The sequence below is a fragment of the Sorex araneus genome, chromosome 5, assembly GCF_027595985.1.
Source record: "Sorex araneus isolate mSorAra2 chromosome 5, mSorAra2.pri, whole genome shotgun sequence".
NCBI lineage: Eukaryota > Metazoa > Chordata > Mammalia > Eulipotyphla > Soricidae > Sorex > Sorex araneus.
Window position 1 is genome coordinate 77231883 of NC_073306.1, and position 72089 is coordinate 77303971.

Genomic DNA, 72089 nt, shown 5'->3' on the forward strand with positions numbered 1-72089 from the left:
TGGATGTTATGGTTTGCAGTGCAGATACTGAGAGATTATCATGTCTGGTCCTTTACCTACACTCAGCGTGTTCTTATTCAGAGTAATCATTTCTAACTATGATTGCCATAGTGGTCCCTTCTTTATCCCAACTGCCTTCTCCCACAGTATTTGAGGCAAGGTGCCAATCAAGGACCAATTCTCCTGGCCCTTGTTTCTACTATCTTTGGGAATTAGTCTTATACTATGAGGCGGGCGGGGGGGGGGGAATTGTGGTGGAGATGGGGAGGTTACATCCCACAAATTAATGCAGTCATTCTATGTCTGTCCCTCTCCTTCTGAATTATTTCATTCATCATGATACTCTCTATGTCCATCCATTTATAAGTAAATTTCACGACTTCATTTCTCCTAAGAGCGGCATAGAATACCATTGTGTAGATGTCCCATAGTTTCTTTAACCAGTCATCTGTTCTTGTCTTTTGCCTAATTTTGTTTCACATGGTCAAAAAAAATCAAAATAGAAAATAAGCCAAAAATCAGCAACCTCTTTAATCTGATATCCTACTACAGGGACCAGTAACTAAATATGCACCTATAATTAAGCCTCTTTGACACCAGGTAATTGAAAAGAAGAAAATATAAGAAAAGCATACTGAGTCCGAGAAGAAAAATTCAGTGTTTAGAATGCCTGCCTTGGGGGACAGAGGCACAGTACAGTGTGTAGGCACACAGCTGGGTTTGATCCCCAGCATCCCATATAGTTCTCCAAGCCCACTAGAAGTGATCTCTGAGCATGGAACCAATAGTAACTCCTGAGCACTGCTAGGGGCTTCCCCCCGCCCCCAAAGAATGCCTGCCTTATGGACATGAGTTCCACTCCAGGTACTGTCACATGCACTGAGCACAATCCAAGCACAATCCTAGCAGTTCTGCTGTCTCTGCTCCCTGGAGCCACAAGCAATTTCCAGCTGCACCATAGCCAGCTGTGTGTGAGAGCACAAGGGTGTAGGCTTCAGCCAGCAGCACAACTAAAAGATGTGCAAGCAACTCGGTCAGGAGGTGTGGCTTCTGTTGCAAAGATACAAGCACCACAGTGAGCCCTGGTGAGCATTGCAACCGGAACATGAAGCCTCAGCTGCAGAGTTTGCCCCTGGAGGACACATGAGCAGACACTACACCCTGAGGTGCAATCTCCATGAGCACCCCTGTTAAATGTGAGTACCTGGTTGGGAGACAGTACAGCAGTTAGGGCTCATATGTATATAGCACCCCCCACTAGGGTTCATTTAATCCCTGGCACCACATTGCCTCCTAGGTCTCCTAACACCAAAGATCCTAAATAGCACCCATCTTCAGGTCCTTGTATTGAACTACCAGATCATTTGATCAAGTGTCACCAGGAGGGAGTCCAGGGCCCCTGAGCACCACTTGGAGAATCAAATAAAAGTGAGAGTACCAAGTCAGTTATATATGTAATGTCCAAACATTCATCACAATAATAATAATGATGATGATGATGATGATGATGATGATGATGATGATGATGATGATGATGATGATGATGGCAAGGAGAAGTGGAGATAGAATTTTTTAATTAAAGAAAAACTCTGTGCCCTCCCTTATTAGTTTGGGGTGGTACCTTATTGGTGGTACGTGGAACTGAGGGTGGGATTTGTTTGGGAGACACAGCCATCAAAGCTTACTTCTGAATCTATGGTCAGGAATACTGCTGGCAGCCCTCCAATATCCATAGGCAGTGCCAGAAATTGAACCAGGGTTGGCCTAAGACCAGTTTCTCACCTCCTTTACTGTCTCTCTGGCCTTCTGCCCCTCTTTCTTTCCTAAAAGCAAGAAGTGAATTTGTAAAGTGGTCTCCACTTCTCCCCACTTCACAACTAGGAAGGACCAACATCTCTGAAGACAAACCCCTCTGAGCCCAGAAATGGTACCTTAAGATTCCATAAAATAAACTTTATTTAATAGCCCTTCCATTGGTTTACATTCATTAACCTTCCCATTATGTCATCCTAGAAACTCAAACTCTTCTTCTTTGATCTTTGCTACTTATTCTAAAACAAATTATATTATTCTTTCAAAATGCTACATAAGCCCAAATTCTTAATACTTCTTTGAGTTTCTCAGCACTCAGTACTCCCATGTGTATTCTTTTTTTTTTTTCTTTTTGGGTCACACCCAGCGATGCTCAGGAGTTACTCCTGGCTCTGCACTCAGGAATTACTCCTGGCGGTGCTTGGGGGACCATATGGGATGCCGGGGATCGAACCTGGGTCGGCCGCGTGCAAGACAAACGCCCTACCCGCTGTGCTATCGCTCCGGCCCCCCATGTGTATTCTTGATGCACATGCTAACACGCTCAGTGATGTCTTTGTTGGTCTAAGTTATAAAGTCCCAGACAATGAACCTAAAGTGGAGAGAGGAATGAATGTGAACTGTCCATCTGCTCTAAAAAGAAATATTGACCATCTCTGAGATCATTAGCCTGGTATCTTTTATCACTGTAAGACCTCCTAGCATTGCAATAAGATAAACAAAGATAGGAAAGGCTTATATTTCGTTTCATTTTCTTATTTGGAGAAATTCTGAAATTTCAGGAATCTTTTCTCTTTCCTTAAGAGAAACAAAAAGCCCAGTAGGTACAAGTGCATCTAATTATGCTTTGAAGGTAACATTTTGGAGTTCATTGCCAAAGACAGAGTAGGCAACACAGAGAAATCTATGGAACTTCGATTAGTCATCACAGTTTTTCATCTTATTTTTTTGATTAACTTTTTTCATGCATAGCTGAAAAACACTAAACAGAATGAAAGGCAAGTTTCGTAATTAGACTAGATTGCCCAAGGCAGGAGAAAAGAAAGACAAAGCAAATCCTGAAACTCAGCTCCTAAGTAACATCCTCAGCATGATAGAGTTTCTTCATACATTTTTTTAATCAGGCTTTAAGGTTTTTGCACATGTACTTTGAAATCAGTGTTTTTGTTGAGAAAATATAGAAGTTTCCGTTTTCTCTTAAATGCACCTTTTCTTATATATTTCAAAACATATAGTATACAGATATATATGAAGTAAAATGGAAAGGAAAAGTATTGTGAGGAGAAAAATAAGTGCTAAAATATATATGAATGTAGTTCCTACAAAAACGCTGTTCTTTATTACATCTATTAAACTACCGTAGATCCAATCATACCCTCCTGAATAGCAAGACAAACAAAGCCAAAAAAGGTCTATGCTTCTTTTATGAACGCTTACATGCATCATATAGGAAATCATCTGATTTAAAACAAAATACACCTTCATTTGGCAATTTTTTATGTTAACTTTGTGGTGAAAAATCAAAAAATGAGGGAGCTGAAGAAATAATACAGGAGTTAAGGTGTTTGCTTTCATGCAGACTTGCCCAGTTGGAGGCTCAACACCACTTGGCCTTTGGAGCATCACAAGTTGCTACCCCAAAGGCCTCTAAGCACCAGAAGAATTGCTTAGTGAATCACCAGGAAGAGCCCACGGCCTCCTAAGTACCACTTGGTGCCCCAACATGAATAAACCAAACCTTATGTGGACTATGTATTAGGTAAACAAAAGTGGCCAAATTGATGAGGATCAATGTCAAATTGATGAGGATCAATGTTGTAACACAGTTCTCTGTATCTCTCACCAATAAAGTATATAAAAAACCAAGCATAGCACATTGATAACAAGTGCACACTATTATAGCTAATATAACTATATTGATATTCCATAATGACTCAACAGATTAGAAGCATTGACCAAAACTAACAAAACTCAATTTTGTAAAGATGCTGGTGTAGTTTCACATTAGGATCAAAAACTCAGGGACGAAATTTTTTAATGCTGGAAAATTGAGTCAGTTGATATTTGAAAAAACTTCAAGCACAGAATTAGAGAATGCTTATAGCTTAAATCAATATAACTCCTTTCTCCATTTTTTTTAAAAATTTAAAACCAGACAAGGTAGTAAAGACCTCTCAGGGTGGTTGGGCAGCTTAAGTGATAACATGAGTCATGAAACCAAGTCTCCCAGTAGTGTCTGTGGACCCCGGTTTTGTGAGCTACACCAAATGTCAGTTTCAGATCTTGGAGTATAATAACTCTACTCTGTAGTGTCAGACCAAGAGATTAATGCTATGATCACAGAGATAGGGTTTAGAATAAATGCTTCGATCACTATAAAGTTTAGGAGCCTCCTTTTTAAAGGAATGAAGGAAAGTCAGAAGCATTTATTGAGCATCTTCTTACATGTCTAGTCCTAGTCACTGGGAATACTCAGGGAAAGCCAATGTTTCTAACCTCAGGGAACTCTCCATTTGGAAGCCAATGATATACTAGATCATCTTGAGGGTGATTAGAAGGTTTGTAATTCAGCAAGTCAAAGAGAAACAGTTACCTCTCTCTCTGTCTCTCTGCCTCTCTCTGTCTCTCTCTGTCTCTCCCTATCTCTATCTCTGTCTCTGTCTCTCTCTATGTCTCTCTCTCTGTCTCTGTCTCTCTCCTCTCCACCTGACTGTGTTCAGGTCACACTTTTGGCTCTATGCCCAGGGATCTCTTGGACTTGGGGGAGGATATGAGGTCATATGTAGACAAGTGCCCTGTACTATCTCCCCAAGCCTTCCTCTATCATATGGGGGGAAGGGGTGGTGAGGGAAGGAATCAAGTACACCCTGAAGGGCTGAGGGCTTAATCCTGGCTCTGTTCAGGGCTCACTCCTGGTAGGCTCAGGATGTGAGCCTGAGTGCTAGGGATAGAATCCATATTGGCCATGTGAAAGGCAAGAGCCCTACCTGCTGGACTATAGCTTTGCCCCACCCTACCTTCTCTACTCTTTTAGAATATATGCTTGTTTTAGACATTTTGTGCCCTCCACAAAATCCTTCTTGGAGAGACCCAAGAATCAGAGTGAGGTGGAGGGGAAATTGTATGCTCATGCCATGATCCTCTCACAATTTACCTGTATCATAACAAATAAAATATAATTTCAAAATGCTAGATCTTTTAGTTTCTAAATCTTTTAGTTTTAGAATCTATTAACTTATTAACTAAGATTCAGCATCTTAGGATGTCTGGAAACTTACAGGATCCTTTATCTGATGATACCCTGATTTTTTACGTATTTGTTAACATTTTAGGGACAGTGATTATACTATAAAATGTATTTTTTATTTATGGTTCTTAATGGCTCAATCCACTGCTGCCTCACTTCTGCAGCTAAATAGAATCACGGTAAAAAGAATAATCCTGAGTTTTTTACCCAGAGTTGGATGTAAAAGCAAAATCTAAGGTTTGACACAAAAATGGAAGTAAAGCTGTGAAAATTCCATCTCCAAAATTAACAAATAGAGAAAAGCTGAAATGTGTGTACCCCAGGGCTCCATTTTGTCTTCAAGGATCTAACTTTTCACTCAGAAGTTTCCATCCCAGACCACTTCAGCAGTGCATTTCAATTCTATTATTTAAGGAATGGTTTGAAATATTCCCCAATTCTACCTAACACCTCCCAAAGCACAAATCCACAATGTGTAAGTGCACTGCACAGGTGAGAGTAGCGAGGCCAAGAGAAGAGATGACATTTGTTTGGCAACTTCCTCCAGGCTATGGAAGTTGAGACTGGAGAAACTAAAAAGAAAAGTGCTTCTTGACACGTGCAGTAAACTAAGCAGAATAACAAAGAACACAGTGCAGGCCAGGAACAAAGGACAAAGCGAGACAGGCATGCACACCTGAGTGCCCAAACTCCTCAGCATGGTCACCTTACCACTGTGCTCTTCAAGTCTGCGACCTAGACTTGTTGTGTCCCTTGTTGAGTGAATGCCAGCCCTAGACCAGCTCACTCCTTCAATCCCCCTCTCCAGCCTGGCCTAAATTCCTCAATTAAACAAGGTGAAAATTAATGAAGCTAATCTTAAACTGTCAAAGGCCTCACCACACCTTACCTGTTCCTAGGACTTCTGAATCCTGCTATCTCCATGGACTACAAGTTGTTATCTTAAAACCAGACTCAAAACTGTTTGGGCTATATAGTCCGCAATCTGCTTTTTCATTTAACTTCTAAACATTGGGATAAATAGGAACCTCATCAGTAAACATTGTAACGGTTGTCTTTGTAACTGTCATTTATATAAACATAGATACACCCCTCTCTAAATCATACTCCAATGTATCAGTGATTCAAATATAAACATATTTAGCAGGATTCTGTCATTTCCTCATATGTATATTCATTTGTGAATGACTCACTTTGTATATCTTTATAAACCTGAGAGACTGTCTTCTGAGTTATTCACAGACACTGGCAATGAGGCCAGCAGAGGTTAAGACTGACTCTGTGTATGCTGTGTATGCAGAGGCAGCATACACAGGGGGGGAGGGGGGAGAGAGGGAGAGGAAGGGGTGGGAGAGTGGTTGAAACTTATGGCTCTGGGATCCATTTAACCGGTCTTTGGGCATAAGAGATGTCACAGAGGTTCACTGAACTGAAATAATACCGTTCTCTTAGCTTGTTTCATACCACCTAATCCTCTATCTCTTTATTAAACATTATCTTTCCCATCTGCTCTAGTGAATGCTCCGCACCTTGTGGACCAACTCTGGGCCAGTCGGTTTTTATGGGCAATATGATCTCAGTTTTATGCATCTACTTAGGATGATCTCAAGGGCAAAGAGGATGAACAATCCATTAACTATAATAAGCAACGATACATCTCAAGGTAGCTCCACCATAGATTTGATTTCGAAAGAAAAGGCTGAATTAAAATACATCTGTCCAAAAATGTCTAACCTCCAATACAGAGAAACAGCACTTTCAGTTCTCCATGCTCTGCTGAGCAATGCTACTAGAAATCACATCTCAGTACCACTCAATCAGACTCTCCAGTCCTTAAATCTTATTTTAAGATCTGACACTATAGCAGGAAAAAATATCCTCTTGAAAGCCCTCTTCCTGATGCTCTGTGGGCGAAAGACGCAGAATGCACACGAGTACTCACTGTTTTAAAGGAAAATACAGTTACTGTTTGATTTAGAACTCTTACACTTTAGAATTGCACTCTAAATATAACATACATTGCTTAAATTTATAAAGCATCAATCATGAATCACAAATGCACAATTTGAGAAAGCCAATTCATATTGTGAGCTAATGTTAACTACAGACATTAAGAAATAATTGCTGTTATTTATTTCAATATTTAATTCAATGTAGAGTAATCTACTAGGACCTTATTTGCCTAGCACCTAATTTAAATGTGAGTGCTATTCTAACAGTCTTTGCTTACTTGATTCCCATAAGAATTCTTTATAAATACTCACCTCTCTTTGCACCACTATTTTATTGATGAGCCCCGTTGGTTGCGTTGGCTGACAAAGGGACTTGCTTTTTCTGTTGGTCAGAAATTTATGATTCTGTGATAATAGCAATTATGGTGGCATCTAATCATAATGAGTATATTTATGATGCAACATCTCTAGCCACATGTCTTTACAGCTTACTGATCTCATTGACGAGACCTGTCAGGCTGCCTCCTTGCCATGTGTACCTCAAGGTAATTAAAAACTAGCTTTTTTAGCAGTTTGAACTTTGTTTTGCAATGAATTGGAAATAACGCATGCAGCAAAAAAAAGAGAGAGAGAGAGAGAATGTTCCAGTCACCTGCTTGGTTTTATGCAGCAAGAGGTGTGAAAAACAGGTACAGGAGTTAATCGCATACCCAGAGTGCCGGCTTTCAAGCTCTTGCAGGTTTCTTTATTCATTACTTTGCTTAAGGAAAGAATGCTAAAGTGCAGAGCTATGTGTCATCTTCAGTTGCAGTTCAGGCTTTACTTAACAAGCCAAAGTCAAGATGAAGAACCAGACAGATGTGCAAATATGGGTTCAGACTGTCCAGAAGAACAAACAGGTCACCAGCAGTGGTGCCTTCTGAGAAGCAAAAGAGTGGGGATAAAGGAGTTATTCTTCATTGAGTTCTTTTGATTTCCACTTAAACAGACTACCTAATAATGTTCATATTATTTTAGCAAAATTAAAATTTATATGTAGTGTCTCCCTCCTCCAAGCACCGTGACAACTCACACAGTGGGACCTGAAAAGTTTGTCATGGTGGAGGTGTAGGGGCCCAGATTGCCTTCCTGAGGCTCAGCCTCCTCCTTTCCTTATGATCCCATGTGGCTACCATTTTTTCCTCTATCTCTCCCATTCTCCCCCCAGTTTCATCTTGCCAAAGCAAGTCTCCAAGAAATAATCAAGCTTATTGAATATAAATAAGTGGTAGGTTTTACTTTTCCATATAGGCATAAAAGAGCAATGTCAGATGAATAGGACTGTCCAAAACTGTAATGAGAATATTGGAAAGAAATTTCTGGGGAGTAGTCAACTGGTTAATGGAGACATCTGAATATTTTCTGGTAGAGAAAAAGAAAAGTTCTAGGGAGGGAAGAGAAATAAGGCTGAGTCCTTGAGCAGAAAGGTTTGCAAGTGTGGGAAGTTAGGTCAAACCAAGCATATCCACGGGCAGAAGGCACCTAGCTATACATCCTCCTAACTAGTGGTTTCGAGCCTTGAGCACTGTGACACAGGTAAAACACTGCCACTTATATCTTAGAATTGGCACCTCAATTTCACCTACCAAGATCCTGAGCTGAAGCTGTAACCATAGTATAGCGTGTAGGGGAACTTGCCTTACATGTGGGTAAGCCAGGTTCAAGTCCCAGCCCTGCATACGGTCTCCTGAAACCTGCTAGGAGTGATTCTTGAGCACAAAGCCAGGAGTAAGTTCTGACCATTTCCAGGTATGGCTCTAAAACAAAAACAAAGAAAAAGACGCTGTGCTGATTTTAAAAACATAACAATAATGCTCTGCAAGGTTCTTGGAAGAGTCTCCACAAGATGGTTCTAACCTTGGTGAGCTACCTGACTCGAATTCTTTCTGACTTCTCGATGTCCCAAGTTTCTCCTCCTGTTACACATACACACATTAGAACACAGCAAGACAAAGGATTGCTTACTTGAGAATTAAAATTTTTCACCTTTATTTGGATAGTAGGGCCAAACTCATTAATCTTCTCCTATTTGCTGTTTTCTGCAGTATAATTACATGGCACCAGCCAGTGAAATTGTTGGCTAGAGGTATGTGTTATGACTCTGCAGCTGCCCTTCCTGCCCATGTCACTCTGTGAAGAACTTGGCACAGGAACACTAATTCCCTTTACAGAATAGTCCATGTATCCTGTAATATGTATCCTTAAAACATCTACTCTACAGCATCAGTTTCTGAGTCCATATGGAAAGCTACTGGATTAAGATAAACATAGTTGATTTTTTCAAAATGAAAACATCTTTACTGATTCAGCTGGTTTTAAAATAATAGCTATTTTACAAAACTTGAACACTAGAGAATGGTACAATGTTACAAATAAAAGGCATCCTCATAATATAAGTGAGATTTCCTCTGTTACCGGTTTTGTATGTACACAGCTTTAAAAATATTTGTAATGCACAAACATTAAGAAAAGCATACTAGGATGAACCAAGAGCCGCGGCACGAGAAGCAGAGCCTCCCGCCTACTGACTGTGATCCTGAGGTCTCCTAACCCATTTTGGCACCAGAGCAGATTCTTGGAGCCATGCATTTTGACTGCGAACTGAACTACAACCTCGTGCAGCCCGGGGAGGGATTTTTTTCCCTCTCCACCCCATTTTTCTGAGCGAAAATGGCGGCAGCGGCAGCAACCACGCGGTGAGAGCCACCCTCTAAGACCCCTACACCAGGAGGTAGGACTTTCTTTAGTGACGTAGCCTGTAGGTGATCCTGGGAGGGGAGGTGTTCCCGGCGCGCCTTCCGCCCAGAGATGAACCAAGAGCCGCGGCACGAGAAGCAGAGCCTCCCGCCTACTGACTGTGATCCTGAGGTCTCCTAACCCATTTTGGCACCAGAGCAGATTCTTGGAGCCATGCATTTTGACTGCGAACTGAACTACAACCTCGTGCAGCCCGGGGAGGGATTTTTTTCCCTCTCCACCCCATTTTTCTGAGCGAAAATGGCGGCAGCGGCAGCAACCACGCGGTGAGAGCCACCCTCTAAGACCCCTACACCAGGAGGTAGGACTTTCTTTAGTGACGTAGCCTGTAGGTGATCCTGGGAGGGGAGGTGTTCCCGGCGCGCCTTCCGCCCAGAGATGAACCAAGAGCCGCGGCACGAGAAGCAGAGCCTCCCGCCTACTGACTGTGATCCTGAGGTCTCCTAACCCATTTTGGCACCAGAGCAGATTCTTGGAGCCATGCATTTTGACTGCGAACTGAACTACAACCTCGTGCAGCCCGGGGAGGGATTTTTTTCCCTCTCCACCCCATTTTTCTGAGCGAAAATGGCGGCAGCAGCAGCAACCACGCGGTGAGAGCCACCCTCTAAGACCCCTACACCAGGAGGTAGGACTTTCTTTAGTGACGTAGCCTGTAGGTGATCCTGGGAGGGGAGGTGTTCCCGGCGCGCCTTCCGCCCAGAGATGAACCAAGAGCCGCGGCACGAGAAGCAGAGCCTCCCGCCTACTGACTGTGATCCTGAGGTCTCCTAACCCATTTTGGCACCAGAGCAGATTCTTGGAGCCATGCATTTTGACTGCGAACTGAACTACAACCTCGTGCAGCCCGGGGAGGGATTTTTTTTCCCTCTCCACCCCATTTTTCTGAGCGAAAATGGCGGCAGCGGCAGCAACCACGCGGTGAGAGCCACCCTCTAAGACCCCTACACCAGGAGGTAGGACTTTCTTTAGTGACGTAGCCTGTAGGTGATCCTGGGAGGGGAGGTGTTCCCGGCGCGCCTTCCGCCCAGAGATGAACCAAGAGCCGCGGCACGAGAAGCAGAGCCTCCCGCCTACTGACTGTGATCCTGAGGTCTCCTAACCCATTTTGGCACCAGAGCAGATTCTTGGAGCCATGCATTTTGACTGCGAACTGAACTACAACCTCGTGCAGCCCGGGGAGGGATTTTTTTCCCTCTCCACCCCATTTTTCTGAGCGAAAATGGCGGCAGCGGCAGCAACCACGCGGTGAGAGCCACCCTCTAAGACCCCTACACCAGGAGGTAGGACTTTCTTTAGTGACGTAGCCTGTAGGTGATCCTGGGAGGGGAGGTGTTCCCGGCGCGCCTTCCGCCCAGAGATGAACCAAGAGCCGCGGCACGAGAAGCAGAGCCTCCCGCCTACTGACTGTGATCCTGAGGTCTCCTAACCCATTTTGGCACCAGAGCAGATTCTTGGAGCCATGCATTTTGACTGCGAACTGAACTACAACCTCGTGCAGCCCGGGGAGGGATTTTTTTCCCTCTCCACCCCATTTTTCTGAGCGAAAATGGCGGCAGCGGCAGCAACCACGCGGTGAGAGCCACCCTCTAAGACCCCTACACCAGGAGGTAGGACTTTCTTTAGTGACGTAGCCTGTAGGTGATCCTGGGAGGGGAGGTGTTCCCGGCGCGCCTTCCGCCCAGAGATGAACCAAGAGCCGCGGCACGAGAAGCAGAGCCTCCCGCCTACTGACTGTGATCCTGAGGTCTCCTAACCCATTTTGGCACCAGAGCAGATTCTTGGAGCCATGCATTTTGACTGCGAACTGAACTACAACCTCGTGCAGCCCGGGGAGGGATTTTTTTCCCTCTCCACCCCATTTTTCTGAGCGAAAATGGCGGCAGCGGCAGCAACCACGCGGTGAGAGCCACCCTCTAAGACCCCTACACCAGGAGGTAGGACTTTCTTTAGTGACGTAGCCTGTAGGTGATCCTGGGAGGGGAGGTGTTCCCGGCGCGCCTTCCGCCCAGAGATGAACCAAGAGCCGCGGCACGAGAAGCAGAGCCTCCCGCCTACTGACTGTGATCCTGAGGTCTCCTAACCCATTTTGGCACCAGAGCAGATTCTTGGAGCCATGCATTTTGACTGCGAACTGAACTACAACCTCGTGCAGCCCGGGGAGGGATTTTTTTCCCTCTCCACCCCATTTTTCTGAGCGAAAATGGCGGCAGCGGCAGCAACCACGCGGTGAGAGCCACCCTCTAAGACCCCTACACCAGGAGGTAGGACTTTCTTTAGTGACGTAGCCTGTAGGTGATCCTGGGAGGGGAGGTGTTCCCGGCGCGCCTTCCGCCCAGAGATGAACCAAGAGCCGCGGCACGAGAAGCAGAGCCTCCCGCCTACTGACTGTGATCCTGAGGTCTCCTAACCCATTTTGGCACCAGAGCAGATTCTTGGAGCCATGCATTTTGACTGCGAACTGAACTACAACCTCGTGCAGCCCGGGGAGGGATTTTTTTCCCTCTCCACCCCATTTTTCTGAGCGAAAATGGCGGCAGCGGCAGCAACCACGCGGTGAGAGCCACCCTCTAAGACCCCTACACCAGGAGGTAGGACTTTCTTTAGTGACGTAGCCTGTAGGTGATCCTGGGAGGGGAGGTGTTCCCGGCGCGCCTTCCGCCCAGAGATGAACCAAGAGCCGCGGCACGAGAAGCAGAGCCTCCCGCCTACTGACTGTGATCCTGAGGTCTCCTAACCCATTTTGGCACCAGAGCAGATTCTTGGAGCCATGCATTTTGACTGCGAACTGAACTACAACCTCGTGCAGCCCGGGGAGGGATTTTTTTCCCTCTCCACCCCATTTTTCTGAGCGAAAATGGCGGCAGCGGCAGCAACCACGCGGTGAGAGCCACCCTCTAAGACCCCTACACCAGGAGGTAGGACTTTCTTTAGTGACGTAGCCTGTAGGTGATCCTGGGAGGGGAGGTGTTCCCGGCGCGCCTTCCGCCCAGAGATGAACCAAGAGCCGCGGCACGAGAAGCAGAGCCTCCCGCCTACTGACTGTGATCCTGAGGTCTCCTAACCCATTTTGGCACCAGAGCAGATTCTTGGAGCCATGCATTTTGACTGCGAACTGAACTACAACCTCGTGCAGCCCGGGGAGGGATTTTTTTCCCTCTCCACCCCATTTTTCTGAGCGAAAATGGCGGCAGCGGCAGCAACCACGCGGTGAGAGCCACCCTCTAAGACCCCTACACCAGGAGGTAGGACTTTCTTTAGTGACGTAGCCTGTAGGTGATCCTGGGAGGGGAGGTGTTCCCGGCGCGCCTTCCGCCCAGAGATGAACCAAGAGCCGCGGCACGAGAAGCAGAGCCTCCCGCCTACTGACTGTGATCCTGAGGTCTCCTAACCCATTTTGGCACCAGAGCAGATTCTTGGAGCCATGCATTTTGACTGCGAACTGAACTACAACCTCGTGCAGCCCGGGGAGGGATTTTTTTCCCTCTCCACCCCATTTTTCTGAGCGAAAATGGCGGCAGCGGCAGCAACCACGCGGTGAGAGCCACCCTCTAAGACCCCTACACCAGGAGGTAGGACTTTCTTTAGTGACGTAGCCTGTAGGTGATCCTGGGAGGGGAGGTGTTCCCGGCGCGCCTTCCGCCCAGAGATGAACCAAGAGCCGCGGCACGAGAAGCAGAGCCTCCCGCCTACTGACTGTGATCCTGAGGTCTCCTAACCCATTTTGGCACCAGAGCAGATTCTTGGAGCCATGCATTTTGACTGCGAACTGAACTACAACCTCGTGCAGCCCGGGGAGGGATTTTTTTCCCTCTCCACCCCATTTTTCTGAGCGAAAATGGCGGCAGCGGCAGCAACCACGCGGTGAGAGCCACCCTCTAAGACCCCTACACCAGGAGGTAGGACTTTCTTTAGTGACGTAGCCTGTAGGTGATCCTGGGAGGGGAGGTGTTCCCGGCGCGCCTTCCGCCCAGAGATGAACCAAGAGCCGCGGCACGAGAAGCAGAGCCTCCCGCCTACTGACTGTGATCCTGAGGTCTCCTAACCCATTTTGGCACCAGAGCAGATTCTTGGAGCCATGCATTTTGACTGCGAACTGAACTACAACCTCGTGCAGCCCGGGGAGGGATTTTTTTCCCTCTCCACCCCATTTTTCTGAGCGAAAATGGCGGCAGCGGCAGCAACCACGCGGTGAGAGCCACCCTCTAAGACCCCTACACCAGGAGGTAGGACTTTCTTTAGTGACGTAGCCTGTAGGTGATCCTGGGAGGGGAGGTGTTCCCGGCGCGCCTTCCGCCCAGAGATGAACCAAGAGCCGCGGCACGAGAAGCAGAGCCTCCCGCCTACTGACTGTGATCCTGAGGTCTCCTAACCCATTTTGGCACCAGAGCAGATTCTTGGAGCCATGCATTTTGACTGCGAACTGAACTACAACCTCGTGCAGCCCGGGGAGGGATTTTTTTCCCTCTCCACCCCATTTTTCTGAGCGAAAATGGCGGCAGCGGCAGCAACCACGCGGTGAGAGCCACCCTCTAAGACCCCTACACCAGGAGGTAGGACTTTCTTTAGTGACGTAGCCTGTAGGTGATCCTGGGAGGGGAGGTGTTCCCGGCGCGCCTTCCGCCCAGAGATGAACCAAGAGCCGCGGCACGAGAAGCAGAGCCTCCCGCCTACTGACTGTGATCCTGAGGTCTCCTAACCCATTTTGGCAACAGAGCAGATTCTTGGAGCCATCCATTTTGACTGTGAACTGAGCTAAAATATTAGAAACCCAAAACCGCGCGGCCGCGATAGCGGCCGCGCGGACTCGAAATCTTCACCTTTACCAAGGAAGAGAAATTATTAGATGATGCTTATTCAGCAGGCCTGATTGTTGGGGAAAATTTCCAATCAACAGTAGTGAGTTCTGTATGGAAATATGAAATGTACTCAATATATAGAGAGAATAATGGGAATATCATCAGCTACTTAGATGGGGGGTGGGGTGGGAGGGGGGTGTATTGGGGTTTTTGGTGGTGGAACGGGTGCACTGGTGAAGGGATGGTGGTTTAATCAGTATTTGACTGTGACTTAAACCTGAAAGCTTTGTATTTTTTTTGTTTTCACGGTGGTTCAATAAAATATTTCTTTTAAAAAAAAAATAAAAAAAATAAAAATAAAAAAAAAAAAAAAAAAAAAAAAAAAAAAAAGAAAAGCATACTAGAAATTTGATATCACAACCCCAGGATTGCAAGGATAAAAGCTAAGTAAAAAAATATTTTTAATGCAAATCATCAACATGAATTTTACCATTTGTAATTTTTTAGTGTTTTAAATACAAATGTAATATTTTTTACTCATGGATGGACCACTAAAATTGTACAGTTTAATTATACAGTTCATATTTTATAAGTAGGCCCGGCATATGCATTTCATTGTTAAGAAAGCAGTGGAAAGTAACCCAATTGTTTTTATTTCATCTTAATTCATTTCTACGATGTATGTATCCTATAGCATTTTCTACCTCCATCTGACTGAAGAGGTAGGACACTCTTAAAGGAAAAAACAATTATGTTTTGCTCCTCTTTTGCTTTCCTCTGTCATCATTTTCAGCGCTGTCAGTTGACAAATACACACCAGTAACACACGTATAAAAAGATATGAGTTTTCTTGGTCATTCTTGTGCATAGAAGACCGTTCTTCCTCCATTCAAAGTAAGTTTCGGTTTGAACGGTAAGATTGGCCTCTTGGTACTCAGTCACAGCTAGAATTCTCTTCTCTTGTTCTCACTTGGAGTGTCCCTAAACTCTCACATATCCATTTAATATGGGTTAACTGAAATTCTGTGCTCCGGGGCGTGGAGAAATATATTGCCTGTATCTTCTCTGTTCACGAGCATTCTCCATTGTCTCATCAAATTTCACTTACAAAGCACATACTCCAAAATAAAATTCATAAGAATTCCAAGACAGCAACAGCTGAGTATTAAACCAAGTTCAGGAACCTTCTGAGAGGAAGCTTTGTGCAAATGCACAAAGGCCTGTGAAACTGGCCTTGGGTCTCAATAAATAGATTGACTATTTAAATAACCAAATGTGACTGAAAAGTTCCACAAGAAAGAGTGAGCCGTGGTTAAGGGAACTCAGAGCTTGGAAAGAAAAGGAGGTTCAGTGGAGAGCAGTGGCAACAGTTACGGAGAAAAAATAGCAATCATTTCAAATCTGCCCTACAGTTTATGACTGCTCGGTCAAACCTATTACACATGAGAAATTCATTCATTGTTAATGGTTACATAGTATACCATTGTATGACGGCTCCATAACTTATTTTTAAGAGCCCCATATTAACATTTAGGTTCTTTCCAATTTTTTAATAAGACTTCTATGAATATTCTTGAAAACTTGCCTCATTATTTCCAGAAGATAAATTTCTTCAACAGAAGTAGAACTGCTGAGTCAAATAACAGGCAAGTTTTAAATAATTTTTTATGCATTTCACCAGAGTGCCTGTCAAAAGGTTGTACCAGTTAATATCAGTATATGTAAACACCTGTATTCCCAGACTCAAAAGTTTACCATTTTTTTCATCTTTAACATCTAAAAGGTAAAAATATCATTGTGTATTTGTTGAATGGTGATTAAGAGCAAACTTTAAAAAAATTATATTAATCACTCACTGTAAATTACAAAGTTACAAAGTTATTCATGACTGTTTCAGGCATACAATGTTACAACACCAATCCCTTCACCAGTGTCCACTTTGCTCCACCAATGTCCCCAGTTTCCTTCCCACTCTCCATCCTGCCTCTATGACAGGCACTTTTTCATTTTCTTTTTATCCTCCCTTCCGCCTTTTTAAGGACTGTGGTTTATAGTACTATTACTGATAGGGTATCATGCACATAACTTTCCCTTCTTTCAGCACTTAGTACTGGTCCAGAGTGACCAATTTGATCTATCATTGTCATAGTTCCTAAGCTGTCATCCCTACCACCACCACACACGTCCAGTGGGAAGCCTCCTACTAAAGACAATTCTCCTGTTGAAAGAGCATACTTTTATATTTATTGTCAAATATCATTTGGGCTGGGGATTTCAGGGACCACACCCAACAGTGTTTAGAGAATACTCCTGGCTCTGTTCAGGGGTTGCTTCAGAGATACATGCAGTGCCAGGAATCTCACTAGGGTCAGTAGCATTGAAGACAAGCATTTAACATTTCATACATTCAAATTCTGCTCTAGGCCCTTCTCTTACACTCTATGGAAGATGAACAAAAATGAATGAATTAAAACAAAATGCTAGTATTTCCCGCCCAAATGACAGCAGCAGTTTTTAAGTGCTTATTACATATCAATCATTTCATACATATTATCTCTTTTAAATTTTCAAAATGTCATGAAATCTTAATAATCAGAAAGACTGACTATTGAGCTGGAGAAAGATCTCAATGGGCTGGAGCACATGTTTTTCATGCAGTGACACTGGATTAAATCTCGGGCAATACATAGTCCCCTGAACACTATTGGGAGTCTCTTGTGTATCACTTTCTGGTGTGGTCCAAAGTGAAAAATTTATGGATACCAAAAAACAAAAACAAAAACAAAATTAACTCAGGACTATAATTATCCCCATTTTACAGGAAATAAAATCAAGTTAGAAAGTTTGAAGAACAGTTAGGTAGCAAAACAAGGACTGTTAGAACATAGACTTCTCTGAAACCAAAACCCATGTTCTGAATATCTTTCTTCCTATGTTCCTAAACTCAATCTGATGTCTCTAATTTTCATATTAATATGGCTACTCTTCTCCATCTAATTAAATTAGAGCATAAAGTAATCCTTAACCATAAGAATGACATTGTCTACTACCTAGCAACTCCCGGTATGTTCACTAAAAGGAAGAATGTTACTTAAACTCTGGCCAGGAGCTGAAAGGCAACTAGGAAAGCTGAGTGTGCATCAGTCATCTTGAAGCCTCGTAAAAGAAGGGAAATTGTATTTGCAAGTCCAATTTCTGAATGTTTGAGGAAGCCTCGCAGGAACACTGCAGTGAGGAGTTAAAATGAGGACCCTGAAAGGAAACGTGGATAATATAGTGTGTGGGACGCTCCACTGCAGGCTATGTAAATACTTTATACACTAATTCAATTACATTTTTAGATTATGCAGGAAGACTGATTTAAGCAACAACCATACTGCTGCCCCATCACCCTTGCATACATGCAGGAGAAGAGTTAAGAGAGCCAAGTCGACCTTAACTCTGTATTTCTTGACTTTTATGGGCTTAACTTGGAACTTTAATGTTTTATTAATGTCGAGTTTTTGGAGTTGGTATTCAAAATGTTTCAAGCAGAGATATGATGGGTCTCAGAGATCTGGAATCTGTTCACACTGGCAAGTAGTAAAAAAAAAATAAGTCTACTATTTTAGACAGATTATCATGCTAAGAACTCAGTGAAATTATTTTGGCATAAATGATTAACCCTGAAAAAATGAAAATATTTAAATTTCAACTACTGTAATTGTTAAATTTATGGATAATGAATATAGTTTAAAGTTCTGAAAACCCCTACTCCAAAACATAGCTAAATACATTCATAAACTGATCATCTTCAGTGAATGAGCAAGAGAAACCATAAATAAAGAGATTTTCTCAAAACACAAAAGAAATGAGCTAACCAGGTAAAGGCCTCAAAAAATAGAGCCAAGGAATTCCAGGCGTCTCTTTCATATTATAGCTAGAACTGATTTAGGTAAAAAAAAAAAAATCCCTTCCAAATCCGGAAGGCCCTGATTATATGTGTAGTTTTCTAGAAGCAAATTAAAAAATTACTCAGGTTTGCAATTTCCATTAAAATAAAAACCTTCTCTATTAAACTATTTTTCTTCCTTTACAAAAGAGTTTGTTCTTTAGAAAAAGGTGAGATTTATGTAATATATTTTTGAGGGAGAATAAAAAAATTGTATCAACAATTAACTTCTTCTATTTGCATTAAATAAATGTATGTGATGATCTTATATTTTTCTTGAATATATCAATTAGAAATATAGTTCCCTTCTGAAGGACTAAGGATCAATGTGCTACAAAAAAATTTAATCCTATTACTACCATTAATGAATGTTAGCACTTTTTTTCAGTGTTAGTTCTGTCTTTGCCACCATTTATATGACTTGTTTTACCTCTTTCCTAGTTCATTTGCAATGCTCACAGGTTTTATTGGGGAGATTTTTATTTTTCCAGAAGCTGAAGATTTTGAGTAACATGTTTCCATATTCATAAATTTCTTGACTATGAAAAATAAAGTGGAGAGAGATTTAAGCTGGGAAAAACACTGCTTATAAAACAGTCACTCAGGAATAATCATCTCAACTAAAGCAACTGTTAGTGCAAAGACAAAAGGGGCCAAATTCTGTCGTTGGATGTGCACACACAGCTCCTATTAGCTTTTGAAAACAGCTACGTGAGAATAGCCAAGGACAGTGTTTAGCCCAATTTGGTCTAATTTATCCAGACCACTGCAGCCATAAAAGATAAAGACAGATTATAAGACATTTTGCATGTCAGGACAGCAACATGCTTTGTGTTTTTTAAGTCCCCAGAGTTTCCTTCATCAGGCCAAATGTCAGTGATCACATCTGAGAGTTTGAAAAGTATATAGATCAAATTTACTTGCACTGCTACTTGCTGTAGTTGGCAGCCGTAGCACAGAGGATGCCATTCTTTCTGTGTTGGAGGCTGAACTCGAGCAAATTTAATTTGCCAAAAAGAAACAGCATTAGTCATATGCAAATGAAATTAAATGCTAAGACAAAAATAAAAGGACATTGATTTCAAACAGATTTTTAAGACCAATCAAGAGATATTGAATTAATATGTTTCAGACAGTCTCAATGCCCTAGTTTACAAGATATATTACAAAGAGAGAATTTTTTTCATAGCTTGCTAAATTAAATTTCCTGCAGAAATGCTTATACCTATATACATCGTTGTCTACAATAGAAATTCACTCCAGAATGGGGTCATAAGTCACTGGACTGACTTGTGTAAGCGTGCTTAGAAGGTTGGTCAAAGATGTATCAATTCCCCTGTCAAATTGCTGGGCTCCGTGTGCTATAAATATCTTGAATATCAAATGGTCTATTTTTATCATACAATATTACATTCCCAATAATTGGACCACCAGTCCTTTTATTTATTTATTTGTGGTCCTTTTTATTTCTCTGTCTCGCTTTTTTCCTCTCCTTTGGATACTGGGAATCAAACCCAGGACCTTACACTACAAGTGGAATTGACCACAGAAGTTAACCCCCAGCCCTCTTTGTTTTCTTCCATTAAATATGATATTCCCTAAAAGAAAATAGTCTGGAAAACTCTTTTGTAAACCCACATCAAATAACACACTGCCAAGTGCAGACTCTTTTTCATTCTTCTGTTTTGTTTTGGGGCAACACCCAGCAGTGTTTAGGGATTACTCCTGGTGGTGGGGGGGCGGACTCAGAGATTACTCCTGTCAGAAAACAGGGTACCATATAGGTTTCTGGAATCAAACCCAGATTAGCTGCATGCAATTGAAGTACCCTACCTGCCGTACCATTTCTGTGGTCTACAAGTGTACCCCAACCTGGAATGTGTGTGAATTCCAAGCTGAGAATGTGCCCACTTTGTCATTGTAAGTTAATTTTATAAGGTTCTTCCCAAACTCCCCCAACTTGAGTAAATAAGACTGTGCCTGGTATTTGTCAAGGGGAAGAGTTTGGAACATTTGGTGATTCTTTTTAATGTTAGCATGGCCTTTTGTTCCTGCAGGAGTGTCACTTGGAGGGGTCCAACCTTTTGGGCAAGTGCTGGCAGCCTTCCTTTCTCCATCTCAAAGGATTTCGAGCCTTCATGCTCTTATGCTACTTTGGACTAGAGACTAAATGTCTTCTCTGGTCCACATCTGATTATGTTATTTCCAGAATAAGAAACTCAGTCTGGGGATGTGGGGCTACATGCAGGCTTCAGAACCACAGACAGGGAAGTAAGAAATATCCCATGCTCAGTCCAAGGACAGATGTACTGAAGTGTTTGATTGCAAAGTGTTTGATTGCTCCAATCCCACTCTAGTGAATTGATCCATCTCAGAACTCTGAAGTAGTGCCCTCAAGATCATCCAGTAGAAGTAAAACTAGATCTCAGGCAAATCCCTGAGTAAGGACTAAGAATATCTGGAATTTGTTTTGTTTTTCTTTTTAAATATTTTTAAAATTCTGTTATTTGGAATTAATGTCCTGCAAAATTTCTGGTCAATTTCTCACTACACACTGAAGTTAATAGAGACTATATATTTTTTTACAGCTTTGGATAGAAGATTCACAAATAAATGTCATTCATGAAGCACACACATACAGACACACATACACAAACAATTAGAGCAAGTTTCACTTTTATTTATTCAATACATATCATGTGCCAGATAATGCATTAGGTATTTGACACATGACTTTATGTATGTATGTAACATTTCTGGGAAATGTTTTTTTTTTCTCAGCTATGGAAGGTTTTTTTTAACAATTACAAGTTCTGTGAAGAGAAGATTTACCCAAATTTACATATCAAGTGATTCAAGGCAGATATGGCAAATTTCTTCTTCTTATATAGTTCGCCAGGTCTGAAAGTATTTGATTTAAGTGTAATAAGAATTCCATATTAAATTCTTATCAGGAAGCATAATGTTCTTACTTGAGTGTCTAATTTTTTTTTTACAGCATCAAAAAGACCCCTTCTCCAAATGTGAATTTGTCTTTTGTCTTATCTCAGTATCTTCAAGGCTACCATGCTTTCTTCTTTTTTTAAGGATAGAAGCTATGTGGATGTTTTGTTTATCTGTCTCAGTTTATTTCTTAAAAATGAAGAAATGAAGAAATACTCACAATATGTTCTATCCACAAAGAAAACTGAATTGAATTGGTAATAAATGGCCTTTCAAGCATTGTTTTCATTTGCTAGTGCAGCACCTAATGACTGACAATTTCCTCATCTTTATTCTCAAACAAGCTGGACGGCATTGGTGTTCTTTGCATTGAATAAAAGAAAGACAAAGTCAGGAATTTGCTTTATTTGATTGTCAAGCTGATTTTTCAAGATTGGCAATTTGTATTCACACCTTGGTGTTCTTTGCGAACTCATCAGGGACCTCAGTTTCACCAAACAGGGTGTATAATACAAAAGTAAAGAACCCATGACTGTTTCCATTATGTCACTAGATATGTCTCCAACATGCCATATAACAAATGAACTTTCCTGGCTGAACTTTGAAGATCAGTTGAATTTTTAGCATCATCCTTGAAACTTTCTCCTCAGTTTTATTGATATATAATTTCTCCTTGTTTTAAACCTTAAGGAAAAAAATGGGATCCAAAGGGATAATACATTGGGTAGGGCACTTGCTTTGCATGTGGCCAACCTAGGTTCAATCCCCAGCATCCCATATGGCCCCCGGCACTTCCAGGAGTAATTCCTAAGTGTAGAGCCAGGATAACCCTGAGCATCATTGGTTGTGCCCCACACACACACAAAAAGAAAAAAATTCAAAACTTTAAGAATAATTTTCTACCCTGGCTACCTCTGTAGGATGACATTTTCCAGAGTGGAAGTGGTGAAAGTCATCTCTCTTTTGGAGTCTCTCCTGAGTCCTTCAGAATTCAATACTACTTTTCAGAAAGAAAGAAAAAAATGGGGCTGGAGTGATAGCACAGCAGGTAGGGCATTTGCCTTGCACGTGGCAAATCCAGGTTTGATTCCCAGTGTCCCATATGGTCCCCCAAGCACCCCCAGGAGTAATTCCTGAGTGCATGAATCCAGAGTAACCTCTGTGCATCTCTGGATGTGACCCAAAAAGCAAAAATTTAAAAAAATGTATCATAAGGCCCTCACATGGGTCCATGTGAGAAAGAGATGGTACAGTTCACCTTAATGTTTCTTAATCTTTTTTATTGTTTGTTTTGGGGCCACAAACAGCAATGTTTATGGGTCACATCTGGCTCATTGTGTGCTCAGAGGTCACATCTAGCAATTCTCTAGTCCCCATTTCTTCTTTTATCTCCTCTTGTTTCTTCTTCTTCTCCTCCTCCTCCTCCTCTTCCTCCTCCTCCTTCATATTCTTCTTCTTCTTCTCCCTCTTCTTCTCCCTCTTCTTCTTCTTCTTCTTCTTCTTCTTCTTCTTCTTCTTCTTCTTCTTCTTCTTCTTCTTCTTCTTCTTCTTCTTCTTCTTCTTCTTCTTCTTCTTCTTCTTCTCTCCTCTCCTCCTCCTCCTCCTTCTTATTCCTTCTCCTCCTCCTGCTTCTCTTCCTCCTCCTCATCATCATCATGATCACCATGATCATCATTATTTCACCTTTTTATTTATCAAAATACAGAACAACAAAGAGAAACTCCAAGAAAACTGGAATCTGGCATGCCATATACATTATACTATTCTTGAAGCACACAATAGAGCCTAAGCTCCTGATACATATTAAAAGTTATGTATGAATGAATAATGAATAAATGAAAAGTTGTATATGAATAAGGTTATCTGAGAATTTTTATTTTCAAAAATGTCATGTTTCTCTGTTACGATAACAAAATTTGTGGTTAATATAACAGCAGAGACTGGAGAAAGAACTCAAGAGACTGAGTGCATGCTTTGTCTGGAAGAAGTTGAGGTTCTATCCCCAGAACTCTATGGTCCTTAGAGCACTTACAGGTATGACCCCAAAACTAACAAACTAGACATGCATATACATATATATGCACATCTTTATGTGGATATCTATATACATAAATACAGATGCCCATATACAAATATATATAAAAATAACAGTTGGTTCACATGCCTCTCCTCATATTCCCTGTAGCACAAAACATTTCTCTCTATGTTTCAGGGTCACAAAATCAGATTTTCCGCACTTTGAAAATATGACCACCCCAGTATCGTAGCTACTAAAGACCTCATCCTTCCCCCATTCAACATGGTGGTTTCAGATATAATGGGAAGGTTAAAAAAGAAAATCTGAAATTTTAGTAGAAAATTTATTCTGATATTTACATATCAAAGCATACATATGGGACACTTGTTCAGAAAAAATATATTGTGACAAAAACTAGTTATTGATATAAATTACTGAAATTGCTGTTTAGAATGTAGTTTTATCTATTTAACATAAGGATATGGTGATGAAGTATGTCATTAGGTGGGGGAGAGGGAGCTTTGGCTATGAATTTGGGGAAGCCAAAAAAACCAAGATATGGGGCAGGAAAGAGAACTCAGTAGACTGGGCAGAGTTCTGATTTTATACAAAAACCCTAGGATCAAGCCTGAACCCCACATGATGGCTTGAGCACTCTCAGAAGCAACCTCTGAGCACTTCATATGTTGTCCAAAAATGAACAAATAAAAAAGAGGTCTGAATGGTGTCAGCAGGAATTCAAAGATTTTTTTTCCTATAACAATATCCTATCAGTGGGGTCTTTTTTAATTTAATATTTTTCAGTACCAGGAACTAAGGATCCTAAGGATCTCACACACAAAAAAATGTAGACACACTGCCTTCTCCCCAGTCCTAAATAGGAATAACCTAGACCTGGGCCTGGGTTAACTATTCAGTTCCTCTGTCCTTTCCCTCTGTCTCTGTCTCTGTCTCTGTTTCTGTCTCTCTCTCTCTCTCTCTCTCTCTCTCTCTCTGTTTCTCTGTCTGTCTGTATGTCTGTCTGTCTCTCTCTCTCTCTCACACACACACACACACCACACACACACACACACACACACACACACACCCCTTCCACAAAAGAATGCCTAAGGCAGAGCAGCTTGAGAAACAGACTATAGAAAAAGCCTTGCAAATGAAAGAGAGGCACACCCCATCCTGGAATGGCCAACACCCCTCTGCTATGGGTGTGAAACTTTACTTTTTTTCTTTATTTTATGGTGTTCTCTGGGCTGGAGTGAAAACTCAGTGGGTAGGGCATTTGCCTTGCATGCGGCCGACCCGGATTCAATTCCTCCACCCCTCTCGGAGAGCCTGGAAAGCTACTGATAGCACACCGCCCGCACGGCAGAGCCTGGCAAGCTACCCGTGGCATATTCAATATGGCAAAAACAGTAACAACAAATCTCACAATGGTGGCGTTACTGGTGCCCACTCAAGCAAATCTATGAGCAATGGGATGACAAGTGATACAGTGATGGTGTACTCTATTCAGAGGTTACCTGAATCCCACCTGGGGTACATACTTCCTTTTTAATGCTGAGCACTCATTCAGGAGTTGCCTACACCCATTCTTCTGTGTGTTCTTCTTCCTTCACTGTAGGGAGCTCCTTCATCTCTCTGGATATTCTCCCTTGGACATGTTTCTTTTCCCTCATTTCTTATTAATAAAGTGTCTTTGCTTCACTGTGGTCTCCAGAAATTCTTTTCTACAAGAGAAGGCAATGAATCTGGGAGATCTAGGTGGAGGTCAAGACTAACTTCAATTTCCCTCAAAGAGCATAACCTCACCTTATCCGAAGAACCATGGCTACTGAAAACTCAGATGGTGGGGTCCAGGTCCCATGCTGTGTAGATCAAGTGGGTTTCAGGGAAAGTTTGATGTGCTGCCTTCTTGGTGCTGATAAGCCCAGTGTCCACACCATCTGGGATTTCACACAGACTTTCTTGAGGCCTGATCTTCCCAAACACTTCAGTGGCAAGGTCATGGTAAGGTAAACAGCAGTAGGACCACCTTCTCCATCTAACTATTTCCTTCTATTATTGGACTTTCTCACCCCAATCACATCAGAAGAAAGAATTTCTAAAGTGTCAATGCAAACATACTCTACCCTAATGACTTGTGACCATAAGAAATAATACACCTGTAAATAAATATGTTCTAATGCACAATATAAGGAATCCTTCAGATGCCCTTAAGGTTATTAAGCAGATATACTTAAAACATGGAAATTATCCTTGATTATCTGAGTAAATCCAATATAGTTAGGAGCTCTAAAAAATAATATGAGTATAGGGTTACAAGGAAAAATCAAGAAAAATTCACAGCATGAAAAGGACTTGACTAGGTATGGAAATAACCTAAGTGTCCAGCAAGTAAAAGGGAAAATTGAAAATATACACTCATACACATACACATCCTACATTTGTATTCATTCTTGAAGAAATATTTCTTGATAGAAACCCTATCTGCAGCATGCAGTAAAATGAATGAAACTGCAGAGCATTGTATTAAGTGAAATAAGACAGAAAAGACAAAAGCGAAATATGAGTTTTACTTTTATGTGGAAAACAAAAGAAAAAATTGTAGGCTGGGAAAACAGCTCAGTGGGTTGGAACATGTGCAGTGCTTGCAGGAGGCCTGGGTATCCTGGCATTGCCTGGTCTCCTGAGCTCTGCTTAGAACAAACGCCAAGCATAAGCAGGGAGCAACTCCTGAGTGCCAGCAGATGTGAGCCCTTCCTTCCATCAAAAACATTGCAAACTCTAGTTCCAAGGAAGAGAAAGTGAAAGGGGTGTTGCTAGCAAGTAAAAGAAATAGGAAGGGATCGATAAAAGAGTGAAAACTTTCAGCTCTGAAACAGAGTCAGGTCAAAGGACTGAACATAAAGCACAATGAATATGTTGGGCAGTACTGTGTCTGCATCGTGTAACTGCTGTTTGCTGAAAGAATAGAACATAAGGCGCTGAAGAGAGAGCATAGCAGGTAAGGCATTTGCCTTGCACACAGCCAACCTGGATGTGATCCCCAGCATCATATATGGTCTCCTGAGCACTGCCAGGGGTTAATGCCTGAGCACAGAGAATGGTGATGAATGTGTTAACTAACCTAATGGGGAGGGGAGTGTCCTCCTACAACATAACTGCATATTAGTTTATTACATTGTGTACTTTTAAGTTCTTTCAAGTAGGCATCTTTTCCCAAGTAGTTGGGAGAAGAATCATCATGGCTGCCAGTGCTGGTTTGAACTCTGTGGAGGCATGGGTAAAATAATGTGGCTAAAATTAGCAACAAGTTGCAACCCTTGGCTGAAAGGTAAAAAAGTGGCAGAAACCTGAGTCCTGTAAGTGCAAGGAACTGAATTTGGACCCTTTACAGAGGTTTGAGAGCAAAGTCCTTCCAGAATTTCTATATAAAACCAGCTGGGCTGACAGCTTGATTTCAAATTTGTGAACCCCAGTGAGTCTACCTGGACTTCTGATTTACAGAAACTGAGATAATAAATTTGCTTTGTTTTAAACCTCTAAGCTGTGGCAATTTTTACAGCAGCAGTAGATAGCTAATAAAAGGACAGTGGAGTATTTGCTTTCACATTATTAAACATAAATATTTATAAAGGGTTTAGATGTAAGAAAAATTTGGCTGGCGACTTTCTTAACCTTCAATAGATGAAGCAGTCTTTATGGTTGTATAACATACATGTGGGTGGTAAGAGTAGGAATGATAATCTGGGAGATGTTTATACTTAAAATTAACACTGAACATTAGCCAGGGAAGTTGGCTTGCTCAATCAACCGGCATCCAATGTTTACCTACTACCCACAAGGAATCATTCTGAACAGTGGAGAGATTAATCAGGCAGGGTCCTAATAATAGATTCTGTAATGTAATGGAAAAATAAAAGAAATGTGAGAAATACCATCATTTCATAGGCAAGCATGCCATGGTGAGACAGCAAGGAATTGAAGACAACTGCAGGGGATTGTTAAATCAATTTTAAAATCCTATTATTTCTCCTTATCATCACTAAAATCCTTACATTATTTTACTGAATCACATGAGGTAGACCATCACAAAGGTATTCATGATTAGGTTTCAGTCATCCAATATTCTATCACCCATCCCTCCACCAGTGTACATTTCCCACCACCAATGTCCCCAGTTTCCCTCCCACCTTCACCCTAATATTTGTCCGAGTACATCACTGTTACAGTGTATCAGGGACCAAAGAGATAGTGCAGGAGTTAAAGTGCATGCCTTGTTTGCAGTCCACTTCAATTCAATCATCCTATGCCCTGTCCCCACTCCGACCCCTACAACAGTGCTACATCCTCAGGCCTTTACACCCAATCCCAGGTACAGTTAGCAGATAATTATAGGAGGGGCCCAGAGCCTCCTGGCCACTGCTTTGGAGGGTCACTCCCACTCCTCCCACACACACACCCCTGCCAAAAACAAAACCCAAATCAAACTTCCTGCATCAAAGCCAGGTTCATCCAGGGTAGATTAATCTCACAACCTTTTAACCAGTTTTCCTACCAACTCTCCTACCCAATTCATTTATTCAGCAACCAGAATGCTATTTCTAAAATGTGACTGATTGTACCACTCTTCTGTATAATATTCTGTTCATAGTTGTTGGGTTTTTTTTTTTTGCTTTTTTGGTCACCCCCAGCATTGCTCAGGGGTTACTCCTGGCTTTGCACCCAAGAATTACTCCTGGTGTGCTTGGGGGACAATGGGATGCCAGGGATCGAACCCAGGTCGGCCACATGCAAGGCAAACGCCCTACCCACTGTGCTATCACTCTGACCCCAATGGAGTTATTTTTTGAACTCTAAATAAACCTGACAGTTCATGGCTGGGCCCCTACTCTGTCAGCTCTATTTATTTCAATGCACACAATAAACCATCTGCTCCGACTGCAATGAACTTCATGAAGTTGTCTGCACGTTCTTATTCTCTCTCCGTTGGACCTTGGTAGATACTGCTCCTGACTTCTGGAACTCAGTTTTAGCCCCATCCTAACTGATATAAGTTCTAATTGGCCCTGAGGGCTCAGTCTAGAAACAAGTCCTCTAGTCCCTCAATATAGGTCTGATAGACTATCACACAATTAATTTTTTTCCAATTTAATCCTACCCAACTACTTGATTTTCCTTTCCCCTACATCTTAATATCCTATCTATTTGTATCTCAAAAATTAGAACAATATGTATCCAGTAAAGATAGATAGACAATATTTGGTGATCTGGATAATACCAAATGAAGAGAAAACCAAAATAAGTTAAGAGTTAAGCATGTTAAAAGACTAGAGAATGTTAAAAATTGAAAACGGGTCATTGGATCTAAAAATTAAAAAATATTTGGTAGCCTTAACAAGAGCAGAGAGAATGAGCGAGAGAGAAAGAGGCAGGGGGCGGGGTTGGTGGGATCTGTTTTCAAAGTACTTTAGAAGTCAGGAAAATGCCTGGAAGCCCCTTCTGGTGAAACTTCGACCCATCAGAATAGCTTAAGACCCAGGATAAAAGAGGAAGTACACAAAAACTACAATCAGGGAACATAAAACCAAATATTGAGCACCTAGAAACATATCTCAAAAGCAGAGTTAAGAGAACCTAAAAGTCTGTGTGCAAGATTTTTATGTTTCTAGGCACCACGTTTGATCCCCAACACCACAAGGCTTTCCAGTAAGTATCAATGGGGGTGTCCTGGCTGCCCCACTACCAGAACCCTAGACCAGAGAGGTGAATTAGCAAGTCTGTGCAGCTGGGCTAAGTATCACAAAGAGTGGTTCTAGTCCCTCTGAGCACTGCGTGGCAGGCCCCCTTTCAAAGTAATCAAGAAAGGTATAGTTGGCTCTCCACTGAGAGGCACACTGCATGTGTGTGGCCTCTCCGTTGCTGGATAACCATGATTCCGGAGGCCAGCTAAACTACTTTTGGTACCAGCAGCTTCTTGCAGAAATGTCTCTAGACTGTGAACTAAGCCACTGCCCCATGATGCCCCAGGAAGGGAAAGGTTTTTCTCTCTCCGCTTTTCCTTTTTGTGGGGAAAGGTGTGGCGACTGCCATCTTATAAGGACCACTAAAGAGAAGTACGAGCGTGCAATGATGCAATTTCTGGCAGAAATTCCCCTGGACTTAGTTACGAAAATACTAAAATACAGAAATCCAAAACCTCATATCTCTTCATTCTCAGCAATGGAAAACAAATTATCAAATGTTTCCTTTTCAGCAGGTCTGATTTTGGGGGGGAAACTCCAAACAATAATAGTGAGTTTTTTGTGGAAATATTGGATGTAATCAAAGTAAAAAGAGAGTAAAGTGAAAATTATTGGCTACACAGGTGGGGGGTTGGGGGTGGGAGGGGAGGTATACTGGGGTTCTTGGTGGTGGAATATGTGCACTGGTGAAGGGATGGGTGTTCGATCATTGTATAACTGAGACTTAAGCCTGAATGCTTTGTAACTTTTCACATGGTGATTCAATATTAAAAAAAAAAGGTGTACTTAAGGATAGGAAATGCATAACAAGAAAGATGAGCCAGACAGTAGGAGGTGTGATCATGGTTGTGATCACAAGTATGATCATGGGTGGTAATAAAAATAAAAGAAATTAGGGAGGTTAGGGTAGGAGCACAGACCATCCGTGATCATGCCTATAGTCTGAAAAGATGCAACCAAATAGGGGGGGGGGGAAGAGTTGACATCAATAAGAGTGATCAGAATTGCCAGAGAGATAGTACAGCAGATAGGGCACTTGCCTTGCATGAGGCCAACCCAGGTTCTATCACTGACAACCCTTACGGTTCCCTGAACACAGCCAGAAGTGTGAGTCCTGAGTGCAGAGCAAGGAATAAGTTCTAAGCAACCTAGATGTAGGCCAAAAACCAACACCCCCCCCACACACACAAAAAAAGAAGAGAGATGAGAGAAGAGAAAGTTCAATCCACCAAATAAGTTAATCTTAGAACGTATAGAAAATCCCCTGCATTAAAATATATGTGGCTGGAGAGATAGTTAAGGGGCTTGTTTGCACGTACCCATCCTGGGTTTGATCCCTGGCATCCCTTATGGTCGCCTGAGCACTATAAGCATCACCAAGTGTGACCCAAAAACTAAAATATATATAAATATGTTTTTGTGTTGGGCTGGAGCAGTAGCACAGCAGTAGGGTGTTTGCCTTTCACACAACCGACCCGTGTTCAATTCCTCTGCCCCTCTTAGAGAGCCTGGCAAACTACCAAGAGTATCGCGCCTGCACGGCAGAGCCTGGCAAGCTACCCGTGGCGTACTGGATATGCCTAAAACAGTAACAATAAGTCTCACAATGAGAGACATTACTGGTGCCTGCTCAAACAAATCGATGACCAATGGGATTACAGTGACAGTGACAGTGATGTGTTTGTGCTTGCGTGCGTGCCTGCATGCTTGTGTGTGCGTGTGCGTGCTTCTGTAGGCAAATCTTCAGGTAGAAACAAGGAAAATCCAAAGGGACTGTTCACAATTGCCACGTCGTCTGTAAATTATGAAATAAGGCTAAAGTCGGAGGATGAAAGCAATGAGAAATTCTTCTCATGAGGTTAGCGTGAGGTTAGCGGTTTGGAATGCCTGCCTCAAGAGGACTTCTAGAGGAAGCCAACTAGAGACAAATGAGAGGATTGTCGGGCTTCATTAAGAAGCCAGCTGAAGTCAGATAAAAGAATGATGATATTTTCCTGAATTTTAATTTCCATACACATGCAGAAATTGTTGTCCTGCTTGCACATGTTTCTTCTTCCACAAGAGAATGAAATTGAGCTGAAAAAAGAGAGACCCAAGACAATCCTAGTAAAGGGATCTTACAGGTACCTGGGTTGATTTGAAAATATTAGAAAATCAGTCTTTATGTAAACACAATCATTGGCTTTTTTTTTTGGCTTATATGTTTCTACCTTTTCACACTTGGTTTTTAAAACTTGCAGGTTTGAGGAAAGGGGAAAGCAACATCAGCCAACTGGGCTTTGTGGATGACACAGCCCCATGCAATTAAGGCACCATTGTTAATTTTCAAATTGTCATAATCCATCAGAGAATTTAAGACAATTCAAAAAACAATTATGACTGAATGAAAAGTGAATTGGGCAATCAACTGAGATGAAATTCAGCCCAGAGAAACAAAACATTGAGAAAAAAACCTCCTAGAATGAGGGAAGAATGAAAGGCACACGGAAGTAACTGATTGTGCAGGGAAGGTCTTCAAAGGCCAAGGTTACTTGACAGGAAGGAGGTAGGGGGTTGTTTCACACTGAATGATATTTAGCTGTTTTGCTCAGTGCAGCAGATCTTATTTTTCATGTTCAAGTTGCATAATAAAAATTTTGAGGCTTACCCAGATGCATGTATATATGACTATATGTTGTTTACCTAGAACTATGGTATAGCAGCAAATAAACAAAACCAGTCCCATAGATACCATGGAACAGCTTGCAGCAAAATGGAATTTTGATTCTGTTCATTTTTAATTCTGTGAAGGGAAATTAATTTGTGGTGTATCTACATGAACTATTTTGTCCTAAATAAGCAAGTTCAAATCATCACATTCTGTTTTTTTTTAAACTTTGAAATAAATACAGATAAAAGAATCACCTTCATCATCAAACAACTTCAAAACACTGGAAAATTCTGTATAGAAGTCTGCACTGATATGTCCTAATTGAATTTTTAAAAATTCTTGCTCTGAAATCTTACATTCCACTCAAGCAAATAGGCCCATGTAGAGGAGTCAAATATTATTGCATTCCGAATCTTATAATTTTAAATTCTTCTTGCTAAACCTTTATTCTCCGCCAAGCCATTTCTTTCTGTTCCAATCTTTAGTCTATGCCTTTTTCAAAGACATTAACTCAGATTCATCTCCAGTCTGATGCTTTCCTTGGTAAATCACATTCCATCATGATCTTTTCATGCTCTGAATTCCCTCTGAACTCATTCATTCATTCACTCACTCATTCATGCATCATTATGCATCTACCATATGGGACCTTCATAGCATTGAGTTTAGTGTTCTCTGTGCAAAGTACATACATATTCTATCTCCTTAGGGTCCCGGACCTAGCTTAGGCACCATAAAATTTATATAAAGAAGTATATATAATTATCTGTTTCTTCTCAAAAGATTTAAAGCAACTGGCTGCTTAAAACAAATTATAGTAAAAAACATGGTCCACAAAATTAAAAGGAAAAAAATCAAGTGGTAAAGGAAAACTATCCTAAAGAAAAGGACAAAATTTTAACAAAAAAAAAAGTTAGCAACTGAAATAAAAGGGTGGGAGTAGGAGAGATTGGGTCACTGTCACTGTCATCCCGTAGCTCATCAATTTGCTCGAGGGGGCACCAGTAACATCTGATTGTAAGACTTATTGTTACTGTTTTTGGCATATTGAATACACCACGGGTAGCTTACCAGGCTCTGCTATGTGGGTGGAATACTGTCGGTAGCCTGCAGGGCTCTCTGAGAGGGACAGAGGAATTGTACACGGATCAACCACGTGCAAGGCGAACACCCTACCACTGTGCTATCACTCCAGCCCAGGAGAGATTGGGTAGATTATAAAACTCACATTCTCTAACAAAAGGAAAGCAACTAGTAGGAAAAGACTCTGGAACAAAGATGGCAAAAACACAGTGGTATTGGTACTACCAATGACAATCTCAGAATCTTTCTGGTGTTTAACTTGTTAATTCACCAGAAGTGCCATTCAGTATCAATTCTCCTTGGACCAGAGAGATAACTGGCAGTGTACATGCTTTTCAGAGGAAGCTTGGATAGACCCCTGGCATCTCATGGTTTCCCTGCCCACCCCACCCACCTCCAGCCCAATATCACAGGACTAATTCACACCCAAAATGATAAGTAAGTTTCACCTGGCTCATGTAAATGATACCTTTTCTTTGAGTAATTGTGTCACTTAAAACAATAATAAAGCAGGCTTGTCTTTGAAGAACATTTTAAAGTAAAACTGTGTGGGAACAATAGAATGTTTTACACTTAGTAACTTCAGTCTTGCTGAGTGCAGTAACTTCCCACAGGAGCACATTAGAAACCTCTGACTGATTGGCTTATATTATAGTCAGAGTACAAAGAGGGAAACCCCAGATAGCAAGAAATTTACCTTAAAGAGGAGAGACTGAAACTAAACCTTCCAAAAGGGGTCATGTTGAATGAGGGAACTAAAATTTTGAAAGCTGAACTGTTGAAGTTACTTTTTTTCTAATCATAAGCAAAATTACTGGATCTATACAATACTCCTGGTTAGTGAATTCTCTATTAAAAGAATAACTTCCCAATAATATTCATCCAAGTCATAAAGAATCCCACAGCTCTCTTTCACGTTTTAATACATTCAAAATCCAGTTTACTCAATTTTTCAACCATTTTAGCCACCAACTCAAGAAGTTGGGACTGCTTTGCTATCCTTCTAAGTTTCCAATGGTTTTACATCACCTGAAAACATTAGAGGTTCTTTGTAGGACTAAGTATTCCAACAGCAAAAATAATTTTAATAATCTAAGTAATCCACAAACAACAACTATTAGATTTCTTGTCAAATTCTTTCTGTTTTCACACCAAAAAAAAAAGCCAATTCTCATTTCCCTCCTGTTACGGGTAGAGATTGCACTATGCAAGAGCCTATATCTGTAGACCCCCTCAAATCAGTAAGTGCTCAAAATTGTGTGCAAAATATGAATAAAATATTGATTTCATTAAAAATGTTAAGGACTACTTAATTCAGAAACATTTTATATGTTTGCATATTTATTTCTGAATTTGCATATTTGTTTGCATATAACTTGTAAAGATGAATGTTAATTATACTTTAAAATCATTTATAAATTGTAACTAAGAATGTTGTATGAATTTTTAAAACTGCCAAATTCTCAAGTACCACTAATTATAAAGTGTCATGTAAAGTACACTGTAGCAGACCTCATATTGAAAAAATATTGAGATCTTGACAAATAGAAAAGCAGAATTATTAACTGTGCTTGCTGATTAAATGATACCTGAGGCAAGTGAAATTTAAGTGACACTCGGTGCTTTACCAAAGCATCCATTTACCTTCACTGAATTATGATGAGAAACTCCTTTTTCTATCTAGACAAATATTTTACCTGATGTCTTTGCATTAACCCACTTTCAAATCTGAGCTTCTGAGAATCATTTAATATTTTAGCTCTATGTATTCTGAAAATGACAAAGAATAAGCAAATAAGAATCATTATAAGCAGAAGGGCTACCTCAGCAGCACCCTATGTCAAATGAGGTGAGCTGAGAAGATTTGACTATGCACTAATTGGATTTGCAAAATGTTTCAGAGTAATTTAAAAAACATTTACACAAGGTCAGATCTGAACTGGTTTCCAAAAAGAACTGTAGAGAAGAATGAAATATCTAACTAATTATACTGGACATGTAGATCTAACACTCTATCTATTAAATTGGGCATGAAATTGGACCTTTTTTAAGTATAGTAGATCTTACGCTATAAATCCTTGGACAATTTTCTATATTTTTGGTAAAATGCTTAATTATCCTATGCACAATGTGCCACAAATCAGGGCTATTGTTCAGCTATAGTCGTCCTAAATTAGCAACTACTATAAGTCAATATCTTTTTCAAAAATGTAAAGAATTGTAGCTTATTGAAAATTGAATCAATTTCTGCTTCTTCTAGCATCTACATTCTAGCTAATAGCCAGGCGTTGTTACTAGTTTCCCTTCCTCCACCACTGTCATGCCCCTTGTCTCTATTAGTTTAGGGTTGATTTGTAAATGTCTTACTACAGGAAATAATTAATGCTAAATTATTCCATGTTGTTATACTATCAGTGTCCTATCTGTATCCATACTAATATAATTAGAGAGAAAGTCGACACTGAAATAACAAGTAGCTCTTAAAGTTCCATGCATGTTAAGTAGCATTTACTGTGCAGGCAGAATAGAACTTAGATCTCAAAAATAATTTGATATTAAAAGACAAAAGTAAACAAATTAGATTGTAAGTTTGTTTTTTCCCCCTGGGTATTAATCAACCCTAGTAAGTCTGTATTGTATTCTTCAAAGCTGTTCATCAGAATTTAGGTGTTAAAAGGAAAAAGGAAAAAAATTGTCTCCCTCTGGTGGGGGAATATAACAAGTTTTCTTTTTCTTTTCTCATAAATTTTTCTCCTAACAATGACATGATGTTCAAAATGATTATATTTAAATAAACATATTTATTTAACATTTTTATTTAACATTTTTTAAACATGGTCAACAACCAAACAGATCCAGTTTTAAAATGACATTTAATTCTTCCTCCTTTCTTCTGAAGAAAACAAGGAATAAAAGAAAGAAGATATAAAGCAAGCATCGAGAAATAGAAAAGCTCTGTAGTTACACACCATATCTAGCCTTTAAATTTCCTGGGTTGCGAAAGTTCACTCTGGACTCTGCAGTTTTAAACTCACACCCCTGAATAAGCAATTTAAGCCATAGGAAGACCCTCAAGGAACCCCACTCTTTACCAGATCATCTGTCAAGAATCCTTTGCCTTTTTCTTTTCTCTATGATTTCTATTTTCTCTCAAATACTTTCCCGTAGCTTGTATGATGGGCTGGAGCAATAGCACAGCGGTAGGGCATTCGCCTTTCACACGGCCAACCCGTGTTCAATTCCTCTGCCCCTCTCGGAGAGCCTGGCAAGCTACCCATGGCATATTGGATATGCCAAAAACAGTAACAATGAGTCTTACAATGAGAGACATTACTGGTGCCTGCTCAAACAAATCGATGAGCAACGGGGATGACAGTGACAGTGATAGTTTGCATGATATAACCTCTTGTTTATATGTTAATTTTTCCTATAAATCAGTCTCTTCAATAAGAATATGGGCCCTCAGTGGTGAGACCATGCCCTTTGTTTTAATCACCTTGAATTACAGAGTTATTCCTGATTGAGTTCCGGGGGTACAATGTTCCAGCAATAATCTCTTCACCAGTGTCGACTTCTCTCGTCCAGTGTCCCAAGTTTCCCTCATGCTCCCCAGCCTTCCTCCATGGCAGGCATTATTTTCTTTTCCCTCTTTTTAACACTTATTTATGCTACTTTTAATGATAGGGTGTTATTTATGTCACGTGACCTCCTCTCAGCACCTAGCCCTGGTCCAGATTAACCACTTCCCTCTACCTTTGTCTTAGCAAAGAGAGCATGCTTTATATTTCTCCAAGTCACCAGCGTTAGCATGGGCTTGAATATAAAGAAATTCTACCTCTTGTACTAAGTGGTGAATAAAAACTTGTCATAAATCAAAAATAAATACATCTGGCCCCTACTTTCATAAAACTATAATCCAATCAAATGAGGAATCAATACGGTATTCATTTTACCATAGAAACACTATTTAAGTAGTACCTACCAATAATTAAAGTATATATGATCCATATTGTACTTTAAATGAATTAAAATTTCCTTTAATTGAAAATAGATTCATCTCTAAAAGTTTTATAGGATTCTTTCATATTTTATTGTGGTAGGAAAAATATCAAACAGGATGAATGACTATATTCATCATTTAACAAACATTTATTAGGAACCTACTATGTGTCAGGCACTATGCCAAAACATGGAAAGTCAGATAATAAATGAATAAACAAAGTTTTAAAAGTCAAATTTAGTTTGTGACTTGAGCTATTAATGGGAGAAAAAAATAAGGCAACATAGGGTGGGTAATAGCAATTAGGGTTTGAACAAAAAATCGATTTTATACTTATGGAGTAATCAAGAATTTTTAGTAAAGGGAATTTTACAAAGGTGTGTGGGCATTAAGTAAGGCAATTAGAAACCATAGGGGTTGCCTTGAACACAGCCTAACCTGGTTCAATCCCCAGAACCCCATATAGTCCCCAAATTCTGTCCCTGAGCAAAGTCAAGAATAAACCCTGAGTACAGCCAAAAAAGAAAAAAAAAAAGATGGAAGGGAAGGAGAGAGAGGGAGTGTGGGAGAGGGGAGAACAAGAAAGAAAAGAAAGAAAGAAAGGAAGGAAGGAAGGAAGGAAGGAAGGAAGGAAGGAAGGAAGGAAGGAAGGAAGGAAGGAAGGAAGGAAGGAAGGAAGGAAGGAAGGAAGGAAGGAAGAAAAAAGAAAAGAAAGAAAGAAAGAAAGAAAGAAAGAGAGAGAGAGAAAGAAAGAAAGAAAGAGAGAGAGAGAGAGAGAGAAAGAAAGAAAGAAAGAAAGAAAGAAAGAAAGAAAGAAAGAAAGAAAGAAAGAAAGAAAGAAAGAAAGAAAGAAAGAAAGAAAGAAAGAAAGAAAGAAAGAGGAAAGAAAGAAAGAAAGAGAGAGAGAAAGGAAAGAAAGAGAGAGAAAGGAAAGAAAGAAAGAGAGAGAGAGAAAGAAAGAAAGAAAGAAAGAAAGAAAGAAAGAAAGAAAGAAAGAAAGAAAGAAAGAAAGAAAGAAAGAAAGAAAGAAAGAAAGAAAGAAAGAAAGAAAGAAAGAAAGAAAGAAAAAGAAAGAAAGAAAGGAGGGAGGAGGGAGGGAGGGAGAAAGGAAGGAAAGAAGGAAGGAAGGAAGGAAGGAAGGAAGGAAGGAAGGAAGGAAGGAAGGAAGGAAGGAAGGAAGGAAGGAAGGAAGGAAGGAAGGAAGGAAGGAAGAAAGGAAGGAAGGAAGGAAGGAAGGGAAACTGAGAAATAAAATTAAATATCAGAAAGGAAGGAAGCTGCACAATACGCTGGGACTAGAAAAAATGTGAAGAGCCAATAATATCCAGGGCATGAATTAACAAAGTACAGGAGCAATTAACAGCACCCACAGAGAACACTGAAGAAGGATCCCATAGTGAGAACTGTGACTTTTAGTAGCCAATACAGTACCAAGGACACACAGTTCAAGTCACCAGAGTAATAAAACACTGACCTCACTTTCCTCCTTCCTGCTAATACTTGTCAAGTCTCCCATTGGTCAAAGACTTGACCAGGAACCAGGACAACAGAGCCCACTGGCATTATCCCTAAAGATCATCTGCCTGGAGCAAGCAGACAGAGGCCGTGGGGGGATACACCGAGAACATTTTAGAGAGTCATCAGACATCCAAGTTGTAGTAGGTGGCACTAATGAGGTGACGACTAAAACCTACCTGAAGATTTGAGGGGTTTGTTCATATTTAAATAGACACTCAAGAAGTCCCATGGAACCCAGGAAATGTGGAACTTTGTGATCTTAGACTCTGGGCTCAACGGGACCAGGAGCAGAGATCCTCTGCCTGCTTCCCCCAATCTCTGGCGGCCCAGGGGTCACGCCCATAAGCCACCTCCTGCTGACACCAGATAATTTTCTCATCAGCCACCCTCCAGCACTCATGGCTGCTTCTCCTGGAAGGGAACATGAAATGAGGCGCCCATAACCACGCCACCAGACTCTGCATCAGGCTGTTTTCACTGGGGAATCCCCAGAGGTGGGCGGGTGAGAGCCGTCCCCACCCCAAGGGACCCAGCCCCAGCAGCTGACCCCCACAATCCAACTGCTGTCACACGCCAGGCTGCTTTCTACATGCTAAGGCTGAGCTTCACATATCAGTGAAGATATTCCAGGACACATCACAAGACACTCCCTATTCATTCTCCATAATTACCATACCATGTTTGATGGGATTCAGACAGTAGGCAACAAATCATAGAGGGAAATATATGTGTATGCCTATATACATATTTTCAGACATGTATACCAAAGCTCACATCACCCAAATTTTAACAACATGTTAGTGATGTCCTATAGAATATCTTAATGACTCCTGCCAAAATCGAACAATCTTCACACTATTTTCTGTATGAACATTCTTTTGTAAGCATGTTCAGCAGCTCTTCGTAACAAACAATACAAAATATATTATTTCGTTTGTGTTTTGGGACAAGGATTGGGGTATCGGATGGAAACATCCAAATTCAGTGGTAGGAAGGTATAATGGTAGTGGGATTGGTGCTTGAATATTAATTGTAATCAAATATTGTGAAGTAAGTTATTAAAAAATAAATAAGTAGCACTGAACTGCACTGTAGCACTGTCAACCCGTTGTTCATCAATTTGCTCCAGCAGGTGCCAGTAACATCTCCATCGGGAGACTTGTTGTTACTGTTTTTGGCATATCGAATACACCACAGGTAGCTTGCCAGGCTCTGCCGTGCAGGCAGGATACTCTTGGTAGCTTGCCGGGCTCTCCGAGAGGGATGGAGGAATCGAACCTGGATTGGCCACGGACAAGGCAAACTCCCTACCTGCTGTGCTATCACTCCAGTCCAAATAAATAAATAAATGAATAAATAAATAAGTAAAATAAAATAAATAAATGGACACTCAGGCAAAATAAAGGACTTGAGGCAAGAGAAGTAAGAGTGCTAAATCTAATGCTAACTACATCCATGTGTTATCTTAAACTAGTCACTTCACAATTTGGACTATGTTAATAAAATAAACAGACAGAATTAGAGAGTCTTAATTCCCAATCCAGCCTGAATGACTTAGGATTCTCTGAACCTCGTGACTCAACTTCCTCTTTTTAGCCTCATGATGGTTCAGTGCATGAGTATAAACTAAGTGTCTTAAACTACTGCCTGCTTAGGTTTTCTGAGTTGGCAGTACCAGAAGAAGGAATGGGAAAAAAAATAGGGAAAAAAAAACAGCAGCAACAGTAACAACAACAACAACAACAACAACAACAAACATATCTACTGGTCTTACCAATGGAATTTGTAAGTTTTGTGAGGAAGGGTGGGTAGGGCCGTACCCAGTAGTGCTGAGGGGCTAGTCCCACTTCTGTGATCGAGATCACTCCCAGAGGTACCAGGGGAGCATGCAGTGGCAGTGATCAAACTCAGTTCTCCTATGTGTAAAGCCTGCATTCAGCCCTTTGCACTCTTTCCCTTCACCTCAATGTAATTTAAAACAAAGTCTCTGGTCCACGTTAAAGCCAATTCTAAGAGCTGGCTGATGTCACAATCAGATCTGATATCTCTTCATGAAAAATCGTTTCATTAAAATTATCCTGAGTACATGATTTTACTCGCTTTGAAGACTTACTAAGCTCTTCCATTTCTATTCAAAACTCTTCACAGATGACTGTAAAGTTAAGGAAACTAGGAAACTTCACTGGGTTAGGAAGCTCCTGCACCAGTCTGTAAGTTGATTGAGCCATATGATTGCATCACTGAAAAATAATTAGCCTAGTACTGTACATAACATCATGAACCAGCTGACTGAAAATTGGCATTTAACGGAAATTTTTTTCTTATTTTCACAAAGATTATGTCTGAGTCTTTGCCTCATACCTGGAGGTCAGTGTAATAAAGCAAAGTGCAATGTTTATCTGCACAAAAAGCATCTATTCACTCATTCACCACTGCCTTACAAACATGCCGATGTTTGTATTTTATGGCAATGAAGAGCCAGTACTTGTTTCATGGAATTAATTCATCTAATGAGAGCAGTCACGACCAAAAGTCATTAATTCAACCTGTATCCATCATAACGTCTTTCAATTTAAGAACATCTTTTATGGTGAGTTAATGCAGTATTGATCTTTGGTGTATTGCTGGATTTGGTTTGCTTATATTTTGTTGAGGATCTTTGCATCTAAGTTCATAGGAATATAGGTTTACAGAGTTCTTCTTTAGTGGTGTCTCTGCTTTAGATATCAGGACAATATTTGCCTCATAGAAACTGTTTGATGAATCCTATTCCTTCAACTTTCTGGGAGAATCTGAGAAGGATTAGACATAGGTCTTATTTAATAATGCATACCAGAAACATATGTAATATAATATATAATAATGTCATGTTCTTCAATAGAAAGTAATAATAATAAAGCTGCTTTTTGTTGTTTTTTGGAGGGTCATACCCACGGATGCTCAGAACTCACATCTAGCTCTGCACCCAGGCATCACTTCTTTGGGGGACCATATGAGGTGCCAGGGATTGAACCCAGGACATCCATCTGCAAGGCAAGCTCCCTATCTGCTGTTCTATTTCTCTGGCCCCTTAAAGGTACATTTTGGTATCTGTTAATTGAAAGAAAATATGTAATAGCAGAGATTACTGCAAGTCTAGTAATTATTTTAATAAATGTATATTTATTCATCATAATGCTTGAAATGCACATCAGTTTGGGAGGCACATTATTTTGCCCAAAACAACATATCATTTGTATTTGGAATTACGGTCCTCTTACCAGAAGCTTAGATGCTCCCCCAGAAAACTTCAGATATCAGGTCCAAAGATTCTCTGCTGAAGCCTGTGTTAACCTATAGTGCCATAATTTCAGCATACTTTCCTCATTAAGCTCAAAGAATAAAACACATTCTTATGTTGTTACTCTACAGGTTAACTTAAGCAGTGCTCATTTTATTTTTTCTCTGATACCTCGCAGGACATTTTATGAAAGCTGGTTTCAGATGTTTGAGATATAACTTCTCTCTTTTTTAAATTTTTTAAATTTTATTGAATCACCGTGAGATAGTTACAAGTTTTCATGTTTGTGTTACAATCACACAATGAGATATAATTTATCTGAGCTACCATTTTCTGACTTAGACAGAAGGCATAAGGGCAAAATGAAGGCTGCACTTATAAGAGAAAACTTCTATCCTAAAGATAGTATATTATTATATTGTTATTACCACTATTATGACAAAAATGTGTTCCTGGCTCTCTATTTTACCAACACTTATTTCTGCTTCCCATCCCTGTCACCCATCCCCCAAAAAAGCTTCTCCACCATCAGATAAATAGACTCCTAACAGTTCTACCTCACTGGTATAACAGGTGTATCCAGATAGATTCAAATTCCAAAGAAAAATAGAGATTGATCTGCCATGGACTACCCCTGCAGGCTATGTGGTAGAAAATGAATACAAATATGGGGTCGAAGGGCCCAGAAAGTGAATTTGATCTGGACCTAAAAAAGTAAGTTCAGTGATTAGAGATGTGCTCTTCTCTGGGCAAGAACAAAAATAAAAGAGGAGGAGAGGAGAGGAATTAAGAGGAGAGGAGGGAAGAGGAGGGGAGGGGAGGAGAGGAGGAGGACAAGGGTGGGGAGAGGAAAGGCTGGGAGGGAGGGGACAAGAGCAAAAGGGAGGGAAGGAAAGGGAAGGGGAGGATAGGAGAGGGCAGGGGATGGGTGGAGAAAAGAGAGGAGGAGAGGGGAGGGGAGGGAAGGAAAGAAGAGGAGAGGGGGAGAGGAACAGAGAGGAGAGAGAAGTGATCTTTTCTAGGTAAGTGATCTAAGAGCTGATTTTGTTGGGTTTTGTTTGTTTGCTTGTTTGTTTTTTTAATCATTATTAAATTATTCACTAAAGCATGTCCTGTAGTGAGTTTTGGCCATAGCTTATACAGAAAAGGGATGTGACAGCTGTGGTTAAAAAAAAAAAAAAAAGCAACTGGTTAAAGAAACTCTGGTACATCTACACAATGGAATACTATGTAGCTGTCAGAAAACATGAAGTCATGAAACTTGCATATAAGTGGATCAACATGGAGAGTGTCATGTTGAGTGAAATGAGTCAGAAAGAAAGACACAGACATAGAAAGGTTGTACTCATATATGGAATATAAAGTAGCTGAAAGGTACAAGCTTGCAATGATGCAATTTCTGGCAGATATTTCTCTGGACTTAGTTACTAAAATACTAAAATACAGAAATCCAAAACCATGCAGCTGCTAGTGTGGCCACTCGACCGCATATCGCCTCATTCTCAGCAATGGAAAACAAATTATCAAATGCTTCCTTTTCAGCAGGTCCGACTTTTTTTAGGGGGGAGAAACTCCAAATAACAATAGTGAGTTTTTTTGTTGAAATATTGAATGTAACCAAAGTAAAGTGAAAGTAAAGTGAAATTTATCAGTTACACACTCGGGGTGGGGGGCCGGAGAGGTGGGGGGAGATATACTGCGATTCTTGGTGGTGGAATATGTGCACTGGTGAAGGGATGGGTGTTCGAGCATTGTATAACTGGGACTTAAACCTGAAAGCTTTGTAACTTTCCACATTGTGATTCAATAAAGGAATATTTTTTTGTTTTGTTTTGTTTTGTTTTTGGGTCACACCTGGCGATGCACAGGGGTTACTCCTGGCTCTGCACTCAGGAATTACTCCTGGCGGTGCTCAGGGGACCATATGGGATGCTGGGATTTGAACCCGGGTCGGCCGCGTGCAAGGCAAACGCCCTACCCGCTATGCTATCACTCCAGCCCCAAGGAATATTTTTTTTAAAAAAAGCATTTCCAAAGATGCAGATGGAAAGAAAGCATAGATAAAAGCTGTGAGAAAGAATCTAAGGCAAAAGGGATCTTTTCCTCCTTCAAACCTTTTAGTATGTTTCATTCAATTCATATGATACTTATCACAGATTATCTTGCAGTCAGTCTATTATGTTCTGTCTCATCTCTTCTACTGGATTGGAATTAAATTCGCACAGGGAATTTTGATAGAGTGGAAATAGCAAAGACTTTACCAAACAGTTTTTTCAATCCTAACACTTTCATGAATGTGACCTGAGGCAAGGCCTCAATCTAGTTTAGCCTCTATCATTTAGAAAATATGGATGACAATGCCTACATTGAAGAACTGTTTAAAAAAATAAGAGAAACCCATGAACCCCTTAAATATTCAAGGAAGGGGGGTGTTGCAGGCAGATGGGTGTACAGGATGTACTGGTCATAAGGCTTTTTTTTATTTAATAATAAAACCAAGAGGAAATTGCCTACCTCTAAAGTAGTCAAAAGACATAAAGATCACACCCCTGGAAAGGCAAATTCTGAGGTCCTTGGAGACGGAGAAACTGAGGCACCACCCAGAAGGGTAGATCCCCGCATAAAGGGGGAATATGAAAGGACCATCTAGTGTCTAAGGCTTTTTCCCCATGACATCACCCAGATTAAGTTTTCTGAGTGTGGACAACTCCAGGCCAGGGCCATTGGGAAGAAACTCTACTATGAAGCCAAGTTTGAAAACATGCAGGGCTCAGTCACCACCCAGAGAGTAGCCTGCACCCCTCACATTTCTCCAAGTTTCTTTTCTTTCTTTTTGGATCACATCCAACAATGCACAAGGGTTACTCCTGGCTCATGCACTCAGGAATAACTCCTGGCAGTGCCCAGAGGACCATATGGGATGCTGGGAATCGAACCCAGGTCAGCTGAATGCAGGGCAGATGCCCTACCCGTTGTACTATCGCTCCAGCCCTCTCCAAGTTTCTTTAAATAAAATCTACTTAACACACACACATACACACATGTACACAGCACGTGCGTGCGTGCTCGCGTACACACACACACACACACACACACACACACACACACACACACATACACACACCACAGACGCGTGCGCATGAGAATACCCAAAATTAAGAGAACAGAGCTGGGAAGATAGTACAGTGGTGAGGCCTTGCCTTGCATGCAATTCCACCAGGTTTGATCCCTGGCACCACAGAGTTCCCCAAGCACTGCTAGGAGTGACCACTGAGTACAAAATAGCGCCTGCATGGCTAACTGCCTTTCTCCCTCTAAATTAAATAAACAAAAGAAGATATACGAGTTTGGCATACAGCAAACACGTAACAAATATGTTTTCATTCCCACTCCTTGTGAGATCTTTAGCACTCACAAGAGTGCTAATGACTCCCGTCTCTCGCAGAATGGGCGCCCATTATGGACTGAGCAGAAAGCAGTCAGCATTGTATCCCAGAATACTCCAGATCATACCTCTTTGAATAACATGACTTAGAATGTGGACTGCATAAAATTTACTTCAAACATAATTTTATGAATGACCTTCCATATCTGACGGTGCTAGAACCTAAGGCCATAAATACATGTTCAACATCAACTGTGCTATCAAGGTGTTCAAGCCTACTGACTTGTTCTTTACATAAAATCTTTCTTTAAGAAAGTAAATCCCTGGTATGGTATAAATAACCATTAAATTTGAGTAATCCTAGAACGTATATTTATTTTTTTCAATTTATTTTTACAAAGCTGTTCATGATTGGATTTCAGTCATACAGTATTCCAACAGCATCCTTCCACCACCGTACATTTCCCAGCACCAGTGTCCCCAGGTTCCTCCCATCACCCCAAACACCCCATCCCCTGCCTGCCTCTATGGCAGGTGCTTTTATTCTCTCTCTCCTTTTGGGCACTGTGGTTTGCAATATTGATACTGAACGGTTTTCCAGAATATCCCTTACCTACTTTTAACACTCAATTCTTGTCCAGCGTGACCATTCCTAGCTACTATTGTCATAGCAGTCTCTTCTCTATCTTACCTACCCTCAGCCCCCCACACACTTGTGGTTAGCTCCAACCATTGACCAGTCCTCCTAACCCCTGTTTTCCCTGCCCATAGATATTCTTCTTCTACTATATATATGTTTTTATATACCACAAATGAATACAGGACTAGAACCAATGCCACACCTCCCCCACAGGTATAGCAGAGGCGGCAAGTCAAGCAGGCAGCCACAGAGAACTGGAACCTCTCCTCCTCCACCAAGGAGCACCTAAGCCAGAGAGGACCCCTGCAGTTTTAGGGATGCGCCAGTAGTAGAACTATAATGTAGAACATATATTTAGAGCCAAGAAATTCCATAATAAAAGTGCTTTGTTATGTGCACTGGTAAAGGGATGGGGGTTTAATCAGTATATGACTGAGACTTAAATCTGAAAGCTTTGTAATTTTTTTCACGGTGATTCAATAAAATAAAAACTTTTAAAAAAAAAGAAAAAACAAAAGTACTTTGTTAGGCTCTCAGGACTTAGAACCACACTAATATCTCCTTAAAATTTTAGATCATTCATAAGGTCAGTGGTAGAAGGTCTTAGACATTTGGGTGGTAAAGTTAAAAAAAATTTAAAAAATCAAACCATATACATTAATGGACAGTTTTATAAAAAGTGAGGGATTTTTTTATATTATTATTTGTTGCCTTGCACTGTAGCACTGTCATCCCATTATTCATCGATTTGCTAGCGCGAGCAAGTAATGTCTCCATTGTGAGACTTGTTGTTACTGGTTTTGGAATATCGAATACAGCATGGGTAGCTTGTCAGGCTCTGCCATGCAGGCAGGATATTCTCGGTAGCTTGCAGGGCTCTCCGAGAGGGACAGAGGAATCAAACCCAGGTCGGCCACATGCAAGGCAAATGCCCTACCTGCTGTGCTATGGCTGTAACCCACTTGCTGCCTAAACTACTTTTTTTTTCCAAAAAATCAGTCTCAGTCATTGACAGAGGGAAAAATTTGGGGAGAAAAAAATTGTAAGATATATTTCTGTTCACAAGCTCATGTTTGAATTGATCCTTTCAATTTGCTCTGGAGTTCTGGAGAGATAGTATAGGGGTTAAAGTGTTTGCCTTGCATGCAAGCAACTTGCTTTGAACCTAGGCATTTTATATGGATTCTTGAGCACCATCAGGAGTGATCCCTAAGCACAGAGTCAGGAATACCCTTCAGTACTATTGAGTGTGATCCCAAAACTATATATGACAGCTATCAATATTATATGGAGGGATGGATTCGAAACTGATTCAAGGGGGGAAGGAAAAACTAAGGCACCTACCTTGCATGATACTGACATGGCAGATGCAGTCAACCAGGGTTTGATCTTTGGCATCTCATAATGATGCCAAATGTCCCCCGAGCACCACCAAAAATGATTCCTGAGTGCAGAGGCAGGAGCAACCCCTGTATATCACTGGGTATGACCCTCAAACAAAAACAAGCAAACAAAAAAACTGGTTCAAATATTTAACAAAGTTTTTTGTTTATGCTGCCAGAACAATAGCATAGTGGGTTGGGTGTTTGCCTTGCATACAGTTGACTGGGTTTGATCCACACACACCACATATGTTTCTCTGAACCCCACCAAGCTCAATCCCTGAGCACAATGCCAAGAGTTAAGTCCTGAGTATGGCTGGATGTGCCACATCCCCACAAAAAAAGTTGGGGTTGTGGTCACATTTTATCTCTCAATGACAGACTGTCTTGTAAAAAGCAGTACTAATGAGGTAGTAGTTATGTTCAAACACAGAAACCTAAAGACGCAGAATTGCTGAGGTTATAAAATTTAAGCATGCACTATATAATCAAGTATTAAAATTGAATTGGACTGTCTCAAAAAAAATTGTAAGCAAGTCAAGTTCAGGGAAACACTCTCTTTCACTCCTCATTTCACATCTTTTTCTAAGCCTCATTCTCTCTCCTTCATCCAGACTTTAAAACATTCCTTCATCCTATCCTACCTATAACAGAAAAACTATTTACCAAACCTCTCCTATTGATCAGGAGCAAGGCAAATTATTTCACACAAAATATATATTTCATCTTTCAATTATCCTACTAATTGAGTGCTATTATTAGCCCATTTTACAGATGAGGAAATCAAGGCATAGAAGTAAGGATCTGACGAGATTCACATACAACTCACTCACAGGAAAAGATAAGAACTGATAAAATTTGCACTTCTCATACTGTTTAACTATGAGTTACCCCTTAAACAAACTCACATTTTATAATTTTGTATGTGTTTTTTCAAGTTTAACTGATTAGATTCTCTTAAAAATGAAATTTCATTTAAGCCTAAGGAAACAAGTTTCCAATAATTGAGGTTTCACTGAGGTCCTGAGACACCTGAAGATAAGATGGGCAATAAAAAAACCATTCTACTTGAATTCAGTGTTCCCCCACTGCTGGCTAGTATGATCAAGTCACAGGGCTAGATATGAGTAAGAAAGGAAATGATTATGAACTTGCAACAGAGCCTCACAGTGATATGGCTTAAGGAGAATAATAAAGTCAGAAAAGAACTATCTACAACTGAATCTCAGGAAAGGGGAAAAAGTTAGGGGTGTTCTTCAGAATGGGGATAAGAACTAAATAGACCGGTGCTGGGTGTTCCTCCTAAAATGCAACCCACGCCTGTGCTATTCATGAGTACAAATATTGTCTAGGTTATTCCAGGGTTTTTTTTAAGCAATTGGCCATATCCTTTTCACCATTTTAATGTTGAGCTATTATAATCTCACATTCTAGTGGCCTTCTAACTGCATGGTTATAGTCTCCTTACACTTACTCTGAAATTGTTTTTCCATTGTTATCTTACATTATAGTCGCATCGTAATGTCATGTTTAAAGGTTCCCCATACACTTGTAATGAAATCGTTTTGCAGTTCAGAATGGCATCATATTGGCACTTTAAGCAGGGTATCCATCACCCTGTATTGATAGTTTTCACAACAAAACACCCTATTTTAGTGACTGTGAAAGTAAATAGCTGTTGCCAGTGATCTGTTCTTCCATTTCAAACTTAAATGGTCTCATCTGTTTTATTTTACCTTGCAATTTTCACACCCACTGTGGTATGGGCCAAATTTATACTGCTTGCTTTCAAATGAGAACTGTCATTCTATTGGCTCATAAGTGTTTATGTGACAAGTCACTTAGCTGTTTTGATTGGCCTTTGTGCCATAGATAATCACATATGGTTTGATAATCAATAAATACAGTTTGGCCATTCTATTTGCAAGGCTAATGTGGACAAGTCTTCTGCTAATTGAAATCTAGAGGCAAATTATTTGGTAAATGCCTACTAACCAAGCCAATTAAATACCTAAAACCAATGCATGCAAAATAGAATTTTATTTTCAAATAGCCACACGTGCAAAAATTTGATAAGTTTTTTGTCATTAGCATTGCTTACTGCTTTGTTTTATTTTGCGTTGTTTGGGAGGGCACATCTTACTATGCTGGAATTGAACTGGTGACAGAGGCATGTAAGGCAAATGCCTTTACCCCGTGCCATCACTCTGGCCCACTGAGTCCTTAAAAACAAAGACTTAGATAACATTGTTGAGGAATAATTGTTACATTATTATGATTACCAAGTATCAGGCATTTTTACTTATTTTTTTCCAAACACCACCATGACACCTACATGGTCAAACTTTGAGAGTTTAGCATAGTTCATATTTATTCTGAAATAAAACGTTAGCCAGCCTCGGTCTAATCCAGACTATCTCACACTTGGAAGTCAGCCAAGGTGCATGCAAGTCTCTTGAAACTAGGCTTCACTTTTGAGATTTTTCTATTCTCTGCTGTTAAAAGAGCCATTATGGCTTCAACACTACTCGTCTACAGCTGTTTTGACATTTCTTCACAGGTCCGGTTTGAAAAGGAGAAAAAGAATAAAAGTGATAAATTTTTACAATAAAAGATTTCTACTAGCATTTTCAAACTCAAAGAAATTTGGCATTCAGTTGGAGCTTGAAGCAAAGCTTCAGATAAGCCTTTATTTTATATAAAACTACTTCTCTGTCTTTAGGAGTTAACACAGATAAAGAGGATGACGCAGCCAGAAAATCACTTGGGCCCAAGTGTTAAATACTATAAATCCACTTGTTTTAGTCATTTGTGCCTGAGCCAATGCTTGAATATATTTTCTGTCAGGAAGCAAGCAGCTGCAGCAATGATTTTGGTTCTCGGATAACCTAAGATGCCCCTAGAAGTGATAGTGAATGTTTGAAAATATCACTTCAAATTTGAATTGACCTTATTTAAAAACCAAATATATGTGCTCGACAAGAGAATAGGGCATGAATTGGGGGCAGGGGGAATATGAGATTGGATTAAGAATAGCGCCACAGTGACTGGTCCAAATGCCATGACCTCTATGTAAAATCCTCCTAATTCTCATTTCAATATTGCATTTGGGACAAAGAAAACAAATCAAAACAAAAACAAATCCTCAGTTTCTAATGAAATCTTGGTTACTAGAGGGAAAGAAGGTTGGGGGTGCTGGCCAAATAGGTAACATGAGTCAATTTCTTAGTGGTAGATCAAAATTAGACATTATAAGATGGTCATAATGTGTGTGGGGGGAGGGACGTATATAGATACCAAAATATAAAGCTCTAGACCTGAAACTTAAAAACAGTAGCAAGACAGGAAAAACAATCCACCATTTAGATTAGAAAGAAAAGGTGGTTACCAGAGTAAAAGGAGAATGAGAGGATGGACAAATCAAATAAAGAGGAAAGTAGACTTTTGGTGGGGATCATCATATATTATTTGCAGCTGCTGGTAATGCTCTCTGACTAAAACCTATATAATATAAAATATACAATGTTTGTTAGAAACCATCTTACTTCAACAAAAATAAATTTAGAGACAAAAAGCATGAAAAATATATTTGTATTACATCCAAGGAGGAAAATGCATATTTGAGCAGCCAATCATGAATGAATTGAGTGTTGCTTTAACATATAAGTTTAATTATAAGCAGTTGTGTGCTATTTTTTTTAATCTTATAATGACACCTTGTCACGTAGAAGGTATCACTACACATTCATGGTCTCTAAATGTCTCTGACCTCTAGCTCTGATAAACATTTCATCTGCTTGTAATCAGCTCCCTCTCCCACTCCAGAAACTAACCTTCAACTCCTGACCTTCTCCATTCTCTATTCTCCTCAAAGGCTCAATCCTGCACTTTCGTCTCACAGCAATTGACATGTCTCGCTCCTCATTGGGAAAAAAGGAATCCATAGCTCTCTTCCCACACTTTCCATAATTGATCAAGTGTCCATGGCCAACACACTTTCCCTCCAGTCTCAAAACAAAAGGGTAAGTTTTCCCTCACAGCTCTTCTCATTCTGTTGGGGCCTATTTTAATGAGTTAAATTCTCTCTTGGTATCTCAAGCGGACCTCTTTTCTCCCTACTCTTCAGCCCATAAACTTTTTCAATTTGCTTCCATCTGTTGGGGGGAAAAAATCTCTTTTAATTTCATTTTTCCCTTGACCTCACATCTGCTTCAACTAAGACCCAGGCTCTCTCCTCTCACTTCTAAAGCTACATTAAAAATAAAAAAAAAAGCAGCATTGATTCATTTCCATTCAGAGCTCCATTGCAGATTTTCTATGCCTTCATTTCTGCTGCAGTAGCTCTTATTCCAATGCTACACTGAATTTACCTAATAATTCCTTCTTGCCCAATAAAGATCTATTCTCCTTAATCTTCAATTCTACTATCTGGTTTTCTTTATACAGCCCTAACTATGCTTCTCCTTTTAACTTGTGTTCCCCTTTATTTACCTATTTTTCTATCACTCTCTTCACCTTCTGAATGCTATGCCTCTTCTGTTTTTATACAACGTGTTCCCCTTATAACTTCAGCTAATGCATATAAGTGCATATGTTTTGTGCCACCAGCACTGACAAGTTCCCTGCAGATATCATAAATGCAGACAGCTTGTCCAAAATGATATTTATTATCTTCTTCCAAATTCAACTCTTTCTGAGGCTGGAAAGAGAGTACAACAGGTATTTACCTTGCATGTGGTGCATACCTAGGTTTGATCCCCGGAATCCTGTATGGTTCCCCAAAGATCATCAGAGGTGGTCCTTGATTGCAGAGCCAGGAATATTACCTAATCACTTCCATATATGACCATTTTTTTTACTTTTTTATTTTATTTATTGAATCACTGTGAGATACAGTTACAAAGTTTTCATATTTGATCCACCACCAAACCCCCGCATACCCCCCTCCCCCTCCCCCTCTGCCTGCGTGGCAGACATTTTTCACTTTACTCTTTCCTTACTTTGATTACATTCAATTTTCAACAGGGATCTCACTATCATTATTTGGAAGTTTTCCTCCAACAGTCAGACATGCTGGATGGCATCAATAGATTGTATGTTTTCATTTTTCAGAAAAGGTCGCATGGCCTCATTAGCTGCCGCATGGTTTGGAGCTGTCCCAGTCCCGCATCCCGGAGCCATGTTAGTTGTTGCTCATTGTCGCCGGGACTCCATCTGGAGAAGGCGTACTGCCTGTACCTCCTCCGTCTGGCTCCCCGGTGTGGCTGGCCCAGTCTGGGGTCCAGAGCATTCTCCGGCTGCGTTGCTTACCAGAACACCCGGTGTCTTCTCTGTTGAATGTGGCAAGATGGCGCCGAGGGTGGGTCGAGGGCGTAACTTCCAGCAGCCGGGGTGACCTGGAGGCTGGGCTGGCGCCGACCCACTCCAGTGCCCCCCCGCAGTTCGGAGCTGTCCCAGTCCCGCATCCCGGAGCCATGTTAGTTGCTGCTCATTGTCGCCGGGGGTCCATCTGGAGAAGGCGTACTGGCTGTACCTCCTCCATCTGGCTCCCCGGTGTGGCTGGCCTGCTCTGCGGTCCGGAGCATTCTCTGGCCGCGTTGCTTACCGGAACGCCCATGACCAATTTTTTTTCATTTCCTTTTTTCTGTATTTCTAGTCCACATAGGTATCACCACAAACATTGAAGTCACTCAAACTGAAAACAGGAATCATCTGATTGTCTTCTTCATTCTCTGCATTAACCATGTGTTTCTAACTTAGTCTAGTCAAACTGCACTGAAGAACTTCATTTTCTTTCTTACCAATGTTCCTTCACTTAAAGCTCTGATCACCAAAATCGAATTTACTCAAGAGTATTCATCTCTGTTTTCCTTCTTTTATCCTTGTTGCCTTCAAATGATCTTCCACAAAACACCAGTGATCTTTCCTTTAAAAAGAATTTAACCAAACCATTCTCCTTTTTAATAACCCTTCAATTACCTCCTCAGTTACAAGATAGTTTCTAAGCCCTTCCCATTTTACTCTTTGTCTAAAAGAAATTTTCTCAGTGACCTTCGTAACCTTTTTTCTCCCTTCTCCCTCTTTCATAATTTTCTGACCAGAAAACACCAAATCACTCTCAATTTCTCACAAATTCCACAGTGCTTCACACAACTTTTCTTAGATTCTAGAAAAAAAAATACCGAGGGTCCTTTCTCTAGGTTAATTTTAATCCTACTGGTCAAACAGTAGTTGATAATTTGTCTCAGATGATGCACTCAAATTACCTCACTTAAAGCGGCATTATTACAAAGTAATAAAGAGTTCGGAAATCATATAAAGTCAAGGAAGCAGGCCTGCAGAACATTGGTACATCATCCTTGATATGATTGTAGCTCTAGTTCATTACTATTGGTCTCATTCCTTTGGCTCCTTTGTTGCTCGTACTTCACCCAGGAGAAGTGGCCACTGCTCACAGTCCCATTGTTCCTCCATTCTAGTGGCCCAGCTGCTAATGGATCTGCTCCACTTGCTTTTACCACAACTGATTTGCTCACTATCACCGTGTTATGGTTTCTCTCTAGTCTTCCTTCTAGTCCTCAGGTATTTCCTGCCTTCTTTCTAGGTGTCCTTCTGCATTTACTCCCAGACTTCCTTATCATTCTCTGACTGCTATTGAAATTTCTCATAAGAGAGAATCAGATTGGTAGATGAGATGCCATCTGTAAAGTTGTCATAAAATCCTCTTTGAAAAGCAATATCCCTGTTGGTTATATTTTGAGACCAGTTTGAGTGGACTGTGCTTCCTGAATGAGTTAGAGAAATTGTGAATATTTCTAAAGAAGTGACTATCGAGAAGCCTGTGAATTTTTTTTAATTGTACTCTGAGTCATTTTCCAAGAAAGAAATATAAGTAGCAAAAAAATTAAAAAAACTTTGACTTTTAAGTTTTTTAAATCAACATAAGCAGAGCAGTCAAATAATTTATTGAGCAAGTACTATGTGCCAAATTTTATTACATAATTTCCCCCCCACTGGCCCCCTACATAATTTTTTAATAATTACAAAAACACCAGAAGGTAGTCATATTAATTGCTGAGATTACAAATAATTAACATATTTACTTCATATAAATAGCTTAATAAATGGTAAAGCAATTTTAACCTAAAAATTACTAGCTCCAAGGCTAAACTTTTTTTAAATCTAATCTATACCTAGACTTTGTTCCTCCAATCTCTTATCTATGATTTATTACACACTACTTTGTATTACTACTTTAGAGCTTTATTAATGTCTCGGTCATGTCATTACACAATGCAAGTATAAAGTCACATACTTTGACCTATGATAGTCCAACCTCCTTGTCTCATATATATGAGGACTCACACTCCAAGTGTCTGTCCATATCAAGCTCAGCCAAAAAAATTGATCAAAGTTCAAAACTGATATTACAATGTCATCATTAGTCCGACTCAACTCTGAGAAAATAGGTTCAGTATAGAAATAATCAGGCAGCATTTTTTCTCTAGAATGTGTCTGTATATTAAATATACAAACATGCTGACTTCTAAGTAATTTTAAAGAGAGATAAATGTAATGCTTCAATTTCCTTTGTCTCAGTAAGGAGGATGTAAGAGTTTATATCTTTAACAAGTGTATAAAATAGAGTTGCACATCTGAACAGAGTAGAAAAACTTTGTTCTATATTGATACTCCTTTTGAGGAATATCTACAAATATTCCTTTTGGGTTTTTCTGTTTAGAGATTTGAAAACAGAAAAGCTAAAAACCATAAATATCTCCACACACCCCAGTTTAGCCTATTTCATCAGAGGTATGGAGGTGAGAGGAATCCTTTCTGGGATCAAAACTTCTAAACATGTAAATCTGATTTCCAACAATTTATCTATAACCTTGCTTTTCAGATTGCAGTTCATTCCATAGCTACTCTCTTCTATTCTAGGTAAGGGAAATAATATTTATTATTTAAAAATAGCAAAGATATGACAAATGCAAGTCCTCAAGCCTTGTGAATATTTTTAGACTTCTCAAGGGAAGCCAATCTCTATTTAGCTTGTTTCATAATTGGCTTCCCCCAAATCACTAACTGGAAATAACAGCTTACAAATTTTTACATTAAATAAATGTAAAGCATTAGAACTGTTGCAAAGTACCATTATTTTGACATGTTCTCATTTGAAAAGGGTAAATCAATTTAAACCATTTTGTTTAAACTCTGTTCCTTGGGCTTTAATTCTCATTGCGGTTGCCAAGTTTCAACCCAAAGTGAATGTTAAGGTCTATGTTATTAACCCTTGAAAAATGAGCCCTATCATGAAAACAATGACAGACCTGAGTATGACCAGGTGCAGCTGCTGACGCTGACAGTCAGTCAAGTAAGAGTAATGCCTGGTTTCTTCATATGCAAATCACATGATATGTGCTTACCTTTAAAGAGCAATGTCAGATTGTTGTAAAAGTGTTCAGATAGAAATACTGTTTTTTAAAAAGAACCCAAATTCATTTATATCGAACTCTTGATAGTTGGCATACTATGATAAATCACCTCATTACCCAGGAAACCACAAATATGGGTTATTGAGGATGAGTGTGATTGTAAGTGAGGCTGCTAGAATTCCGTGGTGGCTTACAATGACCCTCCATAAAAAGAAACCTGTAGATCGTGGCAACAGTTTCCTTTGGAACTATCTAAAATTGGTGAACAGCGAGTAGTCCACACTTACAATGTTATCCAAATAAGCATGCACGGTTTGGGCCTTACTTCTTAAAAGCTATTAGTGGTATATTTTTCTTAGCTGTGTCTGCGTCAAACAACGATGAGCCTTCTTCTAAACATGCTGCAGGCAATTAGGAAAGACAAACCAAGAGATCACAAGGAGCTTTCTGGGGTGCCAAGGATAGTCTAAATCTTTAATGATGCATACAACCATATTTGCATGATTGAGATTGTATGTTTAAGATTTGTGTACTTTATTCTTTGTAAATCATTTCACAATTTTAATAAAAGAAGCCGCAAAACAAAACTCTTCTGACATCACTAACGCATTTTTTAAAGTGACAGGCTGGGGTGAGCATTGTTAATGCCAATTTTAAATGCTACTTCTCAAATTCAATATCCACGTCCTGCATTCCAGCCCTTACCTCCCAAGTCCTTTCATATTCTTCATGTATAAAAATGTCAAGGCAGATTTCTTTCTGGTTTGAATTTACTATTCAATCCCAGAAACACTCATGCTAAAGTGATTTTTTTAAAAAAAAATGGAAGAAGATTGCAGTATCTTTATAGAGAAGAAGACGAGAAGCTGTCCAGACAGCTGGCAAAAAAAAATAAAAAAAAAGATAGTGAAAAGAGAAAATGTAAAATGTTCTGAAAGATATACAGAACAGGAGATCAAAAATCCCTGGCTTTTCTATCCTTAGAGTTCGACAGCCTCATGATCCTTAGTTCAACATTCCCACCACTATTCAAAAATCTTATAATCTGTGCCTCTTGCTCCTACCTCCTCACCTACTCAGTCACCAGGTACAGGACAAAGGGAACTGGGCAGCCCCCAGCTGTGCTGTCTGCTGGAGACAATGGGTGCTGTAACAATAGCTCAGCCTCATGTTTAAAAATCAAATCTTCTATTTGATTTTCAATTTATTTTCAAGTTAGGAAGTTTTCTGGCTCTTGGCAAAGAAAACCCATAGCATATTCAATATCTGTGTTTATGCAGTACACAGACACCTGAGTATATGGTAAATGTAGTTTCAGTAGCACACATCATTCCTTATTTAATTCATCTAGCCTGACAGAGTTGGCAAGAATAAATGCAACAATAGTAATATTTTATTTAGGTCCACTGGCATCTCTCATGATGTACATTAAAAAGATGTAATATATATTATAAATGTGAGAGCAGGTAGATACACAGACATGCATTTCACTCTGAGGTACATTAATAGAATGATAAATTCCATGTATTAAATCTACAAGAACCAAAATACTCTGTGTTAAGACATCTGTACAGAATTAGGTGCCAAATGAAATGTCACAATCAAATAAAACATCCCTTTATGAGAATCATAGGATTTTTTTTTAGAACTAGAAGAATCCTTTGAAATCATCTGGTAACACTTGCTCATTGACAGATATCTAATCTAAGTTTAAGAAATACTAAATGATTTGCACAAAGTCACACCTAGTTTAGAAAATCCAAGACTAGAACTTTTATTCTTCATGTACAACATCCCTTTCACTATTAGTGAAACAGTAGTTGGTAAGAGCTCCTCATAACATTATCAGGTGCTTATTTCAGTGTGCCTGAAGACATTCTTTATGATGCATAGCTGCATGTTTATAATGTATCACACTTCCACTGACGAGGCTCCACTTGTCTTGAACACTGGGTCTGGAAACAAACTGGATTCCTTCGATCCAAGAGCACGTAATACAAACCTACGAACCCTCTGGTCACTTCTGTAGCTGGGGAAAGAGCCAAATATTGGCTCTTTCTAGTCTGCATGAATATTTACGATCTATTCTCCAAATGAACTAAATCCAAATTATATTTATAATAAATTTGTAGACTATAAATTTGTGGTTACTAGAAGAAAATGGGAAAGCATTGTGGGGAAGGGGGAAGTTAGATCAGAATAATGTTATCAAGTACGTGGTGGATGGAAGATGGAGTTCAACTGTAAGTGGTTAATATAATGTAATACATCCAAGTGTTAATCTGTAATGATGCATACCTGAAGGTTCTTAGAGGGATAGTTTAATTTTCTGAAAAGAATATGAATACCAATACTGCAATACTTCACCAAATATCTGACATGAGATAGTCTAAGACTTAAGCTGAAAGCCAGACAGAACATTAAAACAAACATCTAGCATTGCTCCCGCACAATTTGCCTTTGAGAAATTAAGTTTGAGTAACACAAACCTCGGCTGGCCTTCTGCAGAGCAGCATAAAGTCAGAACGGGTGCAGTATCTTAGCTAAAATAGAGAGCCGACTCCAGCTTAGACAATACATTCTTAAAAGAACTTTTACTACAAGGACCAGGAAATACCACAATAGAAGCAGATTACTAATTAATACAAATGTTTACAAGCTTCTGTGTCAGTGGTTGAATTTAGAAAATCATTAAAGATATGTTTTTTAAAAGAATTAAAAAGACTCAAAACACGGCTTATAGAGGACAGATAGTCTTTTGTTCTTTTGTAGAAATGTACAACTGGAAAACTACTAGCAGTACTGCCTTGGACACTAGTAAAATTCCTGTAGAGTGTTTTATAAAGGTAATGAACTTGTATGTGCCTCACTGAACAGGCTTGCTATTAAATCTTCCCTAAAAAATGGGATGAGATTGCTGGGGTATTTTGTGAGCAATGTGAGCTTTGCCTGTAGCGTAGTCAAGAATTTTAATCATTGGCCCCCAAATTAAGATTTTTTTCACTAAGTAAAATAAAAATAGAAAACAACCCAGTACACATTCCACATCATCAATTTTTAATCTACCTCATTTTTAAGATTTCCCTTGTTAGAAGTAGATTTGGGGGAAAGGAGTAAAGAAGAAATCTCAAATGACAAATGTCCAGCCCTGACAACCCAATCACAAACAAATTAAGTGTCCATCTCTGTCACAGCTGGCAACCCCAGACTGGCCTGGGGGAAATCCTCCATGTTGTTCAGAACAAATGTATTGGAGGCTAATCAAAATCTAATGAATCCCTCAGGAAAATAGCTTTTTTTTTTGTCCACATCTATAAGAATTATACTCAATTTGGAGATATCTACCAGTCGTTTTCTGGTGTTGCAATTGTTTTGTAAATAAAAGAACTGGGCACCCCCAGGAAGATATTTCAGCTAAGTCTATTATTCAAATCTCTGTCTTCACTCACTGCACTGTCAAAGTGATGCATTTGTTGATCTGTCTCTCAATACATTTTATTATTGACATATAGAGAGTGAAAAGACCAGAGTAGGACAGTTGGGCAAAGCAAAGGAAAGGGAGGCAATTTTTGACTTCTAAACAAAGCCTGACTGTCACTACTTGGTCTGGCTAGCCCTGCCAGTATTTTTCTGAATTATCTGAAAGGACAAAATGGCAAAAACAAAAGAGAGGGGCTGATAGCAGTGAGTTGGGAACATTAATTTAACCCGAGGAGAGGCAGGGACATGAGAAGGGCAGAGAAATAAGAAAAATGCACCATGACTTATCATCAACATGAATCAGATTTGTTCTGAATCCTGATTCTTTTCAGAACCTCTCACACCTCTGAAAGAAAAGCTTTTTTAGTAAAAAATGGAAACTCTCATAACCAATTCAGATATTTCTCACATGCCTCCAAGGTACCAGGAACCTTATACCTTTTCTCTGTATCACTTTATTGCCTGACCAGGAAGATTTCCCTACTTTTAGATGAGGAAACTGAGTTTCAGGGAGACTAAATCCTTGATGAAGACCAGCCACATACATTAATAACTGTTAAGTGCAAACCAAAATTCAGATCTAGCATCTCCTCTATTTCCATCTTACAATCATAAAATTATTTGCTCTCTCCTTTCTTTGGAATTCTCAATAGTTTTTTTTCAGAAAACTTTTGTTTATAGTTTCAATTTTAAGGCAAATTAAAATCTGCCTCATACCAAAAACATCCCTGTTCCAAAAACAGTCAACAAGATAGGTAAGAATCACTCGGCTTTCTTTGCAGATTATATAATTAGTCAAAGCCAAATGGAGCAAAGGCATGTGGAAGCACAGAGCAGTTTAAGGCTACAATTCTCCTGTGTATGTGCATGCAGCCTTTGCACAAAGACTTATTGTTCTCACCTTTCTTGGCAGATGGAAAAGTGATGGGTTTCAACATCACTGCAAGGTTTACAGTCCCTGTAAGGGCTCAAATGAAAATGAAGCAACATCCATATGGTTCTTTGGGGGAGTAGGAGGGGGGTGTTTTGTTTCAATGAAGAAGCCTACTGCACACCTCTAATTAAAGTTTATTCATTCGCATTGGAATTGGTAATTAAAGGTTTTATACACAACAAGTGTCCTCAGATAACACACTCATTCGTGTTACTATCTAAATGTTTGATTTGCTCCCAAGGAATTTACAACTGAAATGCTATTTTATGGGCCATTCCAAAGGCACATTTTGAGGAAGGTAGACATTAGGGAAGACCCAGGAGCAGGGAGGAGGTAAATGGGGAGAATTCTAGAAATCTAACTTTGTTTCGAAATTATGCATCTTTTTTAATTGTAATCTTTTTGATAACTGTATTAGAAAATCTTGTTGAGAGCCCATTTAAGAGAATTGGAGTGATAGCACAGCGGGTAGGGAATTTGCCTTGCATGCAGCTGACCGGGGTTCGATTTCCAGCATCCCATATGGTCTCCTGAGCACCGCCAGGAGTGATTCCTGAGTAAAGAGCCCAGAGTGCATTGTCAGGTGTGAGCCAAAAAAGAAAAAAAAAAAGTCAAATTAAGAAGCATCATACAGAAGGTGCTTGACTTGCATGTAGCCACCCAATAGACCACCCAGGAATATGGTCCAAGAAAAGCTGGGTATAGCCAAAAAAAGAAAAATAGCAGCAATTTGGTAGCCATATCTTAGCTCTTTAGAGATACTGTAATGTTACTTAGCATCAGAGTAGGATGAAAGGAGGAGTCAGCAATTCAATAGTTTCAAGTTTGAGTTTCTCTTCTTCCTGGCTGACTTAAAGTGCATTATTTAAATTTACCAAGTATTGCTCTGCTCCTCAGTAGACTAAGATCCATATGTTTCACAAGTGGGGACCAGGAGATAGTAGAGCATATACCCCACACCTCTTTAATTCCTGACACCAGCAGCCCCCCAGCACTGTTGGAATGGCTCGATAACGCCTCACGCAACAGGATCTGAGAAATACCACATCCTCAGGCTGCAGAATGAGCACTGCTTGAAGGGCCCAAAATAAATAATTAATTGATTTTAAGTGGTGGGTGCTCATTTAATTTTATTTGAAAAATTAGGTCTTGAGATATGAATAGAAATTTAAGAGCCGGACATGTTTAATGGTCCAAGAGAAGACTATTCTATATGGAGGGAACAATAAGAGCCAAGAGAAATGCTCAGCACGTTCAGAAAAGCACAAATAGGGGGCCAGAGCCATAGTGCTACAGGTAAAGCACTTGCTTTGCAAGTAGCAAGCTTCGGTTGGATCCCCATATCACATATCACATCCCCACACACACCCTGAGCCCTGTCAGTAATGATCCTGAAGCACAGAGTAAGCCTTGAGCACAGGGGACAGCCCGTGAAGCAAGCAAGTGAGCACAAATGATCACAAATACCTAGAATAGCCATTGTAGAAGGAACTGAAATAAAAGGTAGCCTAGAAAGAGCACAGAATCCATGCTAAAACTTTAAGAACCTATGAACTGCTTATTCAGATCTGTTTTGTTATTCTCTTGGCTTGGGCATCAGACCTGACAGTGCTCAGGGTTCAATCCTGGTTCTGTGCTCAGGTCAGGGGTAACTCCTGGGTGTGCTCCATGGGACCATACGCAGTGTCTAGGATGGAACCCAAGTTATCTACATGTAAGCAAGTGCTGTACCTTGGAAAGGGTGGCTTAGAGAAGTAACTGAGTTTAGTCCTGGTAATGAGGGTCAAAAAAAGTGTATTCCCCACAATACCACTTCTGAGTATAAATCCTGAGGGTGCAAAAACGCACAGTAGAAATGACATCTGCACCTGTATGTTCATTGCAGCACTGTTCACAATAGCCAGAATCTGGAAACAACCTGAGTGCCCAAGAAGAGATGACTGCTTAAAGAAACTTGGGTACATCTGTCCTGTCTCACGGGACTAGTCTACATGGGTAACCAGGAGAGGGTGCATGAGTGGTAGAAAGAAACTGAGAAAGAATGGGAGCAAGATAAGGCTTTGATCAAGCAAGCAAGCAATGGCAAAAGCTCCTTATTTCTATCAAGCAAATTTTTTATAATTGATTACAAGAGGAAGTAGGCAAAATGGGGAAGTAACAATACATGCACATTTTCAGTGACACAGGGTACAAGCCCTAACAGCGGGCACATGACAGTTATCTGGGGCGTAGCTCAGAAACTTTACACAATGTGTTCTAACATTTTCCCGAGAAGAGGTTATTTTCTTAATGTAAGGACATTTTTCCAAACAAAGGTTGGGTCCTTAATTGCAGGTCAGGCTATACTGACATTTTGGCTCCCAGCATACATCTACACAATGAAATATTATACAGTTGTTAGGAAAGATTAAGTCATAAAATTTGCTTATAAGTGGATGGTCATGGAGAGTATCATGCTAAGTGAAATGAGTCAGAAAGAGAGGGACAGACATAGAATGACTGCACTCATTTGTGGAATATAAAATAACATAATGTGAGACTGACATGGAAGGACAGTAGACACAAGGGCCAGGAATATTGCTCTTTAGTTAGAAACCTGCCTCATGAGCTGGGGGAAAGGCAGCTGGAATAGAGAAGGGATCACTAAGTCAGTGATGGTTGGAAGGATCATTTGGGATGGGATATTTGTGCTGAAAGTATATAAAGGACCAGTATATAATAACTATGTGATAGCCTTTTGGTACTATATTACAAACCAAAATGCCCAAAAGTAGTGAGATAGAGTATGGGGAAATTGTCTGCCATAGAAGCAAGGGTGGGGGGAAGTGATATGTGGGAAGAGGGTAAACTGGGGATATTGATGGTGGAAATGTGGAAACTGGTAGAGGGATGGGTGTTTGATCATTGTATGACTGAAACTCAAACATGAAAGCTTTGTGACTGTATCTCATGGTGATTCCATAATTTTTTAAAGTGTGTTCACAGACTAAATACAGTTCTTTATAGTGCTATTTGTCCCTACAGGAGAAAAGAAATTATTTGAACTAATTTTCTGGCTTCACTGTATTACAGAAAGGTCAGAATCCTCTAAGTCTAAACTTTGGATTTCAAAGAAACTTGTGTGACAAAGAAATAGACAAAGAAAAGGTTGTTTAAGAGAATCTGGAACCAGAAAACAGATATTAGTCAAGTCTAAGCTATGAGAAAATTTATACCAAAATCATTTTAAATATCCATGCCTCTTCAGCTACACATCTCACTAACAAAAGGCCAATTTTTAGCAGGGCATCATCCCCTAAAGACTCTGCGTTGCTGTGGGCACAGGCAATACGTGTTGTTTACATATTGAAATTTCCCGAGGAAAATCTGTCTGTATTCTCATCCTTGTTACCCACAGCCCCTATATAGAAAGTGAGACATAGAGAAAGCTACATAACTCAACAAATATTTGATTATTTAATTAATCCATTCAAGACAGGAGAAAATAGTTGACCAAACAGGACTTTGGTTCCAGTTACACAGGAACCATTTCTTTACCGTCTTAGAGACAGGGACTCATGAAGGTACTAAATTCATTTCTAGACAATTCCTGCAAGTCTAAAGACAAGTTCTTGCAAGACTCTTTTCTCCTTTTTAAGTCCTGTGATATGTATGAAAATACAAAATGTAACAGAATTGTTGTTTCCTAGTAGATATTATTCCATTCCTGTATTCCTTCTAAGCATGGAGTATTGGTATGTTGTTTCCCCCTAAACAGATAAATGCCTGACATATGGTAACTTCAGTGATTTATGCATCTTTTTTGGTAGATCTATACATGAAACCTAGACTTTGTTGTGAAACTCATTTCCCTCTTGGGGTCTATAGCATATAATTGACTCCCTCCACTCTGATCTCTCTGTCTTCATATTTCTTTATTTCTGACTCTTCTGCACAGTGCCCTTATTCTTTCCTCTTGATCTTGGACATGTGCATCCAATCAAATGGTTCTATCTGGTTTCCTTCCTGTTGGGATAGTGTATACTCGTAGAACCAGAGTAACTGAGAAAATGGAGAAAAATAACTTTTCTAGTTCAAACTCAGAATTAATTTTTTTAAAAAGCACAAAGTAATCTTTTGTTTTATTGCATATTAAGTCAGATCACTGATGTTACACTTATAGTCTTGCTGGATTTTTTTCTTAAAAATAACTTTGTCATCCTTGGAAATGTCACCAACCCTCCAGAGAATCTGAGTTAGAACTACAATACAAGAAAAGTGCAGTACAAGAAAATTATCCTGACACAATAGTATAAAGGAGCAAACATAACACAATTTATATTATTTAATCATTAGAAACTTTGTGTTTAAATATTACACATCTGGGACTGAAGAAATAATCCAAGGGTTAAGAAATGGGTGGGGTCATTCCTAAGTGCAGAAACAGGAAGAGCCTCTGAGCACTGCCAAGTGTGGCCTAAACACTTCCCACACCCCAAATTACACATCTATTTAACAAATAGTATTAAATGGCTCAACCATGAAACTAAGCTTAACCAGATTAGTTTTAATGTAATGAAAGTTGACATACTTCAGCCAAAAACATGGAGTCTGCACCACAACCAAGTGTGCAAATTCTGGCGAGCACCACAACAAAATGTGCATGAGCACAACTATACAATGCAACCCTGGCAAGCACGAGAGTAAGTATCACAATCTAGTGTGTACAGCCACCTATTGTCACAACAACATGGAAGTGCAGCAAAAGAAATTTTAAAACTTTATATAATAAATAGGTAGATAGATTAAAACAATTAGTTCTGACATGGACTTAACTTCCACGAGAAAACATAATCATGAACATATATGGAGACAAAGATAGACTAGGACACAGAAGACTGAATAAATTATGTTACACAAAATATGACATTATTTTTATTTGCATTCACAGGATATTTTGTTGACCAATTTATATACAAAGAATGATCATTACCATATTTAACAAAATGAAATCAGAGAAAATAGACCTAAACTGTAACTGAAAAATTTGGATTAATACTAAAACAAAGTTTCACAGCCAAATCTGACTGTCCATCCTTAAGGTTGAAGTTAAGCGAGGGGCTAGTTACAGAAAGAAAGGATTTCAAGTCTTGTAAATGTTCTTAGGTTGTATGACACCAACACCAAGGCTGGATCATATGAAACAAGAGAAGAAAAACAGTTCCTTGAACACATCAGGTTTCTGCTGTTTAAAATGACTCCCGATTGACAAACTACTATTCATCGCTCAAGAAGCCATCCTTGCCCCTCAACCCAGTTGTAGTTAATCACCCTTTTCTCTGTGTCACCCCTCTACTGTGTACATATTCTTACTGCACTTATTATACTAACTTGTATTTGTCCATATGTCAGCTTCTCTACCAGAAATATTAATTTCTTGAAAGCAGGTCAATGTCTTATTGATCTTTAAGGAAGTAAAATATCTGAAACAGAGCGGGCACATTTTTCACTGTAGAACTAAAGAAACAGAACTAACTGCAAAATTGCTAAGAGTCTGGCTTTAGCATCCATTTAAGTGTTCTCTTAAGTGATTTCTTTTAGTCCCTTGACTTCAGCTGTTTTCCTTAAGATTAGCAATTTTACATTTCCAACCCTAAACTTTTGCTCCAAGTTCTAGATTCATTCCTCAACTGCCTGCTAAACAATTCTGCACAAATACCCCAAAATTTCAAATGTCCTAAAGGAATGCATAGTTCCTTTGCCAGAGTTTTGCCAAATTTACTCTCTATTTTGGTTCATTTTGTTTATATGACAACTTCTCGCCCTGACAAGTTAGACACCTGGACTCAGCTTTCCTCCCCTACTTTCTATTGTCTACCTTATTTAATTCATTGTTCTCTTGTTTAGTTTTTTTCTTTCCCACCCCTCCTGAGCTACTTTTTAGTTCTCAATATATTTTTTCCTGACCTATGCAATAAAATACTATAAAGCGTCCTGCTTCCAGCCTTTTTTAGCTCAGTTCCCATTATGCTGCAAATTACTTTCTTAAAACAAAGATATATTTATGTCAGTTCTCTGCTCGAAGACATCCCCAATAACTCCCAACACACTCAATTCCTTTCGACATGCCAGGCCCTGCACGATTTCTTCCTATCCATTCATCTTTTTCTCACACTATTCCACTCAATGCACACTCCACACAATTCAGCCTAGCTACACCTACACCTACATAATTCTCAAACATTCAAGGACTTTGCTCATATTGCCCTACTTGGAAGGTCCTCCACTCACTCTCTCTCATTCCCTCATTTTCCATCTCCCTATCAATGGCCTCTTCATCCTTCTAGGCCAGTATTTTTTTAATTGAATCATAGTGAGATACACAGTTACAAAGTTGTTCCTGATCCGGTTTCAATCATACAATCTTCCAACACCCTTCCCTTCACCAGTGTATAGTTCCCATCACCAACGTCCCACTTCCCTCCCACCCCCAACCCCCGCCTGCCTCTATGACAGGTACTTCTCTCTCTGTCTCTCTCTCTCTATCTCTATCTCTGTCTCTCTCTCTCTTTCTCTCCAACTTCCCCCTCTCTCTCCTGTTTGTGTGTGTGTGTCTGTCTCTCTTTCCTTTTGGCCATTATAGTTAGCAATACAGATACTGAAAGACTATCATATATATGATATCATATATATATGATATCACATATATATTCCTCTCCTACTTTTAACACTCATTTCTTGTCCAGAGTGATCATTTCTAACTATTATTGTGACACCAATCCCTTCTCTATCTTAACTGCCCTTTGCCCCCTACACACTAGTGGCAAGCTTCCAACCATTGACTAGTCCTTAGGCCAATATTTCTTAACCTGTATACAACAACTTGATTTTAAGGGTCCAGGAAAAAAATATAAGAGGATCTGTCATCTTAGATAGGAGGGAAAATTGTATTTTTATTTTTACTAACTTCTAACTGAAGAACAGCATTTTCTTCTGTTAAAAGAGCAAAATTATAGAACAATTATAAACATTTATTACATTATCACAAACAGAAATCATATTCACATAACATTAAAGTAACCATACATCTCCTGAATTATCACAAATGCTCATTACTACTTCAAAATTATAATAGTTATTAGACTTGCACTTGGAATTTTTATTTAATGCCTTAATAAAACATGTACATGTTATAATTTTAGAATTTTTAATATTTCAGCAACTTTTTTCAATATAGCAAGTTACTATTATGCTCTGTAATAACACTGTTTTATCTTTTTTCTTAAAATCAATATTCCTAGGGGCCAGAGAGATAGTAAAGTGGGTAAGGTACTTGCTTTGCATGCAGCTGACTTGGATTTGATACCCAGCATCCCATATGGTCCCCTGAACTCATTGGTGTGATTTCTGAGTGCAGAACATGGAGTAAGCCCTGAGCACCACCAAGTATGGTACAAAACAAAACAAATTCTAAAAATGTGAAAATATTACTAATGCTTCTCTGGGTCTATCCCAAAGTCTACCTAAGAAGTTTTCTCAAATCACACACCTCCATCCCACATGATTTTAAATTACATTTTTCTACCACCTGACCCCATCAACTAGTTGAATATCCCTGAAAGTCATGTATCATCCTGTTTTCCTTTATTATTTTTAGTCGCTTACTAAGTTTTGAGGTCTTGGAAAGTAGAATAAAAAGAATAAAAGACTCTTCTGATGACAGTGAATTCTCTTAGAGAAAAACTGAAGATGATTAGTCAGCCCAAAATTAAAAACTAGTTATCAAAGTTAGAGCAACCAGCGGGTAGGGCGTTTGCCTTGCACGCGGCCAACCCGGGTTCTAATCCCAGCATCCCATATGGTCCCCTGAGCACTGCCAGGGGTAATTCCTGAGTGAAGAGCCAGGAGTAACCCCTGTGCATCGCTGGGTGTGATCCAAAAAACAAAACAAAGTTAGAGCAACCCTTTGCAGCTTATAAAAAGATTAATAGCCTGCAGTCAAAGAAAAAGTAAGTTTGCAAAGCAGGATCAGGTTTTTATTATATAAGTTAGAAGTCCAGGAAATTCACAATTCTCCACTGCAGTAGGTCTGCTTTATCAAGACCAGAATTCTGACTGAGAAGAAATAGGACCCTAAAATGCAGAATGGCAGATCTGTAAAAAAAAATGTGAGTAAGGGCCAGAGGTAACCCAGCATCCTATATGGTCCCCAAGCACTGTCAGGAGCAGTTCCTAAGTGCAGAGCCAGGAGTAACTCCTAAGCATCACAGGTGTGGATCCCCAAGAAAAGCATGAGTAGCCCAAACTCTCTGGAATTGTGGAAGTGTCACAGTTCTCTCTATGAAAATTTTTTTTAATTTTTTATTTTATTGAATCACTATGAAATAGAGCATTACAAAGCTGTTCATGTTTGGTTTTCAGTCATAAAGTGTTTCAACACCCATCCCTCCACCAGTGTCATTCCCCAGCACCACTGTCCCCAGTTTCCCAGCCACTTCCCCAAACCACCCCCAATGCACATTGTCTCTCTGGCAGGCACGTCTCTTCTTTCTCTCTCTTTCTCTCTCTCATTTTAGGCATTATGGTTTGCAATACAGACACTTAAAGGTTATCATATATATCCCTTTATCTACTTTCAACACTCAGTTCTTGTCCAGAGTGATCATTTCCAACTATACTGTCATAATAGACCCTCCTCTATCTTAATTACCCTCCACCCCCAATACCCTTGTGGTAATGTCAACCATCGACTAATATTCCTGGTCCATAATCCCTGACCTTAGATATTAGTTTCATACTTTTTTTTATATCCCACAAATAAATGCAGTCATTCTATATATGTCCCTTTCCTTCTGACTCATTTCACTCAGTATGATACTCTCCAAGTTCATCCATTTGTAGGAAAAATTCATGACCTCACTTTTCCTAACAGCTGTGTAGTATTCCACTGTGTAGATGTATCATAATTTTGTACAATAGTTTCTTTATCTAATCCTCTGTTCTCAGGCACTCAGGCTGTTTCCAGATTCTGCTGTGTGTTTTTGGACCCCCAGGTAATATTCCCAGAAGTGGTATTGCTGGGTCAAATGAGAGCTCAGTTTCTATGTTTTTGAGGAATGTCCATATTATTTTTTGAAAATTTTTTACTCCCCCTCCTGTATGCCAAAAGATGCTACACAAGTTCTGTTTTACAGAGCAGCATGAACCCCACTTATTTGCCCTATTTTCTCCATCGTTACAGAGTGAAAAACTAAAAGCACCAGGAGTCAGCCCTGCTGGAAAGCCCAGATGACTGGCCAGCTGTTTGCCAAAGCAGTGTGAAATGCACTAAAGGAATATCAACAGCATTAAGAAACTCAGTAGGGGCTCTTTGTTACCCAAGGCTGACAGTACAAAATTACATTATAAAATCAGACTGTTTGATAATAGATGGGGTGATAACCCCCCCAAATAATAGAGACCAGGTGGTTTTTTAAAAAAAACACCAAGAGTGATGTGGCATAGCAGCAACGTTAGAATGGCAGCTTGGATGATGATGCCTTTAGAGCTACAGAGATGATTTATATAATACAGTATCCCCATGGGCAAGAGAGATGAGCAAGCAGAAAGGATACTTCTGAATCTATACAACAAAAAAATAGTTATTGATGGATGATCAGAAAGCTAGAGCAAATATCAATCACAAAGCCAGGACCAATTTCTGGTCCTAAGCCCATTTTGAGACCCAGAAGAGATTCACTGTAGAGATTGCCGTGTTCCCATGAAGGTCTCTGGACCCTATGACAGTGCACATGGTAATAATTACCTAAGCCTTCCAAAAGGGTATTTAGTCATTTATAAGGCTAACCAAAGACAAGGGACAGGGCAATTGCACATATTTTAAAGATTGTTGAATCCAGGGTCCAAATTGCCATTTATACACAAGAAATTGAAGCATCATTCACCATCTCCTGATAGAGTGAGGTGTAAGGAAACCAAACCATTAAAATACAAATGGTTCAGCTCACAAAAGGCCTACAGAAGGGTCCATAAACCCCATCAATGGATTCATTAATTGGAAGAGATTTTCTTGGTGGATGGTACAACTTTAATACTTTTATATTGGTTTCTGCCAATCTCTATAGGATGTAATACTGTTTCTGATTTACTGTCTTGACTTGGTGAAAATGGAATGCCTGACCCTAAAACAGCAGAACCCTGGGTCCGGTCCTGTCTGGAGACAATCACAGACCCTCTGGTTTCATGCCACCAAACTGCCTTGAAAGCTTTAGCCAAGAGAATGAGGACCACCAGAGCCTGAAAGAAACCTCCCTAGAGATATAACGACGCAAAGGATTAAAGTGACACAAGATATGTACCTTTATAGACATGTGAATGTGCTACCCAGATCACTGCTTCACTGCTTCTTATCAGACCTACAGCTGCAGCCTTCTGCTGAGAGGTTAGTGACAAACTCTTTATGGCCCACTGGGTATTGCCATCAGCTAAAGTGCCACTTCATCCAATGGAATGTTCCCTTTCCATTGCAACCAACAAACAGTACAGAGCTCTGAAGGCTCAATCCCCTTGACTCAGGAAAGTTTTTAGCTACAGTGCTCCTGAAAGGTAGGCTGAGAGCTCTGCTGGATTAATGTCACAGCTTACATTATTCCCTACTCTGAAAAAGTCCCCAGTAAGCCTCTGCATACTAATCTCAGAATTTTCTTCCTAGGAATCTAATCTGTAGCAGCTCTGTATAGAGTTCGTAATCTTTCCCTGATATCGTCTCTTTAATAAGAAAAGTTTTTAACTATCTAGGATTTGCAGTGCTTTGAAAAACAAGATTCATATAGCTACCCTAATGGTCAATCCACAATTCAAGAATTTAAGCTACTAGGGCCAGAGAGATAGTACAGCGGTAAGGTAAGGTAAGGTAAGCCTTGCACGTGATGACCCAAGTTCAATCGCCAGCATCAAAAAGTTCCCCTAAGCACTGCGAGGAGTAATTTCTGAGTGAAGAACTAGGAGTAACCCCTGAGCACCCAGGTGTGGCCCAAACTCCACATGCCCACACACACACAAAAAAAAAGAATTTAAAATGCCTAATTGTCTTTGAAAAACTAAATCAAAATAATTAAGTCCGCCATCTCCAGATGGAGTCCTGGTGACACTGAGCTTCTACTAACATGACTCTGGTATGTGGGACTGGGACAATCTCTCCAACTGCGTGGGGGACACTAGAATGGGGCAGTGCCAGCCCAGCTTTCAGCCCGCCCCTGTCGCTAAAATTCACACCCTCAACCCACCCTTGGTGCCATCTTGCTGCACCTAGCAGTGAAGAATCCGGGCTGGCGGGCACCACAAGCCAGAAAATGCGCCAGACCCCAGACCGGGCCAACAACACCATCGTGCCAGATGGAGAAGGTGCAGCCAACCCGCCTTCTCCAGATGGAGTCCTGGTGACACTGAGCTTCTACTAACATGGCTCCGGTATATGGGACTGGGATATCTCTCCATACTTTTCCTGATATACAAAAAAAATAATAAAAAAAAATCTCAGGAACAGCTCTGCCACCACTGAGTGGCCATTATCCCAGAGACACAGAAACCAATCTTGGAACACAACAGCTGCTGGCAGCTACACTTCTGGACTGTGAACTAAGCTACGGCCCCCATGCAGCGCCAGGAGGGGAAGAGTTTTTGTCCCTCGGCCTTTTCCCTTTGCAGCAGCATGGTGACCACCACCATTGAGAACCAATTGGACAGAGAGGTAGGAGCTTGAAGTGATGGAATGCACAGGGAATCTCAAGATGGTGAGTAGGGGGCAGAACCGGCCCTGCCTCCTGCCCAAATGAGACCCCGAGCGGTCGCCCATGAACAGCTCCTCCGCTCCTAACAGCCATGATCCCAGAGGCACACAAACCAATCTCAGAATGCAGCGGCTGCTGGCAGAAATACCTCTGGACTTAATACCAGAATCCCAAAACTGGGCGGCTGCTTTCACAACCATGCAACATCATATGCTCTTTGTTGTCAACAATAGAAAGCATACAATCTAATGATGCCATTCCGACAGGTCTGACTGTTGGGGGGAAAACTCCAA